The sequence below is a fragment of the Squalius cephalus genome, assembly GCF_949319135.1.
Source record: "Squalius cephalus genome assembly, chromosome: 14".
NCBI classification, from domain to species: domain Eukaryota; kingdom Metazoa; phylum Chordata; class Actinopteri; order Cypriniformes; family Leuciscidae; genus Squalius; species Squalius cephalus.
The window spans coordinates 28727677-28799580 of NC_137135.1; the positions used below are offsets into that span (position 1 = coordinate 28727677).

The 71904-nt window shown below is 36.4% G+C and overlaps 4 protein-coding genes across 15 annotated transcripts; 3 read left to right on the forward strand and 1 right to left on the reverse strand.

The window, feature by feature from the left end:
- Window positions 1–2892: 2892 nt before the first annotated feature.
- Window positions 2893–16625, forward strand: anxa6 (annexin A6). Its single transcript, XM_079893569.1, has 26 exons — window positions 2893–2931; window positions 3357–3692; window positions 4837–4890; window positions 6730–6814; window positions 6918–7012; window positions 7097–7210; window positions 8073–8163; window positions 8261–8340; window positions 9028–9084; window positions 9409–9502; window positions 9819–9914; window positions 10012–10070; window positions 10164–10286; window positions 10510–10568; window positions 11401–11479; window positions 11894–11975; window positions 12072–12166; window positions 12279–12392; window positions 12751–12841; window positions 13022–13101; window positions 13192–13245; window positions 13353–13446; window positions 13537–13632; window positions 14604–14662; window positions 15240–15362; window positions 16266–16625. The coding sequence occupies exons 3-26, from the start codon at window positions 4882–4884 to the stop codon at window positions 16323–16325; spliced, it is 1989 nt and encodes a 662-aa protein (XP_079749695.1). The 5' UTR covers window positions 2893–2931; window positions 3357–3692; window positions 4837–4881; the 3' UTR covers window positions 16326–16625.
- A 2942-nt stretch (window positions 16626–19567) lies between these two features.
- tnip1 (TNFAIP3 interacting protein 1) lies at window positions 19568–37079 on the forward strand. Of its 11 annotated transcripts, none has more exons than XM_079893573.1 (18): window positions 19568–19688; window positions 23585–23766; window positions 24189–24338; window positions 24442–24530; window positions 25353–25415; window positions 25988–26185; window positions 26290–26384; window positions 26654–26789; window positions 27924–28016; window positions 28126–28191; window positions 29047–29178; window positions 31019–31147; window positions 31928–32053; window positions 33073–33198; window positions 33333–33412; window positions 33535–33724; window positions 35123–35207; window positions 36528–37079. In XM_079893573.1, exons 2-18 carry the CDS (start codon window positions 23622–23624, stop codon window positions 36587–36589), a joined length of 1965 nt encoding a protein of 654 aa, XP_079749699.1. In that variant the 5' UTR covers window positions 19568–19688; window positions 23585–23621; the 3' UTR covers window positions 36590–37079. The 11 variants fall into 11 exon arrangements, with proteins under 11 accessions (XP_079749699.1, XP_079749704.1, XP_079749706.1 ...); XM_079893578.1 differs by having other exon boundaries at window positions 25991–26185; XM_079893580.1 differs by lacking the exon at window positions 19568–19688 and adding an exon at window positions 22435–22584 and having other exon boundaries at window positions 25991–26185; window positions 33333–33413; window positions 33539–33724.
- Window positions 36695–42677, reverse strand: gpx3 (glutathione peroxidase 3). The gene is made up of 5 exons (XM_079893584.1): window positions 42532–42677; window positions 41127–41280; window positions 40822–40939; window positions 39824–39923; window positions 36695–38916 (listed from the first exon to the last, which is right to left on the reverse strand). The coding sequence occupies exons 1-5, from the start codon at window positions 42613–42615 to the stop codon at window positions 38710–38712; spliced, it is 663 nt and encodes a 220-aa protein (XP_079749710.1). The 5' UTR covers window positions 42616–42677; the 3' UTR covers window positions 36695–38709.
- Window positions 42678–44518: 1841 nt separating this feature from the next.
- dctn4 (dynactin 4) lies at window positions 44519–53234 on the forward strand. 2 transcript variants are annotated; one of them, XM_079893582.1, is made up of 14 exons: window positions 44519–44706; window positions 45298–45368; window positions 45621–45799; window positions 46182–46225; window positions 46311–46418; window positions 47372–47392; window positions 47939–48012; window positions 48637–48749; window positions 49062–49171; window positions 49503–49576; window positions 50989–51043; window positions 51203–51310; window positions 51664–51761; window positions 52897–53234. In XM_079893582.1, the coding sequence occupies exons 1-14, from the start codon at window positions 44572–44574 to the stop codon at window positions 53108–53110; spliced, it is 1404 nt and encodes a 467-aa protein (XP_079749708.1). In that variant the 5' UTR covers window positions 44519–44571; the 3' UTR covers window positions 53111–53234. The 2 variants fall into 2 exon arrangements, with proteins under 2 accessions (XP_079749708.1, XP_079749709.1); XM_079893583.1 differs by lacking the exon at window positions 47372–47392.
- The last annotated feature ends 18670 nt before the right edge of the window (window positions 53235–71904 follow it).

Here is a 71904-nt window from a genome sequence, read left to right on the forward strand (position 1 = left end):
ACTTCAAAAAATATAACGAGTAAAGAAGGCATTACTACTAATTACCATAGTTAATGTTTTTCACAGTCAGTAATTGATACTGTAACATTCTTTTTTTCGTTGTTTCAAGTTTCAGTTTGTTTTAAATAACAAACCTGTTCACCCGAAGAAAAACTCGAAGTGCTATTACATCCTGTCATAGCTTTTTGGTACATAATGGCTACCATAGATGCAACGCGCATTTGAAAAAGTGAGGCGCTGGAGAGCATTATTCGTTTGAATGCAAAATACAATTTCACCACTAGATGGGAGAAATTCCTACACATAGTCCCTTTAAATACAACGTATTGCACTGAATCTGCGCATATCTGGCTTACTTGAACACACACGTCCCTAGCAACAAATAACGGCGCACTTGTTCATTTGCACTGAAACAGTAGCGGAGATTAAAAAGCATTTGGTTAACAGAAAATAAATTGTTATTTTCCGACATCCTAATTTTTTTGGTGTTCTTTGTTCTGTATTGATCTGTCCACCGAAAACACATTTTTGGTGAAAAGGATGAGGAACTTGTGACATATATAGGCCTATATATCTCGTATATATATATATATATATATATATAATCTTTTTTTTCTTTTTTTTTTTTTGGCTAGTAGAGTTTCTAAATGGCCGGTAACTTAAATATTTTGTAGCCAAATTGGCCGGTGAGTGAAAAAGTTCATTTCAAACCCTGTTCATGTGTATGTTATTTGTTTATGTAGATTTGTTCTGTCGTTCTGTCATCTTGCTTTGTTGTCCTGTTCTGTCGTCCTAACTGTTATAATGTCGTCAGTACTGCCATCCTGTTCTGTCCTCCTAACTGTTATCTTGCTCTGTTGTCCTTACTGTCATCTTGTTCTGTCGTCCTGTTCTGTTCCTGTTATCTTGTCGTCATTAAAGGTCCCGTTCTTCGTGATCCCATGTTTCAAACTTTAGTTAGTGTGTAATGTTGTTGTTAGAGTATAAATAATATCTGTAAAATTATAAAGCTCAAAGTTCAATGCCAAGCGAGATATTTTATTTAACAGAAGTCGCCTACAGTGAACGGCCGGTTTGGACTACATCCCTCTACTTCCTTCTTTAATGACGTCACTAGAACAGTTTTTTGACTAACCTCCGCCCACAGGGATACACAAAAAAGGGGGCGTGGTCTTGTTGCGCTCACATGGAGAAGAGGAAGAGTTGCGTTTGTAGAGTGTGTTTGTCGCCATGTCGTCGAGACGCTGTTATTTTCATCCCGGAGTCCAATCACCTTTGTTTGGCCTTCCCAGGGACGCTGTACTTAGAGATCAATGGTTACAATTTATGCGCATGCGCATGCATCTTCACGTTATGGTAAGACGTGTGACCTTTCCGGGCAACGTGCGCTAAGCTGCTGTCGAATCACAACACAGGAACCGCTGGCACAATCAGAACTCGTTACGTATTTCTGAAGGAGGGACTTCATAGAACAAGGAAGTCATCAGCCCGTTCTTAGGACAGTGAAAACAGCGGTATACAGATAGCCTAAGTAAACTGTGTGAAAAATACTGTGTTTTTTTACACGCGAAACATGAACACATGTTATATTGCACACTGTAAACACAATCAAAGCTTCAAAAACACACGAAAAACGGGACCTTTAATGTCGTCTTAACTGTCTCTTGTTTTGTTTTGTTCTGTCATCCTTGCTGGAGTTTTGAGTTTTTATCTTGCTCTGTTATCCTTACTATCGTTTATGTATACTGTTTCAAATGTGTACAGACGCAGACCTCACGCAAAGCTGTCAAAATAAAAGCAAAGTAGGTTTACAAAAAAGCACGTTTATAAAATAATTTCATTCATGTGAGAAGGTTATGAGAACCAGAGGGATACTTCTAGCTCTTATAACAAGACGACAGTAAGGACGACAGAACAGGGCGACAGTAATGATGACAAGATAACAGTTAGGCTGACAGAACAGGACGACAGTAAGGAAAACAAAGCAAGATGAAGAACAAATCGACATAAACAAAGAACATACACATGAACATATAATCATTTATCTGAACAACTAGGCAGTGACTGTTGACATGGACAAATGTACAAAGCACAAACCAGTCGACTAATTTTTGGCAAAAATGGAACCCCATATATTTAGAGAGAACAGTTTCCTGTAAATGACTAGTGACCATATCGGCCCCCTCTTCCTCTGTTCTGCTATGCTGTTCTGATCTTGAATTCCTCACCCTCTTACCGGAATGACCGAAATGATTGGACAGAAATAGCCCTGTCGCAATCTCACGCCAAGGCAGACATGGTCAGCCATTGGATACTACATATCGGCAACACTCTGCTTTTCTCTTTAAGTTGATTCATAAGGTAGCCTACTATGTTTTACTTTGTACTTGGCTGCAATTCTTAATGCATCTGTTCATATAAACAGTTAAAAAAAACATGTCACTGCTTAAATATGGGCAATGAAGGCTGCATTTCCAGGCAAATGTTTCCTCAAGAACTGATGTTTCATCTATCTATCTATCTATCTATCTATCTATCTATCTATCTATCTATCTATCTATCTATCTATCTATCTATCTATCTATCTATCTATCTATCTATCTATCTATCTATCTATCTATCTATCCATCCATCCATCCATCCATCCATCCATCCATCCATCCATCCATCCATCCATCCATCCATCTATCTCGATCGATCGATCGTGGCCCTCCAGAAGCTGGTTTGGACATCCCTGCTTTAGGGGGAGTTTGTATTTACTAGCTAATGATTATCTTCATAACTTTAAAGTTTTAAATAGGCCTACTTCTATTTTAAGTGTAATGTTTTAAAGGGTTGGACATTTGGACATCATATGACATTCACATCATATGAAAAAGAAGCCTGATAATTACAGTAATAATGTGGTTTCAGATATTAAAGGTGCACTCAGTAAGTAGCCTATTTGTTTTCTTTTAGCTGCCTCTTATTATTCTATAAGTAACAGTGGTTTTGAGATACTGACAATTATTGGCTCAGCGCTTGATGTCCCAGCAATGTTTTTTTAGCCCATGTTTATGTTTTTAAAGAGGCTAATTTACTATATGAAGAAAACTATGTACATTGTATGCCACCAATGACCGTGTAATGCCAATATGGCCACTGCCATGAGAGGGCAACCCGCTACATGTAGAATAAAGATGTTCTCTTTAATCCTACTTTAATTACATTTTTCAATATCTTTTTTTTTTTTTCTCTCTCTCTTTTTTTTTTACTTGTGTAAAAAAAATACATTATTTAGCAAAAGTTTGTGAGTACTGCATCTTTCACCTCACAAATACTGTGTATTTGTTTCTCAAATGTTCATCTTGACTCAGGACTTTACAGGAATCCCCAAATGTGCTGCATATGCAGATCGGAACAGGTCAGGAGGTGCACTGCAGATGATACTGACTGAAAAAACAACGGTCGCTCATGTCTTCACCATAATTATCCTATGCTCCACGTCATTAATGAGAACTGGCTATCACGACACGTCAGCCGTGGACATTACATCATAGCTGGTTATCCTGAGTTAATTTCTCCGTGCCATTTGCGCCGCATGCGTTGCGTCAGAGAAGAACAGCTGATACTCGCGCGAGCGTTTCTCAGCAAGACCACTGACAAGAGGCAACGGACCACCATCAACTGGAGCTCGACTCCCTGGGATTAAGGTATAATGTTGTTTAGTTGTTATTTTTTTTAACAAATCGTAACGTAATTTATTAACCAATTTCTGTGTTTTGGGGCGTATATTGTTACATTCATATGCGCGTTTCATAGGCAAATGTTACCACTTTTAGAACTCTAGCGTTCACATAGAGGCGTTCACATTCTTTCCTACCACAGACATTATATAGACATTCAATTCTATAGAATAATCATACGTTTGGTGATTCAAAATGTAAAAAGTTGATTATAAACCAAAAGTTTTAGGGTTATGATTGTAGTAATGTTCTTAATATAACATATCCGAATGGTTTTCATTCATTTTTGATTGATTTAATTATAATTTGTGGTATTGGTTGGGTGGGGCTGTGTGAATGTCTATCTCAGACCTTGGATGTATTCCTGACTCAGACCAAACAGAGAGACATGCCTATTTTTGGACTTCACTGACACACATTTACAAATTTAAACAGTACTACTAAAAGGTGCCTGTGCTTTTTTCATTTATTTTATGAAAGTTTGCTGAGTCAGATTGCAAAATCAATAATGACACATGAGAAGAAGCTTGATATTTCATGCTTTATCATTGTACAGTAACTTAATCCTCCTGATGTTTTGTGCACAAGTTTGACATATAACAGAGAATAAAATTTCCAGTGAGCTGCAGACTGAACGTTTTCCATCACTGAAAGTTCCCTGTTCTTTATTTGCCTGATTATGTAGTGAAAGAGAGCATGGTGTAAGTTCAGAGGGTGGAGCTCCTGTGGAAAATGTGGCTTTTCCGTTAGCATTTTATCCTATAGGAAGTAGAAATGGTCTGAATTAGGGGGAAATCATTTTTAGAGCGTTCTTATGTGACTAAACAGGTTACAGGTTAACTAAACTTAACTCAAAGTAAACCTATGGAAACATCCATAGACAGTTTGCTTCTGCAGCAATGTATTTTCATTTCAAATGCTATTTAAGCTACACTGCAAATAGAGGACATTAGATCATTTAAGTTTCCACTGTGGCTTATAATATACATAACTCAGAAACAGAGGATTCTGAAAGAAATAAACATCCAAAAAAGGACATTGCTTTTTTGTCTTTAATTATGCAGAAGCTATAAGGAAAGGCTAACATGTTTCTTCTTAATTCTCTCTTTAGGTTCAAGATTATCATTCCATTGGCAACTATAGCAACTGATCAAACATGGGCAAAGTACGTTTACATTTCTACATCACTGTGTCTTCTTGCTTTATGCAATGCTTACAATTTGATATTTATGTGCAATTTGCATTTTGTCATGTAGCAAGAAAGAATAGACACAAAGACATGACCTCTGCCTCCTTTCTCATTGTAGTCATTCTCGTTTTCCATCTATTGTCGTTCAGGGAGTGTAGAATGTCAGAGTTTTCTTAATGAAATCTTAGAGGTCAATGAATTGCTCATTAAAAAATTAGATATGCTGAGAACACCACTATACCGCATGTAGACCTGTGCTCAGTGATCATTTTTTTTCATTTTATTTTCATTTTTTGAAACAATATCTTGTTTAGATATAATTTTAGATACCTTGAAATGTATAGTAGCCAATCTATTATTAAAGCACACTAATAATTTATAAAACATTAGTGCATCGCTATTGTTTTTCAAAGGAGTAGGGATTTGAATAAACCTCTAACCCTAACCTTGTTTGTGCTGTGCACATAAATACCTCAAATGATCTTGTCGAGGAAAGGTGAGCTATTACTTGAGCTATCTTTTAAGTGCTCAGAATTTTCAAATCTAGGCACCAGAATATGAAAGAGATTTGGGGGTGTTGTTTTATGACCTAATCACCTAGCAAGCATCCTAAAAACTGCATAGTAATACCCTAGTAAGCACTAATAACATGCAATCAAATTTTCTTCAGAAAATCTATTTTATCTTGTGTTTTATATACATTTATAAGTTATATTTCACTATTTTCTTGTTTGCAATGTTTACAAAACTTTCAATGACATCTTAGATATTTCCTGAAAGAAAGAAACTGGCTTGCCACAACACCGGAGGACTATATAATATTATAATATTTCTTATAATACTGTAAAAGTGTGCCTGGCCGGATGTTTGTCTGTTGAGGTCAGTGTTGCTAGGGGTCTGTTGCTGTAGACGTGGAAGCCCACAGCTGCTGTGTTGAGAGATATCTGCAGGACAGGCCTTGAGCATGTGCAGAGAAGTATGTGGGGGAGGACACTGGATCTGTGCCCTTTTATACAAGACACGTCAGCAAGACCAGTGCTATAGTGAATAAATGTAGGTAGACAGTGAGTACAGAGGAGCTTTGTCAGATGTGAGGTCTCACAGCTTTCTGAAGGGGAACGACATCCTGTAGTAGAATCAATAGGGTTGAAAGTGTAAGGTTACAGACTTTTAAGTCGCATGCAAGCTTTTTGTCTCTCTCTCTGTCACACAAACTGCCCTTTGCTGCTGACCATAACACACAACTGCTGCACTGACAGGTGTCAGCTGTCCATGCTATAATCCCGCCTGAGCCTCTGAGTTTGAGAGGGAGAGTCTGATTGTTGGTGTAATATATTATTTTGGGATTATATAAACATATGTAGGCTGTCCCACCCAAAATTGTTTTTAGTTCAGTGTAATGCGTGACTGTAAATGCTCATGTAAATGCTCTCTAAAAAATTGTTTTCAGTATTTTCTTTTGTTTTCAGTAAAAATGTCCAAACATCCTTTTAACAAGACTTTTTTTCTTTTACTTTAGAAGCAAAGTTGTAAAATAATACTTTTTTTTTTTTATATATATATAAATCTTTATATTTAGTTTTTTTTAATCCTTATTTATGCATAAACCTCCATTTATGTTTAAAACACAAAAAAAATGCTTATAATGCTAATAATTAAAAATATATCCTTGAATGACAGCTTGGTCTGTTTACTCTTTCCACTTATTGCATTTTCAGGTTTTGTGATTCATAGGGTTTGAGAAGATTCATCTCTCATCTTGTCCATCACCGTTCATTAAAAACAACAACTAAACATCTATATTTTTTGTCTTAGGGATTCAGAGGTACAATTGTAGATCACCCTGACTTTGATGCAGGCAGTGATGCAGAGGCCCTCTATAATGCCATGAAAGGCTTTGGTGAGTGCCAGGACTCCTCATCTATAGATGTGTAATATGTAGCTAGTGGCTGCTGGGATATTTCTATAATGAATGAATGAAATGATTCTCTCTTGTGTCACAGGAAGTGACAAGGATGCCATCTTAGACCTGATTACCTCACGAAGCAATGCTCAGAGGCAGGAGATCCGCACTGCCTACAAATCACAATATGGGAAGGTACTGGCAAATCTCCAGCAAGCATTTAATAAATGGATAAATGGCTTATAGATAAAAATGTGCTTTATCAAAATTACATTTCAGGATTTAATTGATGATCTGAAATACGAGCTGACTGGGAAGTTTGAACGTCTGATTGTGGGTTTGATGAGACCTCCTGCTTATCATGATGCCAAAGAAATCAAGGATGCCATTAAGGTATATACAAATCTGTGTAAATTTGAGACCTTCAGTTAAAATGTGCTGTGCATGGCTGATGTAATTGCACTAAAATATACTATTCAAATGCAGGACTTGCTCAGATAATTGTATTCATATAGATATGTTATGCTGTATTTTTTTCAAGTTGCATTTATATTTTCTGAAAATATTGCTGGTTGCTGATATATGGTCTTGACTTAGACATCTGCCAATCAGCTAAACAGAACACAATAGACAGAGTATTCCCAAACATTCTCTAAGCATCAAGACCTATTACAATATCAGCAATAGTAGTTTATCTGTGTTATTTACTGCATGTTTTGTCCTGTGAATCTATTTTGCCATGGCTATATAGGATTCGGTAAGTGATTTTCCTTAATTAATTAAGTGATGATGGTTAGCTCTTTACTTTGGGAGTGTTAGCTATTTCATGATTTTATGGCTGTGAAAAATCACAAATAATTTGGGACTTTAATAATAGAAAACATTCTACATTGAAAAACAAAGAAGAAATGTCTGACTGTCCCTTTGGAAAATAAATAAATGATTTATTAATAATACATGTATAACCTGCTTAGCATTGACTCTTAATGGGAAGTTTACACTTAAATTGCTGTTTATAATTTTTTTCTGCAAACAAGAGACTGCATGATATGAAAAACCTTTGCAATACTGACACTATATGACAAAATAATCATTCTTCTCTCATTTGTACTGTAATTTCACTGTGTCACTCAAGGAACTGCACTCATTTCCATATGGATAATTATACTAGCTGACTGCCCAATATCCCTTCAAATTAAAGAAACTGAATATGTGATTTGTGTTCAGAAATTGACTTGCTTGTTGTGCTATAAAGGGAGCAGGAACAGATGAGAAATGTTTGATTGAAATCCTCGCTTCAAGAACCAATGAGCAGATTCATAATCTGGTGGCAGCATACAAAGATGGTGAGCTTTTTTTTTTTTTTTTTTTTACACAAGTCAACAAGAAGCCCAATATTCTTCTGAACTGAAGCAAAGCCTGACTATGTGTTTGTGTTCACAGCATATGGTAGAGACATTGAAGAGGGCATTATAGGGGACACATCTGGACATTTTAGGAAGATGCTGGTTGTTTTGCTTCAGGTCAGTGAAATCTTTTATGTTGATTGATTTATGATAATATAGCAAACCTGCAGTCCAATGTTTAGTCAGTTTATGATTGTTTTTCCTTTTTCTGATTTTTCAGGAATGTTTTTTCATACTGAGACATTCAATTTCCCTAGTGAAAAATAAATATACTAAAATGTATTTGAAATACATTTTTAAATGCTAATTATACTACAAATACATTTACATATTTTATGTACTTAATATTTATACCCTGCAATTGTATTTTAGGTATACTGAATTGGTATACTTAAAGTCTGCTAAATTGGAACTCATTTTGTACTTAATGCACTTTAGTTATCCAGAAGGAGTGCTGAAGTTCAGTTAAAGTTATACTTATATTTGATTGTGTTAAAGTGGAACTATTGCAAGTATACTTTAGATACACTTTAAATATCTTGCATTTAAAGACTGATATTATACAGAGATTATTATTATTATTAATAAATATGCATTGTGCAATAAAGAAGTACTCCAAATAAAGTTTAATTGTAATTAAGTAAGTCTCAAGTGACATGTCAGTAAATATGTTAATGGTTTGTAGTATACTTATTTTAAATAAATTTTGGTATAGTTTTTTTCCACTAGGGTTACAATGAAATTGCCTTTATTATGGTCTACTTTTTGTTTCTGTTTAATAATAGTGATTTTCTTGTTTCACAGGGGACCAGAGAGGAAGATGATGTTGTTAGTGAAGATCTCGTGGAGCAAGATGCTCAAGTGAGTGTGACTGATGTTGAATTATACTACAAATCAATATTACATTGATTCTTATTGGTCAATTGTGGCTTTCTAGCCTTCAAATATATTTTCATAATGAATGTACAGTGTAAAACGTTGCAGTCTCTTTCATCTCACGTAAAATAATTAAATCTCAACTGAATATTCCATGGCAATTTACTTATTTAGTTGACTCTTCATTGCATAAGAGCAACAGGAAAACAACTGAGTATACTAGTTTGCTCTACCATACAACTCAACAAGTGCGTTTTTGACCTCTTGACTTGCATCTTGAAAGAATGTTTGTGTGTAATCTCATCGTAGGACCTGTATGATGCAGGAGAGGCACAGTGGGGCACAGACGAGGCCAAATTCATCATGCTGCTGGGAAACCGTAGTGTGACCCATTTGCAGTTGGGTATGAGAGCCGCAGCCACACACTGGACACAGAGATTTCTGCTGACTAACACCCCTCCTCCACTGCACAATCTCTCTCTGTGTGTCTGTAACACTCCACACTGCACCGCCGATTAGATTTGACCATCGGGTTGCTGCTTTTAATAATATAAAAGAGAGTTTGTAATGCAACAGACAAAACCACTGTGCAATGACCTAAAGGATGAGTGATTATGATTTTTAATACATTTGAATTATTAATGGTTAAGGATTACCCAATGTAACATGGATCAATTCTGTATGACATAACAGAGCAAACTAAAAATTGTGTTTTTCAGTATTTGATGAATACCATAAAATTGCTGAGAAATCCATTGAGGACAGTATTAAAAGCGAGCTCTCCGGAGACTTCGAAAGACTGATGCTGGCTGTTGGTATGCTTTGGCTCCTTGCAATCAATTTCTGAACACTCACAGCTACATTTTCACTTCTTTTTCACTAACTTTTCGCTATTTTATATATCTTCCACAGTTCAGTGCATCTGGAGTAAGCCTATGTTCTTTGCCAGACGCCTTTACAAATCCATGAAGGTTGTGTTAGCCTTGTTATAATGAATTTTAATGGAGTAAAAGTACAATTCTCAAGGTTTTAGTCATTCCTTTTGTTTGCCCATCTGTCTGTAGGGTCTGGGCACAGCTGACAACACTCTGATCCGCATTATGGTCTCCCGTGCTGAGATTGACATGCTGGACATCAGAGAGTGCTTCAGACTGCGCTATGAGAAGTCTCTGTACAACATGATTCAGGTGCCTAAACACCAACAAAACAGAATCCAGATTTTTCTTGATTCTGTCAACACACCAATTGTGTCGTTGAGGTTTTCCTCTATGATTTACAATTGTCGTTCATTGTGTAGTCATGTAGTTTTACATATAAAATGTGGTTTATTCATGTGTTACACTTGCACACAGTGGACATGTTGTCTGTGTACATAAATAAAAGGTAAATAATATATTGTGAACCCAACAGGATGACACATCTGGGGAGTACAAACGCACCCTGCTGAAACTGTGTGGAGGAGATGATGAGTAAGCATTTTTCAGGTCTTAAAGTGTGTCATTTTTTTTTTAAATGTTACAAAACCCAGCTCTATATGCAGACAACTATAACTAAGTCTTTAGAAGTCTGATTCTCTGCCAACAAAAAAAAAACACACACTTCACCTTTTAACTATGAGGAGTCTAGGACTAGGATAAAAGAGCCTCTAAATAAGTTTTGCAGTAACAATTAACAGTCAGTAGAGGGAGACATTAATCCATTATAAAATAGGACAACACACCATTCAAAACTTTGAGGACAGTAAGTTTTTTTAAAGATGTTTTTGAAAGAAGTCTCTTATGCTGCATTTATTTGATGCAAAATACATTAAAAACAGTAACATTGTGAAATATTATTACAATGTATTTGAATATATAAAATGTAATTTATTCCTGTGATGGCAGCATTTTTACTCCGGTCTTGATGTGTTGATTTGGTGCTCAAGAAACATTTCTTATTATTATTATCACAGTTGAAAACAGCTTCACATTTTTGTGGAAATTGTGATACATTTCTGTCAGGAGGATTCTTTGATGAATAGAAAGTTCAAAAGAGCAGCATTTATTTGAAACAGAAGTCTCTTGTGACATTATAAATGTCTTTTTTCTTACTGACCCCAAACTTTAAAAAAGTGGGGTATTTATATACAAACTATATTATATAATTTAGATGTATTTGCAGATTTCAAGAACTGAAGCTTGTCAAGCCCTCATTCCCTCATGTGAAGTTTGAATGTGAAGAATGTGAAGTTTTTGTCAAGCCCTCAATCCACACATTGTTATTTTGTCAGCAAAAAAGTTTAAAGAGCTGTTTGTTTCTCAGTATGGCAGGGGAGTTCTTCCCAGAGGCTGCACAGATTGCCTACAAGATGTGGGAAATCAGCGCCACGACCAGAGTCCAGGTCGGTGTCACCCACGTTTTCTCTCAGCGGCATTCATCATATTACCCTCTGCTCCGGCCAAGCTAGAGTTGATAACTGTGTCATGCACCCTAAGCATACAGTGGAGCTTTTGTCTGTACACAGATAGCATCCGAATGCTGCTCAGTTTTGCTAATCAGAGTCTTGATTCACTGCCAGTTCCTGTGACACCTTTCAGTCTGTGTCACTCACACCATCCTACAGATCTCAGTGTGTCCGCATGTGTGTTTATGCTGCTGGAGTGATGTTGCTGTGATCATTTATAAATTACAAGATGAAACAAAAGGAAAATGACTGAAGCTAATCTTTTGCTAATGCAAGTCTGATTAAAGAGTGTGTATGTCTTTCTTTTTAATCATGCAATTTTATAATTTTGTCTTTTCTATCTATCTCTAGTTAAGAGGAACTTTGCGACCATATCAAAATTTTGACCCTGCGAGTGATGCGCAAGCTCTGAGAAAAGCAATGAAGGGTTTTGGTGCGTAAAAACACAGTTTGATAAGGTCGATAGCATGCATTAGCCAAAGATACTAAGACTAGCAAAAATAATGAATGATTTCCTTTTATTTTTCAGGCACAGATGAAGAGACAATTATTGACATTGTGGCACAAAGGAGCAATGCACAGAGACAGGAGATCAGACAGACTTTCAAATCTCTTTTGGGACGGGTAAGACACTGTCCTGCCCAGTTTTGCAACTGTTCCCAATCGGACAGAGTATTTTACTGTAAATGTGAAAATATTTAGCATTTTGCTGACATATAAAGTTGTTTTCCATTAGGATCTCATGGCTGACCTAAAATCAGAACTGTCCAAAAACCTCCAAAGACTCATTCTTGGTCTCATGATGACCCCAGCAGAGTTTGACGCCAAGATGATGAAGAAAGCCATGGAGGTACACAGAATAATTTGTGACGGCACTATGGAACCAAACCAAAATCTTATTTGAGTCATAGAAAAGGCTGTTTCATCATTTAAGCAGATCGACCTTGTTTTTGTTATTCAACTTCTGTGTTCATTTGTTCACTGGGGGTCAGTGACCTGTCCAAACTAGAGCAGAGGTAATAGTCTTTTCTCTACAAGGACTGTTTGTTTGTGGATGTGTCTTTCATGTTGAGTTTTACTGTGTTGATAAAGAAATGTAGTTAACAGGTATGCAACATGCATATTACTTTAGCTTATTTACTTTAAGCATTTTCCTATGAAATAACTTTGTTTATGCTAAAATGTGTGTATTTTCCATTTTTTAATAGGGCGCCGGGACTGATGAACATGCGTTGATTGAGATCCTGGTCACTAGAGGCAACCAGGAGATTCAGGAGATGTGTTCTGCCTATAAGAATGGTAAATAAAATCCTGGCTGTAGATTGAGTAATGTGTCCTGCAGGTGGAGCCATTTATCTAGGCTAAACACTGACAAAAGGTCTGTGTAATGGGGCATTTACTATGATATGAAGAGTCATTTATTTACAGACATCGCGTTATGTCTACCTAACCCATGTATTTTAATTTTCGCCTTCATAGCCTTTAAAAAAAGTTTGGAGGATGCCCTCGAATCAGATACATCTGGGCATTTCAAAAGGATCCTGATCGCTTTGGCACAGGTACATCTACACAGTTCTCGCATCCAAACACTGACCCACAGTTCATACTTTTTGCTTTATAAACTCATATTTCACTGGTGTGTTTGTCAGGGAGCCCGCGAAGAGGGCCCAGCAGACATGGACAGGGCCTTGGAAGATGCCCAAGTAAGTGTGAAATACTTATAAAACGCTGTCAACTGTTGTTTGTTTACCAAGTATAAAGGTAATAGCAGAGTATTGTCATAAGATTTAATGTTTTCATCCCATGTAAGGAATTGGCAGATGCATGCAACGCAGACTCTGGTGACATGGAGGACAAGTTCATGAGTATCCTGTGCACAAGGAGTTTCCCTCATCTGAGGAAAGGTAATGCAAACACATGTTTGCTACTGATACACACATGCTTATACATGTTTTCATGAACGCTTCAGCCAACATTTGCTATATCCCCTCCAGTGTTTCAGGAATTTGTGAGGTGCAGCAACAAAGATATCGAACAGATCATAAAGAAAGAGATGTCAGGAGATGTTAAAAATGCCATGTTCGCTATGGGTAAGAACTTTGTCAGTACAATGACTGAGCACCAGAAATCACTAATAAATTACTTTTTTTATTTTTTTAATACTACATGGGTCATGTTATCATCAAATCAGAAATGTTTGCTCTTTTAATTCCAATGTACTGTCAAAAGTAGCCGATTAATGGATGACAAGGCAGTTAAATTATATTTTATATTAAATTCTATAATTAAATTAAATTTTATATCAGTGTTATTTTAGTATTATATACTATTGTAGTATTTATTCATATTTTGATTTAGCTTTTGTTTTTATATTTTCAGTTTGGGTTTTATTAATTTTGTTTTGTGCTTTTATCATTTTTAAGTTGTTCTAAAAATATTTCTATTTAGCCTTAATGTATTTTATTTCTGTTTTAGTCATTTTAGTACTTAAACTTAAGCTTACAGTATTTTATTTCACTTAGTTGCCAAGGCAACATTTCTAATTTTTAAGTTTTTCTTCTAATACTTTAGGTTTCATAGACATGTTTTAAGCCTAGACTAAAATACTGAAAGCAACTTACACTGGCAAATCTTAAAATATGTGAGTGCCATTGTTTTGTCTTAAGATGCACACCAGTAAAAAAAAATTCCAAGGCATGTCTATAAAAGCTACTTAAATGTCTGAATTGAACTAAGGCCTAATCCTGGCTTTATCTGAGCCCTGTCTTTGAAACCAGGCCATAGTTTATTTTATTTCAACTAGAAACTATTACAACTAGAAAAGCTGCCGCCATTTGCATGCAGTAAATTTCTGCTATTCATCATATATGTGAAGAGGCCATCTTAAAGTCTTAAAAATAATTAAACAACCTTTAGCACAAAATCTTGACTAACATTATTAGAGGATCTAAAATGAGCCCTATAACAATTACATCAGCAAAAGTCAAATTTATGATCACGTGTTTTACACATGACTCCAGTCATCTGAAAAAAATATCAATTACATGTTTGTATTTTCCAGTGCGAAGTGTGAAGAATCAGCCGTCTTACTTTGCTGACCGATTGTACAAAGCCATGAAGGTAAAAGTGCCTTGTTATGTAATACACTTCCCTCAACATCACTCTGTGAGCAGGAGAACATATCGCGAACATTTAGGCCAAGAACATGACATCAGTCATCTCAAAGTGCCAATAGAATGGAAAAAGAAATCACAACTGAGGTCTCTTTAATATCTCATCTGAGATTTAAATAGGAGCAAATGGAGGTTTTTGTTTAAGGCTCCTGCTTCTCAGACACACCAGGAGTTCAGAAGACATCTCAATAATGTCTGTGCTCAGATTCGATAGGATACAAAAATCTGCAATCAGATACTGAAATAAAGCATTACCGAGTACACGGTTAAATCTCCTGAGCGGATCTCTGAGCAAAAACTTTACTCTGGGTGATGAATAAGAGACGTTGATTAAAAACATGCTCTACTGAAACATGTTTTATGGTCTTTTTGTGGGCTAAACACACTGATGTAAGGCAACAGTCATGTAGAACTCATCTGTTGACAGTGTATCTGTGCCAGCAATGGTTCTCAGACTTGATTATGAGTCACAGGACCTGTAATGAGCGTCTGCAGTTTTCTAAGCGCTGTGACTTTCCCTGCAGGGCCTGGGAACAGACGACAGGGCTCTCATCCGTATCATGGTGTCCCGCTCCGAGATCGACCTCTTCAACATCCGCAAAGAGTTCAAGGACATCCATGAAGCCTCTTTGCATGAATTCATCCAGGTAGAGACGTTCGTTGTAAGTTGTGTGCTCCTTGTCAAATATACTACATGCTTTTGTGCATGACTTGCAGGTGTGATTGGAAGTTAGTGAATTTAAAGAGAGTTGTGTAGATATTGTGTTTTGTATTAATGTAGGCGTTGTACATCCTCTTTTAGTTAAGTTGAGGGGAACAGAGTGCTTGACAGGTTCCTGCGGTGTACTTGCTCGACTCAGCTGTTTAGGAATTTCCCCTGCATGCTTGACTTCCTCTCAGTGTGCTGATTCTGATTGGTGGAGAGAGTGGAGACAGGAAGTGTTCAACAACAGGTCTATACTGGCTCTGTAGTCAAAATTCCCTTCACAGATCAATAACAACACTAATTTATACATTTTATGCATTGCTTTTTGGGCTTATTATGTTACGTTACTTGTGCCAGTATGCAAATAAACTAGGCGTAACAAAGCTAATGCATCATTTTAATGCAAATCATATTTAAAAATGTAAAAAATAACCGCATCATTTATTTTTAGATGCGTGCAGTGTTAGATAAAGCATGCAGAGAACAAGTCTGTGTGTGTTTTTAAGCTGTGTGTCAAATGATTTCTGGATTCGATTTATTGTTTTGTAGAATTGCATGGTTTCGCTGCACTTTTCATTTGAATTTTCAAACTTTATTTCCATGGAAATGCACTTTAGGTTTTGAAGGAAACAAAATGTTCTGTCGATCTCACTGCTCCTATAGTTATTATGAAACTCTTTGTAATTATGTAATGTCATGAATTTCATAATGGCTTAATAGCATTATGCAACACTAAACTTTCATTGATATAATCATGTACGTTCTCCAACTAGGGTGTGTTTTGATGCTTGATTCCAAAATTGGTCAAATGTTTGGTCTGACCAAATCGTATTATTTTTCTCAGGGCGACACATCAGGAGACTATCGTAAAACCCTTTTGATGCTCTGTGGAGGTGAGGACTAGAACATTGTTCGTCGTCCTGGATGTGTCACAGGATATTCACGCCTAGCAAACAGTGCGTTATGTTCCAGTCCGTTATGCTAGTCAACATACAGCCTTTGTGCCCTCTGCTGCTGCCATGCCTCTGCCAAAGCTAGTGACCTATGCAAAAGCCACACCTTGTCCCATTTTCTGCAATCAAGCATGAAACGTTTTTTTTTTACCGTTAAAAGCACTTTTTGTGGTTTTACTCTACTAGTGCTTTATTTGTTACACAATACTCTGTTTAAATTGATCACCCCAGAAATAAAAAATGTGATCGTGTTTTGATGTTGTGTTTTAATACCAAAAGTTGCTTTAAATCTAGTTCAAAATGTGATGTATTTCTGATTTTTTTTTTATAGAACTGGATTTCACATGGTGACCCAATACAGCACCAACAGTTTTATCATACAAAAGTAAACAAAAATAAAATATTCTATAAAATGAATTACCAGCTAACAAGGTTCTTTTTAAAAGTTCTGAACAAAAATTCTTCCAGTAATGTTAATAGATTTTGCGTTCAAAGTTATCTGGTCTTTAATAATGTTCAATGTTCAAACATTGAAAAATGTTCTCAAAACGTTAGCACAAGATCATCGACCATGGAACATTTTCTTTCCCTGAAACGTTGGATGTTCGTCTAACATTTTTTGATTGTTAGTACATGTCTCAGAAAGTTTAGAAAACATTCACAAGTAACGTTCCCATAATGTTTGCAAAATGATACAAAAGGAATGTTCCCTTAACATTCGTATAACCAAGAAACAAGCTTTTTAAAACATAAAAAAAGTCGTTCAGAGAACATTCAGAAATAACGTGTTAACTTAATGGGAACGTTAGCACAAACGTTTTTAGAACGCTGGTTTTTGTTTGCTGGATTTAATGTTGTTTGGTGAATTCTGCGGACAAAATCCAGTCATTTCAATACGAATCCACATGATTCGCCACATGAACGCCACACAGTTTTCGCAAACCAACTTGAACGGTGACTTAAAGTCGCTACATTGACCAACAGACAGTTGCTTAGTTTAATCGTTCAGTGTAAGCTGTGCTTCATACATTATTGCTACACTATTGACAATAGACAATGGACCTTTTTTTGCCCATGGAATTTCACTAATATGACCACACCTGGTCTGGTTTCACAGACAGGGCTTAGATTAAGACAGAATTAGGCTTAGTTCAATAAAGACATTTAAGTAGCTTTTATAAACTCGCCTTAGAAAGAAACATTAGTGTGCATCTTGAGACAAAACAATGGCACTGACATATTTTAAGATATCTCAGTGCAAGTTGCTTTCAGTTAAAACAGCTCAAACATATGTTTTAGACTGGGAATAGGCTTAAGCCTTGTCTGTGAAACCGCGGGTTAGTATTTTAATGAATTGCATAAGCTCATTAATATGCGCAACATGACATACACTGAATAGGAAAACTGAGAATTTAGAATTAGATCATGATGTTTTCATGATCTTAGCAGTTAATAATTCACCCATCAAAATAAATTGTGGTCAGCCCAAAATCATGTTTATGCTCACTTCAGGAGAAAGCGTATTTTTATGTAGACTGGGGGTCATATTTTAATTTATTTTGTGTAGTTGTTTTTCATTTTTACTTTTTAAAAAATGTTGCTATCATACTGTACCTTTGCTTGATTATATAACTAGTTGGATTTTATTATTTGCATTTAGCATTGTTTTTCACCTGCTGTTCTCGGCCCTTTTCAGAACCTTGGATCTGTTTTTGGCTCAAAACTTCGGTTGAAAACCATTGGCCTAAATCATTCAGTATTTCACTCAGCATGCAGAGGACGTTTCTCACGTCCTTATTTTTATGGTCTAGAGCTGATTCACCCAGATCAGTCATTAACTTTATTTACATTGCAGACGCACAAGATAAGGAAATTCCCTCCTGTTTTAATCTGTGTAACTCTGTTCTGAATAGGAAATATCTGGTGATAGATTGCAGATGGCAAATGTGATATTTGATGTTCGGTAGATATTATTTACTCAGAATCAATCATGCATTATGACGTCAAACAAAAAAGCATAATAATGGCATTCTAAAAACTAAGAGAAAATACATAGGACTAGATATGTACTTGGGTCTGCCCTGAACACATTGCTTTTATTGGATTTATCCATGCACAACACACCTTAATTACATATCCTGTGACCGCCATTTTGGAAAGTGTTTTTTTATTTTTGAAAATTGAACTTCAACACATTTTCTGTTCTTTTGGGCTTCGCACCAAGAGTTTTGAGAGATGTTTCCCAGCTAGCAGACAGCAACACTATTGTCATCTGCAGATTTCAGGGTGTGAGTAGAAGCACTGACAGATCTTTTTCTGTGCAACAGCCTTCCTCTGTCAAAAAACGAGCCCCCAAATCATCAATTCATATAGCCTTGTCTGCGTCTATGTATGTGTGCGAGCACGCTTGTGTTTGTGTGTGTGTGCGGACGTGTCTTTGTGTGAGTGCAGCTGTTGTCAGGCCATCTTTAGTTAAAAGAGGAAAGAAGAAAAAAAACTTGTGGGGCTAGGAAATCCCCTGCAAGTAGACCAACATCCCAGTCACCATCGATGATGTCTGCAATAGCAATAGCATAGTTAAATTCAGAACAAAACATCAAGTGCATGATCATATTGATATTTTCAACTGTGTGTGAACAGTTGCACATGCAAAAGCAAAGACAAAATGAACTCTCCAGGGTGTTACGAGATGCTTAATGTCAGAGGTGGCAAAAGGTTACTATGCAGACAATCAACATGAAGAGATAACATTGTGCACTTTCTGTTGACTTTGCAAAAGCTGCATGCAAGTTTTTTAGTTAAGAAAATTAAGGTCATTTTATCAGTGCACTTTCCATTGTGCATGTAATTGTGATTTTTTTTTTTTTTTTTTTTTTTTTGTGGTTTAAACCAACAAAACTGCAATTCTACTTGTTTTATGAACTTTGTTCTTTGTTGAGATTTATTTATGTGCACTTTCAAAGCAAATGCATGTAAAATGATGGAGTAGGCTATATTAGAATGCAGTAATTCAATATCAGGCATTAAACTGCTCATTAATGAAGCTATTTTACAATAATTTGATCAAATAATCCTTCACTCTTGTTTTACAACTTACTTTTTAAACAGTCAAAATATGCTGTGTTACTATTAAATATATGTGTTGTCTGGTAACACTTAGCTAAGTAATCTAAAGTTGGATGCATACCAGGCCCCACTTCAGGCCCTTTCACTATGTGGGAATTCCCCCTTCTGTTTAAAAACACAGCAAACGCTTCCCCCATTGCCACTAGTTTCCTTAAAAAACGCCTCTCGGACACAAGTATAATGTGTAGGTGAGTAATTGAACCATTTTATTAAGCATTTTCTAGTATTAATAGAAAAAAAATGCTGTATCTTAGTTTTTTTAAAACTTGGGAAATTATACCAGTAAATCTGTACTTTTGCATTTCCATAAAAGCTCTGATGAAAGGGTATTTATTTTTCAATAGAAAATGTAGGCTATTAAAAGTCACCTATATACAGTATATATGTATTATTTACTAAAAGGTGCATGTGTTTTCTATTCAAACGAGACAAGTATATAACTTTCTAAACAGTACTTTTTTAATTCATTGTTTTTCAAACTGTCCTTGGTTTTATTTAATTTCATTGATATTTAATTTGGACTCTCTTTTACTGCACATGCTGCTGTACATTGCAAAGCTTTAAAGTTGATTGATTGCTGACCACCGATGCTTTTAATAAATCATATTACAAGTTTTTATTTATTTATTTTAAAACGTTACCACTAGACTTCTCAATAAACATTCAGATTGCACGCATATGTGGCAGAACTATGTGTGTGATTTTAATCTTAAATACCACAGTGATAAATTTCCACAAGATGTCACCATTTATTTTCAGTGCAGGGTGAGATTTACAAATAGGATGTTAATCTTTCTGATTTATGGTGATGGCTAAAAAAATGAGTGATATAAAAGTTGCATTAAATTTCCTCCTAAAATATTATTGTTCTATGGTGTTGATGGGAACTGAATATTCATACTTGGATTACAGGACAAAAAAGTGAAATCTGATAAATCTGGAAATCCCTTTGTTCTGAAGTTAACCTCAATGGTCAAAAAAAATGCTGAAAATTACAAACCCTGAAAATTATTTAAATTAGCTGGACATAACCCTCTCTTCATAATGGAGTAAAATGTACATTTTCTCATAAATTACAACTCCTGGTAGTTTTTTTTTTTCCTTTCAAAATACTATTTTAAGAACTGTGGAATATTTTTGACAATAAAATTCCTGAAAGCTTATGCCAAGCACTTTTCAAATTGCACCCCTCATCATGACTGTATTTTTTTTAAGCTATTTTCCAATGCATATTTAAATACTCGGTATCATACTGAGGTATTAAAAGGAAAGTTCACCCCAAAATGGAAATTCTGTCATTATTTACTCACCCTCAATTTTTCCAAACCTGTATGAATTTCTTTCTTCTGCTGAACACAAAATAAGATATTTTGAAAAATATGGGTAACCAAACTGTTGATGCACCCCATTGACTTCCATAGTATGGAGGAAAAAAATACCATGGAAGTCAATGGGGTCCATCAACTGTTTGGTTACTGACATTCTTCAAAATATCTTCTTTTGTGTTCAACAGAAGAAAATAATTCATACAGGTTTGAAACAACTTGAGTGTGAGTAAATGATGAAAGAATTTTAATTTTTGAGTGAACTATCCCTTTAACTTGGACATGCCCACCTTATTGTAATGTTTATGTTAAGCATTCTGAAAGTATTTATAAAGGACAAACAAAACAGTCATTTGCTTATAATGTTTAAACTTCCAGAATTGGCCAATAATGACAACTCTTATGTTACCCAATTCAACGTCTCATTATCTGTTTCCTTGTGAATTTCTTGTAGGCCTACTAGTAAACACAGCATTCTATTTTGAACACTCAAATTTAAGAAATAAAATAAGTTGAGTAAGTTTACATTTTTTTCTTTTTGATTAACTAGGCTAATGGTGTTTAGAACAGCTGAAACAGCCATTTTAGTTCCCTGCAGTACTCATTAAAGTTTCCAAGAAAACTTACACCCGTATGAGTAAGTATGGCAGACACCTGATTAACTATTAGATTGTTTAACCTAACCTGAACACATACATTTACACGTGTAGCCTATTCTTTTGCTATATGTGGGTCAAAAATAATGCACCCGGGATACAAAGATCATGATGCATATTATTTATATAACTACTTGTTTTGTCAATGAAAATGAAAAGTGATTTTGTGTTATTGTGCGTGTTCCTAACTTCAGTTTGATCCAGGTGGATTGATAAGTAGGCCTATACTGCAAAGCGCTAGTAAGCTACTCTTTTTTTACTAAATATAAATTTGTTGTCTATACTTTACCCACATTTGTAAACCACGGACACACCAATAGACCTATAAAACATTTTTAGACATTTTGGTAGGGTAGGGTTTATGTTGGCCACGAATGTTTCACGTAGGCTACATGACATTAGGCAGGATAACTAGTGAAAACACGGCATCCAATCATACTATGTGAAAATTAGTCGGTTTTTTCTATAGTAATCTATATGGGCTCAGACATCAAAATAACCCAGTACAGCCACCAAATCAATAGCCTAATAAACATTTTCAAATGTGAGCAAACTAACGATGTTCGTGAATGAATCATTCTTTAGTTTCGGATCTTTTCCATGAATCAGTTGAATCGGTTCACAACAATGGGTCTGAACGATCCCAGCGGTTCGTAATGAGAATCGATTCGTAATGATCCGCGCACGAGTGAGTTGGAGTGTCCCGAAGATTTGACTAATTTTGGAGATGTTAGTGGGCTGGAAATATGCTTATGGCCTGATTATGATAGATTTATTAACACACATACTGAAAATATATCTTACTAAAGAGGCTAGCATTTTATTACAATACAATAAACATCCTTATCAATAAAACTAGAAAGAAATAGGCCAAAAAATGTATTTATTTGAACGTTATGGAACATGTAAAAATGGTGAAAGAGTTACTGTATTGTGCTTTATCAAATGAACAGTTCGAAAGAACCGAATCGCGGAAATGAGTCGGACTTCCCATCACTAGAGTGAACGCGGCTCTGTTTACATCTGCGGAATTTCCCGGCTCCGCTCGCGCCGCGAACCACTTCCGCAAACCTCCGGCCGATCAAAGACGCATCTCCGTCAAGGTACAGAAAGAGCTCTTCTTTTCATTGAAAACAAAAAACTAACGGTAAAATACAGCTTATTATAATCGTTATCGTGCGACCGCTATGTTTTATTCTGTCCTAGGACATTATTGAGCGTATTTAGGTGCTGTTTGTGGTTTTAGAGAGAGCTAGCGTGAAAGCTTTTGTCTGCTAGCGTGGTAAACACATCACCTGCTGTTAGCTGGGTGCTAAGCTAATAGCATCATGTTTTTGTTTTTATAGTGAGTCATTTATTTAGGCTTCAAAATACGTTGGCTTTGACCTTGTGTGGGTAACGTTAGGGGGTTTCGGCTCATGCTTAATAAAAGCTAAAGCTTTCCGTACTGTATCTCTTTCAAGTCGTATTGTTAAGAGCTTGGAGGGGATTAGAAATAAACATGATCCTCTAGATGAGGTTTCCTCTTATCTAAGAGCACCTATCATTCAGCGATGATGTTGACACTACCAGATCTGTTTAAACAGGTCTTATCTTGGAAAGGAAAGTGAAAGGGTTTAGCTTTTAAGTCTAGTTTGTTGGATTTGCTGTTTCTGTGAAGGTAGGTGGCTGTGTTTTTGGTGTCCAAGAGGATTATCTTATTAGGATTTCTGAGATATGTCTGGTGGCTCATGATTATTAATTAGTTTGGCTGCTAGTTTGATGCGTCACTTATGTAAAAGTCATTTGCATTGTAAGGTAGTTTGGATCCATGCTGGTCTTTATTGTTTGTCTATTAACTGTTTTAAAGAATCTTTCTGACTGCTGTGACACATTTTAGTTATGATATCAAAGATGTACATTCAAATCATTATGTCTTGAAATAGCCAAAGAAAAAAACCCCAATATGCCATTATTCAAATGCCACTCTTTGAATTGCAAATTAACAATATTTACGCACTTTCATGCCGTCATTTCATGTTGCATTAGTAATCCGAAAGTTTTGTTTAATTTGTCTGTACAGTACACTCACAAATGAATGTCCATCTGATTTCTTTGTTTTAGTACAGGGAAACATGTTTGGTAAGTGACTGGGTGACAGATGGAGGGAAAAGGCCCATATCGCATCTATGATCCCGGTGGGAGCGATTGCCAGGTCAAAGACGAGGCCAGCAGCCTCAGCTACAGACAGCTGCTAGAGGAAAACACCGTTTTAAGGGAGAGAATGAAAGGTCTGAAGAGTTTAGGTGAGGGATCTGAAACTGCCGCCCATTTTTAATGCTTTTGATAATCAAGAACCTGATTGATCAGGCTGGTATGGCCTTCTGGGAAGATTTTATAATAATCACCACCTTATCATTTTCAATTTCAACATCTGTCAATGACTAAGCTGAACACTTGAGGTTACATATAGCTAAATGCCTTACACGTTGCTCATTCAGGACGTCTGAGTCATCAAACCCTTGTATTAAATCACCGGTATTTTGTGTTGCTATTTTGGGCTTATTGCTCTATTGGGGCAAGAACAGAAAAATGAAGTGATTCTAGTTTTTCAACTTTTAGAAGCTGTCAATGTGCCATTTGATGTGCTATTTTGTCAGGAGCAGCCATGCTTTCACTCTGTGCTTATGTCAAATAACTAATTGTTTGTTTTTCTCGTGACTGAAAGGAGACCTGTTAGAGGAGTCTCAGACAGAGGCAGCAAAACTTCGGAAGAGGGTGGAGGAGTTGGTGAGGGACAATGAAGTGCTGAAGTCATCTACGACCAGCTTTGCCTCCAGTCTATGCATGGGTGCCCCTGTTCAGACAGACAAACAAGGTACAGTGCTGTCATTATTCTGATGGCGTGAGGTCGGTGAAGGGTTCGACGCCGGAGAGACCAGTTTTTAAACCAGATCTTTTGTGATTTTGGCTCCCTTTAGGTCATGGAAAACTTCGCAGTCATCCTACAGCAGAAAGACAAGAATCTCGGGATTGTTTAACTGGAAATACTTTACAACCAGAGGCAACTGTAAGCACTTCTACTGAATCGCTTCTTATAACAAGTTATAAAATACAAATTAGTGATGTTATGCAACGTAGTAATGTAACTTCCAGATTTGCGAATTTCTGTCTATTTGAATCCCATGTGAGCAGTAAAATATCCTTTGAGTTAATATTGTATATAAAGCGTATCACGTCACATGCTATAATGTGTGTCATATTACCAATATAGCTTCGATGTTTAGAAACATTATACTATTATTCACGCCTAATGGTGTGAGAATCTTATAATGGGAATAAACAATTGCATAATGTAGATTTGATGTTGAAAAATGAGCTTCATTGTCAAGTATGTTTGGAAGCACAAGGAATTTGTTTTGGTGACTGAAGAAGCTTCCAGTAAACAGAGACTAAATTGAAACGTGAATAAGATACAGATTTATATAGATATATAGAGTGTGTATATATATATAAATAAACAAAAATACAAATTAATATATTATATCCACTTGTAGCCTAATATTTACGAAATGCGAGCCTACAGTGGGAATATAACTTTCAGTTTTGTGATTTGCTGGCTATTTTGGTCACACTTGAACAGCAAAATATCCCTTGTGACTATAGCAACGCACATGTTATAATGCGTTATATTCCCTTCAAAGCTGTGTTACATGTGAATATATTATATTGTTTCACATCATGTTGTGAAAAGCTAATGGGAATGTAACTTGCAGTTTTGCAGTCAATTGCTCATCATTTTCTTCCTTTGGGAACGGTAAAATATTCTTAAATTGATATTGTGTGTAACCGTCAGAACATGTTGTAACACTGTAATTTCATGTGTTTACAGGAAAGTTCATCGGAGTTTGAGGTGGTGAATATGGAAGAGAAGATGCTCTCTGAAACCCAGACGGTGAGTTTTAGGGATGTTAGGAAATCCTGGGCAGCTGCAGTCACTCAACTGCACGTGTATGAACTTGTGTGTATTTTTCTGGATTATTGCTCTGTTTCAAACATTCTGTATTCTGTCATTCTGTGCTGCGGATGTAAGTCATGTGACAGATTCCAGTCAGTGTAGTTGCTCAGCTGTTTCTCTCTGCCCTTCCTTATCAGAGATTTATTCACTGTAATGAATCAACGTATCTGTATGAGGCTGTTCCTTGGATGACTCAGAGGGAAACTCCAGGATTTAGTTAGTAAGCAGATAGACAAACTCATGCGTGTGTGTCAGTTTATGGAATACCTCTTTAGTTAAAGTTACAAAAAATTTTGTTCGCAAATTTGCACAACTGGAAATATTTGTATAAAGGTATTTGAGGATTTTTTTTACTTTCAGTTTATGGTTTCACAATGCTCTTCTTGTGTATTGGAGAAAGAAATAGGGTAGATATTGACAGTACATGGGCCACTTGATGCCCAGTGATTGGTGTTATATGTCAGGGATGTTTTTGAAAAGAAGATAAAGGTAAACCCCACTGTCTAAAGCAGACTGGAGTGACGCACCTGCCACAGGAGAACATGGAGCTGGCGAGTCAACTCCGACGACTGGAGAGTTCTTTCAGTGTATTTGCTGAAGAGTCTAATCCCAACCAGCTGTTGGCTCACCTGGGCCGCATGGCGGTGGAGTTCCACCACTTATCATCCAAGGTCCAGAAGAACGAACAGAGAACATCTCTCTTACAGGTGAGACGGCAGGGCTCATGACACCAGCTGGGCCTCTGTTTTGGCTGTTATGTGAATTAATTAAAGGTTGATTTTCTGAGTATTTAATTCGCTTTTATCTCTAGACGCTCTGCGAACAGCTAAGACAGGAAAACAACGAGCTTAGGAAAAAAATGGAGGAGGATCTTCAGTACCGTAACCGTGATTTGGAACAACTCAGGTAATTTAGTTCACATTTAAGTTTATTTTCAGAAACTCGTTCATTCATTTAATCATGGAACAAAAAAAAAAAGCCCATTGTGAATCTGTGAGAAGGACTGGTGTGAGTAAGTTGTGAGAATATCACAGCGGGCCAGTATTTCCTGCTGTGCTGGAACTGAGGGGTCTTTCCATCTAATGCTTGCTCTTAAACTCTGAGTGTATCAAATAGAGAATCATTTTTTCCCCTCATTCATTAGTTTTGATTTTGGTTCTGTGTTCTCTGGACAGGCAGGAGAACCTAAAACTGAAGGAGCAGGTCAGCGGAGGAGGCCAGGCAGCACCTATTGAGCAACCAAGCCCAAAAAAGGAGCCAGTGAAGGAGGATGCAGCCAAAACCAAGGTGGAAATGACCATGACTCAGCAGGTGTGCACTTTTTTTTTTCTCCATGAACCTTTTTATCTCAGGTGACATCACCACAGAATTCCTGGTGCTGTTCTAAATTTGTGCCGGGTTTTTTTTGTCTTTAATTTCCCTTTCAGACCAGTGATGTCGTGGCCTAGTTGCGTTTTTTGTGTGCCTTTTTCAGTCGGAGTTCTTAGAAAAAATACCCAACATGCTCATTGTTCTCCGGATTCTAAATTGAAAGGCTTCTTATTGAGTCAGTTTAGTTTTGGGAATACCACCTCAGCTCTGAATATTGCTCTTCCTCAATGGTCTTTCTGGTTAAGTTCCTCATTTGTGGGCTTTTTTTTTTCACTATGACTAAATATTGAAGAACAATACATATGGTCATTGTGTTATGTTCTGACTCAACCTCAAGACTACTCTCCTGTAGTATGATGGGAAAATTCTGGTGTACTTTGGTCGGTCGTCAGCTAATTGCTGTGATTGATTACGTTATGTTATCAGTTTTCAGTTTGAAGTCTGCTGGGGATATTTTATGACATTTAAATGGGAGGACAATTCATACTGAGTTTCAGTTATGCTGAAAAGATATAGGATGGATGCAGATTTGGTATTACATTTTTTTTTTTGGTCACACACAGAGCAAGGGATTATACTGTATATTGGTTAAAGTCAAGTCATCTTCATTTATATAGCGCTTTTAACAATGCAGATTGTTCCAAAGCAGCTTTACATTGATAATAGAAAATATTATCAGGTTAAATGATTTTAAAATTTTAAATTCCACTTTCCCTTCATTAAATATTAAAATAAATAAAACCTTTAAATATAACAATTCAATTAAGTATTTTTCAGTTCATTAAACTTAAGTTTAAGTTTTCCCCAGTTATTATAAAAATAAGAATATTTAAGAGCAGTTTCTGATTTTCTTTTGCAAGTATGGCTGTTAGATTAATATAAACCAAAATAATAAATAGAAAGAGGCTTTTCTATTATCAGTTTTTACTCAAGTTCAAAGCCCTTGTTAATCTTTTTTTTTAATGTTCATTTTAGTGTTGACCTGGTACCCAAGTACCCGTTTTTGGCTGCAAATGTATAATTGCAATTTTGTATTGCAAAATTGGTTACATTTCTTTCCCAATAAATTTACAGTCTAGTAAAGCTGTGGAAAAAACACCATCTAAGACTTGCGATCCGGAGGTGTACGAGAAGAAGATCAAGCTTCTGGAGAAACAGAGGAAAGATGTAAGAACTTACTGGAGGTCCCCTGCTTTTTCATGCTGACATTACTACTGTCATAGTTTCCCGTTCGTTTAATTCTGACGTGTAAACTCTTGTATTTGACCTTTCTTAGGTACTGGAGGTGAACAAACAGTGGGACATTCAGTGGAATTCTATGAAAGCACAGTTTGAGCAGAAGGTACATGACAACATATACACTAGAAGCGCTCTATAAATATGTTCCAATTGGCCTTGTAACCTTTGTGGCTCACTTTATTGCTGGTAAGCATGACATAAAAATATAAAGAAACATGAATCACTCTACTTAGAAACAACGTTTGCTTAATGAATCCAACAAGCCAGTGTAGCACATATGAATGGAGGTGGGAGATTGTACCATATGAATCATCACATGAAATTCCTGTTGAAAGTGAAGGGTGCTGACAGGCCATGTTACTGCATTTGGGTGGTGGTGGAAATGCTGCTGGGGCAAAGGAATGGAAAGCTGCTCTGTGTGTGTGTCACAGTGTTGCACACCAGACCACAGGCCCCTCCTGTCACACCTTTGGCAGAATTTCCCTCACCTCGGCCGTACCCACTGTCTTCCTGTTGTGGCTCGCCATAGGGGCTGGCCAAGGTTGCAAAGCCGCGTGATCTCACAGCTCAGAGATAGTGACGCCTGTTGCATCTCCGCATCTGCTCGGCCTGATAGAAGAGAAAAAAAAGAATAAAAAAACAAACCGAGGCTGTTTCTCTACACACATCCTCTGTCGTCATGGGGGGATTGTGTTAAAATTCAGAGCAGTGGAACAAAAACAACCTTTTGTTTCTTCTTTTTTTGTTTTGTTCTTGTTGCTTTGTTTTTCATTATAAAATAGATTCCAATCCCTTATTAAACTTTTGATAAAGATACACAAACATTTTTGGCCAGTTTAATGCAGCTCTGTAACTGATGGATCTTGGTTTTGTGTTAGTATGACATGTGAACAGATGTATCCAATGCCAAAAAAACTGATTAGTCTTCATCACTTAATGACTTTTCTCTCCTTCCTAGATCACAGACCTACGGCAGCGGCTTGCCGACTCCCAGAAGGCAGTGCTTGAGCTCGAAGCAGAACGTGAACAGAGACAAAGAGATTATGATAAAAAACTCCTCCTCGCAAAGTCTAAGATTGACAATGTGCAGGTACGCCTTACTCTCAACCGCAGACGGCACACCCACAGACAATCAGAACATATTACTTTTAGGTGCAGAGAAATACTGATTTGAAAGTCCAAAAGTTTTCCTCTATCTATTTAGTGTTTTCTGGCTAATTTGAATATAACATTTTTATGCTAGTCTATTATTGTAGTTTCATTTCAGATAAACCTGCTACTTAAGGGCTTGAAATACAAAACAGCTTTACATGTTTGTCAGACAGTCTCTTCCTGTATAAGTGGGTGTTTTTTTTTTTTTTTTTTTTACTTCATGCTGTTAGCAAGAAATAAAAGACCATTTAATAAACCCTTCTTTATGGTCACGTTCACATAGCAAAAGAATATGGTTGTCAGTCCTGTATTTGAGTTCTTAATATGGTAACGTTCACATACAGTACTGTTATTTACTGGAGAGACAACTGCATTCCGTAATCGAACCCTCACCCGTAAAATTTTAGATCTCAAAACCACATTCTCGGAAAATCCGTGCTGTGTGACAGGAACCAAACTGGACAACTAGTTGTCTGTCACGTCATACAGTGTTAGAGAGCTGCTCTGCGATGCACAAACACGTGTCTGTCTTCCATGTAGTGTGGATTTTCATGTGTGATTTCGGTAATTTACAGCAACGGTGATAAAAGCGTTGCGTCATGAAGGTTTTAGATCCAGTCACTGTTCTCCACTGGAGCTGCTCCCATCAGTTTTGAGTTCTTCCGATCTCCACCCAGATGTAAAAGCTGCTGTCGGTTAATGAAGATTTGACGGTTGAACTCTTGTCATGTCAAATGTTATACGGTTTTTCAGTTTTATGGATGTTGCCAACTTTTATATTTCTTCTGTATCACTGTTGCTAATGTTACTGATAAGAGAAAACAGGCTTGACTCATGTTGCATGTTCATACAGAAAGTATTCGAGATGCTACTGTAAGTTTCTGTTTGAACGGGACATTTTGAGACTCAGACCTGCAAGTAAATGCGGTTGTCAATCCCAAAATTGCCTAATTTATTTATTTTTTAATACTTTTTTTCTTTTCGGAACATTTTGCTGGTATTTCTACCCCTGTGGAGCTCGATGAGACTCTTGAGGCTTCAAGTAGTCATTCAGTGCTTTCAGTTTTCTGTTGGGAAGCACCAGTCATTCCCTCTAACCGGGCATATGACATTCTTAGAACACAGTGATAGTTTCCCTTCAGTCCCACAGGGGACAGTCAAGCAAGCGACATATAAATGCCTTATAGTTTTATTGAGTCTCATAGACCATGTCATGTGATGACTGGTTTCATTTTCACATCCACGGCCTACTTATCTGTGCATCTCAATGGTCTCATGGTTTTTAGTTTATTTATGAGTTATGGACAGCATTACATAGGTTTTGTCAGCATGACTCGCCCCCACAGCAGACCACAGATGTTCCATAGGTGAGGCCTTAAGGCAGAACCGCAGGTCATATTTTGTGTCCGGTACCATTGTGTCTCAGACAGTAGCCAGAATTTTTTTAGCAGGTTTTTATATTAGGCGGTTTAAAGGTCATAGTTTCATGTGGGCCGACTGTCGTGTCAGGTGCTTTGACAGATTGCTTGTGCTGTTAAATACGATTAAGATAACTTTTTTTGAGTAATCAAAGACATTTATTGATTTAGGTATTAAATTAGTCACTGGCTGCAGACCTACTGTAAATGTGACATTTATAGTAAGATGCTTTAAAGACAATCCCTCTTTTCACTGTCAGTCAATAATACACTACACACAACTGTATAAAGTATAGATGTATAACCAAGTGACTGTTTTGCTCTGGTGACTAACCAGTGTATTTCTGTATGTTGTAATAGGGTGAGAAGGAGTGCCTCACCTCAGAGACATGTGAGTTGAAACAAAAGGTGCGTTACTTGCAGGACCAGTTGTTGCCACTTACTAAACAAAGAGAATACCAGGAGAAAGAGATCCAACGGCTCAACAGGGTCAGTCACAAAACACACATGCACTACGCTTCCTAGCTATCTAAATGGGGATTTTCCATTTGTCTTATTGTGTTTTAAGTTAGGCAGACACTAATCCAGCCCCCTTAAAAAAAGTTTTAAATTGAGTTTTTTTTGTATATTTATTTGATAAGGGATATCCCGATCAAGTTTTTTGTGACCCCGATCTGATCAGAGTCATTGAAAATTGAGTATCTACTGATACTGTGTCCCGATCTGATAATTGTATTTCCTGAGTGCTTGGTGCTCACTTCAAGTACATATTAAATGTATTAAAACCAATCCAATGTACACAGGGATGTACAGAGTTTCTCAGGGACAGGGGCTCAAAATATAAAAAAAGGGGCATCTATCACTATAGAGTAATTTTAATATAACAATGACTGCAGTCTCTTATGAAATAAGAGACTTAAAAAATAAGTCTCTTATGCTCATCCAGGCTGCATTTATTTAATCAAAAAATACAGTAAAAACAGTAATATTGAGAAATATTATTAAAATTTTAAATAATTGTTTTCTGTTTAAATATAATTCAGAAATTAATACTTTTATTCAGCAAGGGTGCAAAGCGGAATTTTCAGCATCATTACTCCAGTCTTCAGTGACACATGATCCTTCAGGAATGATTCTAATATGCTGATTTGATGCTCAAGATACATTTCTTATTATTATCAATGTTGAAAACAGCTGTGCTGCTTAATATATTTGCTTAATATTGTTTTAAAAGCAAACATCAGTTCTGATTGTGATGTTTTTTTACAGGCATTAGAGGAAGCTTTGAACCTCCACTCTCCCGCTTCCACCCAACCAGGCATGAACCTGGGAGAAGGTGTGGCCAACCTGAGACAGCAGGAGCTGCACACACAGATAGCTGTTTTGAAGGAGCAGGTACAAACACATGGAGACTTTTTCATTTGGATACTTGTTGTCTGACGTTAATTGAACAAGTGGAGACTTCATGCACCGGGAATGACCTGGGACCAGTTTTCAATTTGGGACCAGACTAAATTTATCATCAAATCAAATGCATTAAAATTCATATATTTTGTGTGTCTGATATGATATGGTGCCTTGCTGTGGTCAGATGAGCTCAAATAGTGAATGAGCTCCTTGGGGACACTCGAAGGGATACTTCACCGATTATCATTAAGCTTTGTATCAGTAGAAACCCTGTAGTATTTTCGAATGACCATGCTTTCCTCCCTCATGTCCCCCTGAGATGAGAGATTTCTGTATTGTGTGTCTGGAAAAAACCCTCCGATGACGCAAAAATCATCATTTTGCGTCATCGGAGGCTTTTTTGGCCAGAGGCGAGAGACTACAGCCAGTAGTAGGAGCGAGTTCCGCATGTTTTCAACCCGCCCATAGAGGGATCTCATGATAAAACAGTGTCTTTTCAGTTTCGAGTCAACTAGTAGCCTAGTTGTATCATTTCTTCCGATACTGCCCTCTGTAACGGTAGGCGTGGCTTGGGAGTGGCCTGGTAGGGCAGCGAGGCAAGTGCATTCTGGGAGTTGTTGTCTTTCATCCACATGAGCCAAAAATAAATTTTCTGGCTTTTCTCAGTCTAGAAGGCGCTAAAATAATTTTACATTTCTACTACATAAATGACCCAATTTAAATACACATTCATCTTTCCAGCGGTGAAATATCCCTTTAAGTTTTCTCATTGCGTCAGATTTTGTCAGAGGTTCTCTGGGAGTTGATGTTTCACTCATTGAAACTTTACGTGAATTGATTTTGAGTCTTTGTACCTCATTTATCAAACACGCTTTGAATGTCAAGGTTCCATGGTGAGTCATACAGTTTGCTTGAGGTTTGATAACAGACAGCCGTACAGTCTGCTGAAATGTACCAATGGCTGCAGAGATCTTGATCTCCATTTTCATCACATGCGTTTTTCTCAGGTGAAAATCTTTGAAGAGGACTTCCGGAAGGAGAGGAGTGATAGAGAGAGGATGAACGAAGAGAAAGAAGATCTGAGGCGGCAGGTGGAAAGGCTGCAGGGTCAAATGACCAATCTGACAAATCAGGTCAGAAGCCACACAGACCCTGCATGGAATGTCAGCTCTAACCAATGAAATGACTTCAGAAAAATGTCCAATTAGTTAATAATGAGACATGAAAGAATCTTATGAGTCCTGAATTCAGTGTCTCTGGTTCACAGCTTCATCAAGCACAGAATGAGTGTCAGAGAGAGCGTGCTGAGAGGTGTAAACTGGAGAGACTACAGATGCAACATAAGCAGGTAACTCAAATGTACCACATTAGCACCACCTTGTGGTAGAAACTCTAGTAATGCTGTTAATCCAGAATACAGATGTGGCATTACAACTGGAACTCATTTAGATTTGGTTTTTCCATGTTTTGGAGGGGCAACAAGAAAGGAGGACGTCCGATCCCACTTCTGGCTCTGCCAATGGCCCGATAAGCCCTCCGTACTGTGGCCCGTTTGTACAGGTGGGCCATCAAGGTCTAGAGGGGTGGCCCATACACTTCCCGCCCAGGATGCCCAACATTAGTACAGCACCTGGCAGGGATTTCCAGCCTGTCAACCCCGTAAGTATACAATAGCAATAGCAGTAAAATAGAATGCAACAGTTGGATTCCGGAAGTAAAAACTCCATTCATTTTCTCCATAGGGAGACAGCCTTTACTGTCTATCAGGTTGTTAATAGATAGTATTTGCTTATAATGAATCTGTTAGCCTGCATTATTTCAACTTAGTTTTAAAATAAACGTTTTTAACAGTGGAATTCTTGGTGAAAACATTACCCATGATGCTGTACAGAAAATTCCACCAATCAGTCGAAACAAGCAAAACGCACCAAAAGATCCTCTTTAGCTCCGCCCACTCCCATGAAGCTCCGCAAATTATGTAATTGAGTCAGTATATATATGTATATGTATCTATGTATGTATGTAGGCATGCATATTTGGGATGAGGGAAAAATCGATTCTTTGATTCCTTTTTTTATTATCAAAAATAAAATGAAATTGCCTGCCTTGCTTTATTACAGAAGACTGCCAGTCATGTGTGTAATGATTGCAGTCAGCTTTATAATAATATTGGGTTGACTAAAATGGAAAAAAACTAAATAAATTTCAAGGTTCACAATTGTTTTCAGTTAGATTTTTTTGTTCAAGACCTATTAAACACTAAGGCAGTCAAATAGGAAAAGTAACACAAAACGGTAAACTAGAATCAAATCAATGCATATATCAAATCGAAATTTGATTCATTAAATGTTATGATTTACCTCGTAGCTGGTTGGTTTGGTTCATGGCTTATATCAAAGACTTTTTTTGAAATCCTTATTGGAGAAATGAATGGAAAAAATACTTCCGGAACCAACGCCACTGAAAAAGTGGGCGGGCACTGTTGCACTCTATTGATACCACAGTCTTACTTAAATATGAATGAAGAAATTAAATAAAATTAAAACAACCTTGACATATATCTTAATTAATTAAGCATTGCTTTAAGTTTGTTCAGTTATTCAAGTAAACAATCAGTATCAAAGAACAAATTAAGCATCACTGCAACTGATCAAGAAGTGCATTTTGGTATTTGTTTAAATTAACTTAATACTGAAGTACAAGTTCACTTCACATGCCTATTGTCCATACACTAATATCACCACTTGTTTTTTTTGTGGCTTTTTCAATGGAGGTTAGTTCGATTAGTGGTGAATTTTTTTTCTTTCTGCAATTCCTGCTTTTTGCTGATTTTTTTTCTTCCTTCATATCCTGGAACAGACACAAAAGTGTCATTCCAGCACTTTCAAGTAGTTAACCACATGTGGTATGAAAAAGACATGTGGCCATAATGATCTGTACAAACAGGGTTTTACGAGAGGTACAGTGTGTCTTCAGTGTGCAGAAGTGGAAAGAGATCTCTACGTGTCTTTGTAACGGTAATGATTTCTTCTTTCGTGTGTGTGTGTGTGTGTTCAGGGTTTTCCCTGGCAGTCATCTTTCCCACAACCGCGTGGTTCCAGAGGACAAGCAGACACAGCGAGACCCCCTCCAGAAACTGCAGGTATAAATTATTCATCCTGCGTGTCCTTTCTGCCCTCTTACATTCTTTCTGCGTCACCAGGATCCATTTTGTTTTGCCACACAATATCAGTCTGACCCAGTGATATTTCAAGCCTTCTGTCTGAATCAGTGAGCTTCCACTGGAGGCAGTTCAAATGATGACGACAGTGACAGAAGAAACATGAAATGGCAATAGCTTTAAATTTCATAATGATTGTACAAGGCCTATGAAGTTTAGTTTCAGTTTGGGTTTATCTGATATTTCTATCATCTACAGACATGACATTTAAAATGATGCAATCTGCTTTCCATTGTGCATGATTTATCTGTGTAAATTATAGATGAAAATGTTTGTTTACCACATATGTCATTCTCCAACTCTGAAACATCTTTCCTTCTAAATTGATATAGCTATGCAATATTTTATATATGCAGTACCAATTTTTTTTATATTAGTTGTATCATAGCCCAGCTTTGACACTTTTATCAAATTCAGATGTACTCAAGTCATGTCCTACATTATTTCCTGCTGAATATTCTTTTTTTTTAACTCAGGAATGTGTTCAAATGTCCTGAAAATGCATTTCATGTGGTCTTTTAACAATATCATAACCAGGTTCAGAAATAAATTTGTTGTTGATTAGGTGTCAGACATAATAGTAGCCTATATTATTCATTTATTTCAGTGAAATTATTAATCTTTTAATGCAAGCTACTGCTAAAAAATTTGGGGTCGTTTGGGCTCATTTGTTTGATCAAAAATACAGTTTAAAAACACAATATGGTGAAATATTATTACAAAATAACAGTTTTCTATTTTAATCCATTTTAAAATGTAATTTATTCCTGTGATGCAAAGCTAATTTTCAGCATTATTACTCCAGTCTTCAGTGTCACATGGTCCTTCAGAAATCATTTCAATATGCTGATTTGCTGCTCTTTTGAAAATTCTGAATGCTGACCCTAAACTTTTGACAAAAGAATATAATTGGATCGTTTTTATACTTAATACAATTTAATGCTCATAAAGATTACAGAATGCAAATATAGCCAACACTTATTGCTGTTGTGATTCTGGTGACCTTCTGGCGAGTTCAAGTCATTGCTCTATGCTCTTGGCCCTTTCCGATCATGTCCCCCTCTCAACAAGTCAAACCCCCCCGCCCCCCAGCAAATTTACATTTCATTAATATACATTACATTATTTACATTTCTGACACTGATTATGACCCATCTTGTTATTTTCTGTAAAAGAAAAAAAAAAGGTCAATAATGTTTTACTAATGAGGATTCTTAACTTTTTTTTTTTTTTTACTGGCAGAAATGGGAGCAACTGGATTTGGGAAAAGGGAGCGTCAGAACATAGATCCCGGAAAGCACTAAACGCATATTCTCTCTCCTGGAATGGCTCCCGGCTAGTAGCATGATGCAGTTTATTTTCAGTTGGCATGGTGTGTGAACTATTGTTTTTTTTTTTTTTTCCTACTGTGTATATATATATATCTACCACTGATGAAAATGTTGTTTATATACTTAAGTTTTATAATCCTGTTTGTGAAACACTGTTCTGGCAAATTAAGAATATATATACATTTATTATTTTACCTTTTTATGATTGTTGAAGTTTAACTTATCTGCTTTATATAATTCTATGCAGGAATTGAAGTCAGTTATTTAATGGATAATATGATTGAACGATATTTTTATAGCAATCTACCTATAGAGTTAAATCTCCACTGCTTAATTGAATAATAACCATCTGAAACAGTATATTTAGTGATTCCCTGACATATAAGAATGTGTTTTGGTATTGACGCATCTTCAAAAATGTAACTCTATAGGTGAATTGTCTTGAAAATGGCTAACAGTTGAATGTGACTGAACTGATTCATGATTCCTTCATTGGCTGTGGTTGGGACGGTCACACACTGTCTGCGTATGTCACCACAGGGTGGCGTTACTCTCTGACTGGTCATCTGTCCCATTGTTTAAGGAAGCCATATACTGTATAACACCTGTTAAACCTTTCCATCTATTAGATTATGTTCTTCACATGGCTTGTTGATCTTTCAGATACTTACGATTGTAATTGAAATGATAATGATCAAGGAGGTCCTTCATCTGGTCCTAGTAAATGGTCGCCAGAAGTAACAGTAGTTTCGCTTAATATTGTTCATGATTCAGTGTTCAAAAACATTATTCCCGATGTGCAAATGGAAGTGATAAGTTATTTATATCTATTGTTTTGACAGCTGAGTGTGGTTTAATGTCTTAAGTAATGTTGTCTTTAGTGTATTGTTTTGTGTCTCCCTTTACATATTGTAGCTACTGGAAGACTGTAGGATTTGAGTTTGTGTGTTTGTGCATATGCACAATCACAGAAAGTGGGCCAGAATAAATAAGTTAATGCATCACATTAGTCCAGCCCACTTTTCATTGGTCTCGTTCTTGATCAATCACTGGATGTCTGATTTATAATGGGTCCAATGTTGCACTCAAAAGCATTGTAACATGTTTGGAACAAAATGATCTGGGTAAGAAGAATATCCTTTATCCTTTTACGGTCATCCGCCATCATGAAGGCTGTTTTTTCTGGATGTGTGCAATGTCTCCAACTGCAGAGACCAATGCTTTGAACCAAACGCAAAAAGATTTGTATGCTCATAATATTCCCAAAGGCGAGCAACTCATTTGCTTCAAAAACGTGTTATATTTGACATGTAAAAGAAAAACTAGACAGGCATTTATTTTATGAATACGTGGTTGAATTTAATGAACAGAACGAGTTAAGATTAGTGTTTTCAAGTTGAAATGTCTTTGAGCTAGATTGCACTCTGAGATGCTCATTTCCATGATTTACTGGTTGGCGGTTTTGTGCTCTTTGGAATGACTTTTTTTTTTCTCCAGTGGGTGAAAGCAGATCTTATGTGAAACTTTTGTAATTGATTAGTATAATAAATATATTCTAACTGTCTAAACCTCCAAATGTTATTGTGTGATAGTTAAACTACAAGTTTACAAGCCAGTTGAATTCTCATATCCCTGACGTGCATTAACCAGAGGAAAACATTGTTTCTTGCATTACAGTCTTTATTTACGGAGTATAAGCGGAGCAATGCCACGGAGGCGGCAGCAAGTTCAAAGGATAGTTTAGGAGACGAGACATGTTTGAAAGGAACAGCAGAGCAGCCTGAATGCACTAAAGAGCTGCCCCGCTGGCCCTCGGCCTCAGGTCAGGCACCACAGTGTGTCTGTTTTCAAGCCTTCCCGTCATCATCATGCCAGTCTCCAAACTGATCCCTTGACAGCTTCTGGAAGGAGCAGTCTGAGAATCCTTTTACTTTCATTTTATACTATTCAAATTCTTGTAACAATAATCCAATTCACAAACGTTTACATTTTTAAACTGCCACATGTTATCTCGCTGTTAACTAGTTTAACACAGTTTATGCTGCAAAAAGAGATAGAGATACGAATGTACAGTTGAATCCACTCTTTCAAATTTAATCAGCCGGAAACTGACGCAAGTATTTCAAGATGTCTGCCCTAACTTCAGATACGTTCACTCGGGGAAACCACCTCATTACAGGTCTGCCGTTTGGCCCCACCAGAAACTTCTCAAAGTTCCACTTTATGTCGTTGACCTTGAGAGGATCCCAAAACAATTTGTTGGCATTACCGAAACTGTCTCCCACAGGAGGGCAAGCATTCTGAAAGAGAAAGTTCTATGTGAAAGCCTTCCTGCCACAATAAGTATTTCTGTCCCATCCTGTCCCCAAAAGTATGAGTCTTTGGATTGTTTAACAAAATAAAATATAAAAATTAAATGTTACACACTCTGAAAAAAAAGTTTCAATGGGTTTGTATAAACTCAGGTATTCTAGGCTCAATTTTAAAGAACCATTTATGCCAAAAAGTACGGAGTCACTAAAGGGACATGGTGAAGGAAAAAAAAAAAAGTCATGCTTTTTGCATTCTCCAAGAAACTGTGTTCGCTTGCAAAACCTTTGCGTTCCCTCAAAACTTTTGCATTCTCCCAAGAAACTTTGCTTTCGCGGGAGAACGCAAAACTTTTGTGAGCGAACGCAAAAGCATTGAAATATATATTTTTCCATCACCATGTCCCTTTAGGGGCACTGTAAAAAAGTTTCTAAGGAGACATGTCTCAAATGATTGCATAATGATTTCATGTTTAATTGGTTATTTGATATTTTTTCTAGCGATAATGTGTTTATGAGCTGTTTATAATTTAAAATAAAAAATTAAATCCATAAAATGATCCCATGATGGGAACCCCTAAAATGTTCTAAATATGAAGTGCCTGACAGAACCCTTTAAAGTAGAACCTTTATAAATAATATTTATTTTTAAAGACAACACAAGCACACTTATCTATAGCTAAACATATTGATAGCCTATAGATATTAAATGAATGCAATGGTACACAGACAGCTCAAATATCATTTAAGTGCACTATATATTGGTGTTTACATATCAATAATTTTGTTGTACCTGAGATTTTGTTCTTTGAACTTTTGGTCCTAACAGGCTTTTCTTGCGTTGTTGCAAGCAATTTCAGATAGATTTCAAAATATGCTTTATTAAGCAATGACCAACCTTTAAAAATGTGAAAAGGGCCTGTTCATTGTCTCCATTCACATCCACCTTCTCAAATAACGGGAAGTTTGGAACAAATCCATTGCCTGGACGAACATACCTATGAAGACAAGGAGAAATTTGTTTCATCAAGAGTCTCTGTCTATAAGGAAAACAGATAGGGACTTCAGAGAGCCAAGACCAGAAAAGTGGCTTCAGATATCACTCCAGAAAAGAGCCTTTAGGTTTAAGATATATGATACGTGCAGTAATTTAAAGGGGATGATGGACGAGAAGGAAGCTAATTGCACACTGTCTGATGCTCAGATTGTTGTGACTCATGAGAGATGACCAGTAACTTCAAGGTTAAAATAATCTTGAGAAATAAGAAAACTATGTCTTCTGATTTAAAATTGAAGAGTAATTTATCTTTTGGATATCTTGCAAGATCAGTTTTTTTAAAAACTGCACCATGTCAATATGTGTGTGTTTTATCCAATGTTATTTTAGTATTATTTATATACTATTGTATTGTAGTATTTATTAATATTTTTATTAAGCTTTTATTTTATATTTTCAGTTTTCATTTTATAGTTTAAGTTTTAGTACCGGTAATGCTAGTTTCATCACCACATTTAAATGTCTCTGTTTTGACAACATGACTTTAACTTTTTTTATCCCCCAGTTTCACAGACAAATGCATGTTTGAGCTTTTTTAACTGAAAGCAACTTGCATATCTTAAAATATGTGAGTGCCATTGTTCTGTCTCAAGATCCACATCAGTAATGTTTTATAGGCACATCTATAAAAGCTACTTAAATGTCCTAAGTGAACTAAGGCCTAATACTGGCTTTATCTAAACCCTGTCTGTGAAACCAGGCCTATAAGTAAATTCAACTCAATTTTTAAAATCAATTTAATATAATTTCAGTTGAAATTTCAGTTAATTCCAATTTGATTTTACTTCAAAAATTTAAGTGAAATAGGTGGACTTTTTACTTTTTTACAGTGAACTCACTTTAATCCAGGAAGAATTTCATTATTGTCTCCCGGCTCTTGTTTCCCAAATTGGTTGCAAGGGAACCCGAGGATAGTGAATCGAACACCTCGGAACTCCTCGTGAAGTGCATTCAGTTCTGATTAGCATGAAACTCACAGTCAGTATCCAGTTATCAATAACAGGTTTAGTATTTGCTCTTCAAATATTTGCTTGCTGTCATGAGATGTGTCAAATAAATATTTGTACATATTAATATGCAAACATAATAAATTATGTTTGTATATACTAATATTTGTGTTAAGTGAAATCATTTGCATACTCGCCTACATACTGGAAGGTGAGTCCTCAGTAGGTGGCCACATTGACAATGAGGACATGCTTCCCAGCATAATGGGAGAATGGGATGTACTGGGTCCCGTTTATGGTTTTTGCACCATAGTTGTGTATAGTGTCACCTACCCTACCTGGGTTACAGACCTGAGACAGACAAACATAAATTAACACTGTACCACAATTTTCATTGTTGAGTTCTTAAAATCATTCATGAAAAATATACCTCTATTTTTCTAAAATAAATTCATACTTTCATTCATCAAAGATGTATTAAATTGATTAAAAGTGTCAGTAAAGACATTTATAATGTTATAAAAAAAAATCTTTTTGAAATGAATGCTTTTCTGTTGAACTTTCTATTCATTAAAGAATTCTGAAAGAATTTCAGTTTCCACAAAAATATTAAGCATCACAACTGTTTTCAACATTGATAATATTTAGAAATGTTTCTTGAGCAGCAAATCAGCAGATTAGAATGATTTCTGAGTAATGATGCTGAAAATTCAGCTTTGCCATCACAGGAATAACTTTTATAAAAATATAAATATGTTTATAATGCATAATATGCAGGAATAATATTTTATAAAAAGTATTTTCAATTATAATAATATTTCACAAAAGTACCATTATTTTTCATCAAATAGTGACTTTCAAAACGTGTAAAAATCTTCACACTTTTGAACAATATTGAACGTGAAATAAAATCATTATTTAAACATTGCAGTGACCTTTGTATTATCACTAAAAACTGTGAAACCCCAGACAATCCCTTAATCATTGAACAGGCTAATTTTCAAGTTGAAAAGAAAACTTAAAAAAAGATCATAATATTATTTAATCTAATAGTTATATTTTCAGAATAGAAATGTTTTAGGATTACATCACACTGAAGCTGTAGTAGTGGGGTTGCAATGCCCTGGCAAAGTAAATATTAACCATGACTTGACTTTTGCTGTTTGGTATTGATAAGAGCTGAACATTATTCTTCAATTTTTTCTTCCCTGTTTCATTATTTATTTATTTATTTCCTCTCTCAGTTACTGTGGCAACCCGTTCACCTGCTCCTGATGAAAACAGTGCGCACTAAATCACACTGAATTATGGGCTAAAACCTAAACATTCTTACAGCATTTTGTTGAAAACACGTTTTAATAAAGATATTATACTAAAAACGTTCCCCTATATTTACTTTATAAGCTTAAGTCAGTGTAATATGCAAATACTTGGAGGTTGTTGACTTATAGTCTATTGCTTTAATAATTAATGCCTTCTACTTTAATTAAATGAAAATATGTTCCTTAAACGAATGCTCTCTGTTGCTATTTCATCACTTTGAGCAATCCAATGTTACCAAACCTAAAAACTGTGTATTAAGTATGTGTCTGTCTATCTTACCTGGGTATCAGATAGTCCACTGACTTTCTGTAAAAGAGCCACCAGGACCAGAGCAGAGATCCAGATATTCTTCTGGTTCCCCATGGCCTCTGCAGGGTGTCTGTGTGCCGTCTGAATGAAGCGTGGCTGTGCTGGAGATGAAAAGCACTGGAGGAGAGTGACGCAGACAAGCCAATCATATCACCAGCCACATCCCACATATTTACACAGTGAATACATGCATGAGCACTGTTAATCGCAGATCTAACCTGCCTATGATTTTATTGCAATGTAATTTGACATTTGACTAACATAATTATGTTTCAAACAGTTATTTGTTTGATAGTGGTGAAATGTTGACAGTTATTTTTGGCAACAGTCTTTCAACAGCTCATCGGCAACACTGATATCACAAAAGGTTCTTCGACCTCAGCTCTGCATTGCCTAAATAACTATTCTTTTTTGAGAGAGACTATAACTTAGTTGTTTGTATTTATTAAATGAACATGCAAGCTTTTAAATTCATTTTATTAAGCTTTGTATGCATTTAATGACATTGTAAAGTGAAGAAACTGAAATCAGAATTAAAAAACATTAAGTTTGATCGTGGTTTTGACAAAAAATTTGAATGCCACACTTAACCTGAAACTTAAATTAAAACTAAAACCATAGCCATAAAACCATGTTGCTTGAAAGAAAATAAACGGTAGTTGGAATAAAATAAAATATATAAAAAGTTCAATTTGATTCATTTCAGATAGTTGTCAGGGCATTTCATTTTCATTTAGTTTAACTTGATGTACTAAAACAGCTAAAACTAAAATGAAAACAGAAATTATAAAAATAACTTTCAAAATATTTATAAAAACACAATTATATTAAAATAGCACTGCATTCAACATATAAGACATCATTCTCCCTTCCAGTATGCCAAAGTGAGGCCTTTTCAAATGCAATATGAATATATATATATATATATATATATATATATATATATATATATATACATTTTTTTTTTTTTTTTTTTTGCCATGTTGTTTGTACTTGACATATTGTTCATTAAAAATAAATAAATAAACCTTATTACTCACCTTGCTTCAAGCCTTCATTACTGTATCTCCCTCTTCACATGTATGGCCCATCATGTATTAAAATGAAACAGTATAAAGAAAGACCACTGACAATGAAGTCCCAGTTTTGTCGAGTTTACTCTGGCTCCCTGTGTCTGTTAAAATGTATTTTCTTACACCCTACTATAGCTCCCAAAGCACTGCATAGCATTGCAGCTTCATGTTACTGTTGCTTTATATTCTATACAGCATCAGGTGCCCTCAGATCATCTCATGTTAAGCTTCTGAAAGTATCAAAGGTTAAGCTAAAGTATAGTAAAGTATAGCTTTCAGCTATTATATGTCTAAATTATGGAAGCTGACAGAGTATAGTTTTTATTTTATGTTTTTATACATTTAAATACAATTTCACTATTTTTCCTAAGCTATAACTGAAGCAATGGTGCAAAGGATACACAAGGGCAGTGCAAAACCAAGTGCATTAAGTACAGAATAAATATTCTTAATAAAAACTAACAGATACGAAGCACTTTATAATGGTAAACAATAAGGATCAAAGGATAACAGTGCAGATGCTGTGTTACCCATTATATCCTGTCAACAGAAACAGGTGTCTGACTGACTGCCTCTCTGTTTGATTAAACGATTACACTGTTTGCAGAACAAATTACTCACTCGGTGGATTAATGGATCTTTTGCGTTAACTAACACAAACTTGACCTTTATCAAGCTGGACCATGCAGCAGCTGGGCTATTTCTTCTAAGCTGACATTTCTTGTGGAAGAAAAAAAAAAACGAATAGGCTTCGTTTTTAGTATGCATAAAACAGCTAAGACATCCTAACAAAACAGTATGACTGAGTGGTGGCAATGGAGAAAAATACAGGCAACTGTGCATACAACAGTATGAACAGCAGGGGCGCAAAACCAGAAAAGAAAAGATCACGTGTGATGACGTAATCGTTACGTAGGCAGCAGGAACTCAGTCAGAAATGGCGACGCTGCTGCAGCCTGAGAAAGTGGTTTATCTCGTCCGAGGCGAGAAAAAGATTCGAGTTCCCATCTCTCAGCTATATTTTTGCCGATATTGCAGTGAGCTGCGATCCTTGGAATGCGTGTCACATGAAGTAAGTAACGCGGGGTGTGACATTTCGTGGACAACAACAGATGTTAGCCGTGCCAAGAGCGAGCTAACGGGCTATTGATGACAGTGTTGTTCCGCCTATCGGTCCAAGTGGAACGAATTTTGGGCCTGTGATTGGCTAGTTTTTCCATCCGTCATAAATTATACTTCAATTGTGTTATCTAATTGGCTATAGAACCTGTCAGTTAACTTCTGTACATCCCACTTTTTATGATATTTGACAAGCTAAAAGCTAGTAGGAGAATTCTGAATGAAATTAAAAATCTGCAGTTTGCCTTTATTTACATTATGTGCATATGAGGATTATAAGATCAATAAGGTTCCACAATCAGTGTTTGCAGCACCCATTCGTGTTATTTTGAGGGCATAAACACTACCACACCCCGTAAAGCCAGATGAAATAGGTTATTATTATTATTATTATAATTATACTTTCGCTAAAGTAATATGTGACTTTTTCCATTGGCACCAGATAAGTTTCATTTAGCCTTTCTGTACGTTACAATATATAAAAACAAACAAATGCAATTGCTTGTCTTGTAAATTGTTTTTTGGTGTAATGCCTGTTCTATAGGTCGATTCCCATTTCTGTCCCAGCTGTCTGGAGAACATGCCGTCAGCTGAGGCGAAGCTCAAGAAGAATAGGTAAACCACATCTGTGCTAAATATCTGACAGGCCTGTGAGTGAATAACATCTAACATCATCTGTAATTTTAACTTTTATCATTGCCTAGTAACATTCTTGCCATTTTTATAATTTTTGATGCCACTCTTCCCCCTAATTGAGATTTTGAGAATTACGTATATTTAATAAATTGACTATAATGATATTAAATTGTCACATGAATCATCTTTCCTTAAAAAGATGTTGAATTCTGTATGATGCATCGGTTTCAGGTGTGCCAATTGCTTTGACTGTCCATGCTGTATGCACACTCTCTCTACACGGGCCACTAACATCCCAGCACCACTGCCTGATGACCCCACCAAAACCACAATGAAGAAGGCCTACTACCTGGCTTGTGGATTTTGTCGCTGGACCTCAAGAGATGTAGGGATGGCTGACAAATCTGTTGGTGAGTCCTGGCACTTCCTAACTGAGGACATGTGTACCAGTGTCTGTATTGGTTAAACCCACATGATTTACACTATAATGTATTCCATTTAATCCAAGATGGTTGTTTTGCACTAGTTGAAGTGCTTTAAAATCATTATTATGTTGCATTTATGTTGGTTAATTTTACGGTTAATATGCTTTTTTTTAATAATTGGGATTTTGGGACAATTATATTTCACTCTGGGCTGGAACATAACCAAAGGACCAAAAAATGTGGGAGAAAATGTTGAAATTAGCATAGAAGAGAGAGGACTTTTCACTTGTTGCTTTGTGCCTGGTTAGAACATTTCAGTCTGTATGCACCACATTGTAATACAACTTTGCTCTTTTTATTTTTTTAGCCAGTGGAGGATGGCAGGAACCTGAAAACCAGCATACCCAAAGGGTTTGTACAAAACCAGCTCTCCTCTTATTACATTAATATTACCTTTTCAATATTACAATGTAGTTGACAAATGATTTTTGTATAGATCAACAAGCTGATTGAGTATTACCAGCAGCTGGCCCAGAGAGAGAAGCTGGAGAGAGACAGGAAGAAGCTGGCACGAAGACGCCCTTTCATGCCTCAGGCGTTCTCGGTACACTTTCACGCCACTGTGTCTAGAAACACCCTCCTATCCTAACATTTACTTTCCAGTTAGCAAACACTAAACGGGTGTGGTCTGTCTTGTCTAGAGGCTAAACTTTGGCTAAGTCTAATTGAAAAACAGAAAAAAAAATATACAGTAACCGTACTGCTATTTTGTTTTGTGTGCATTATTTAATTGTAAAATGAATTATACATTTTAAATTATAAAACATTTCCTTTAAATATGCATCAATGCTGATTAAGTCAACTAAACCTAGCAGAGTCTGAAATGTGACTACATTATAATTTTCCTAATGTTTGCTGCATATACATTACCATTTAAAAGCTAAGGGTAAGATTTTTTTTTTTTTTTGATAGATGGTTCACCAAGCATACTTTTAATTGATCAGAAGTGTAAGTACATGCTGTTCTTTTGAGCTTTCTATTCTTCAAGGAATCCTAAAACAAAATGTTTCACGGCTTCCACAAAAAAATACAAAATAAAGCAGCAAAACCGTTTTTAACATTGGTAATAAGAACATTTTTTACTTGAGCACCAAATCAGCATATTCGGCTTTGCCATAACAGGAATAAATTACATTTTGAAATTATATTAAACTAGAACACAGTTATTTTATATTTGTATAATATTTCACAATATTACTATATTTTTGAGCAAATAAATACAGCCTTGGAAAGCATAAGAGACTTCTTTCAAAAAAATCTTACCAACCTTAAGCTTTTGAATGGTAGTTCAAGAAATAATTTAGTAAATTTCTAACCCTGTAATACATGACTGGGTACTTTGAGCTGCATGTCTTGTTTACTAATGCAATCCTTGTTTCCTTGTGCTCCAAACTGCCACTTTAATGTTTGCTTGAATGCATTTGTTTCACTTGATTCTGTCTCTCTTCTTTTCTTTGCTTGTGCACGGTGATATTTTTGGTTTATACCCCTCTCCAGCAACACACTATTCACGTGGTGGTGAGTGGTATTTTTTTCCCCCCACAATTCTTACAGAAACACTAAGAAGGTCTTTCTTTTCCCCCAATCCCTCCATCAGTTTAGCATGTCTAATCTGTTACTAAATGACTTTGCTGATCACATGAGCTTCACTATTGCTACTTGGAATTCTCTGCATAATCGAATCCTTTGTATTTGGCAAGCGATATCTTTAATGGGACAATAGAAGAGATCTGCTTATGCATCTATTTATGTTTTTAGATTATTAATGATGTTTGAAGTTTAGCTGCAGACCTATTTGATTAGAATGATTAGAAAAAGAATAGTATTTCTGTAAATTAAAGAGGCAGTCTTATTTCATTCAGAATCAATCAATCAGTTTCTTGGAAACCAAGCTTTTGGATAACATTTGTGCTTAAACTGTGTTTACTATTACCACATGTTCCGTCACAGCAATCACTATGATGCCAACATTCATCTATTAATAATTAGCTTTACCTTGAACTTTTTAGCCAAGAAAAAGTCTGATTAGCATGAACTGATGTGGTCTATGTTTATGTCTAAAAGGAGAAGTATGGACTGGGAACCAGACTACAGAGACAGAGATCTGGAGCCCCAATCAGTGCCCTGTACGGCCTTTCGTAAGTATCACGTTTAAAAAAAAGTATCACGTTTGTTATGGCAGGGGTATTATGTGGAGTACTGAGATAATTGATGCATCACATTTTGTCACAAGTGGCCCAATTATGCTTTTTCAAATATAACCTTTCATGTAGTGTGTAATATAGATGTTTGTGAATGTAAAAGATCTGCAAAGTTTTAAAGATCAAAGTGCACAACAAATAAATGTATTGTCTCCTAAAAGAAAGAATCGATTCTGAACTGCCGAAATGAGTCGTCAGCTATTCCAACTCAGTATGAGAACTCGTGCTGGAATTGATATGGAAAAACCATCTCCTCGGGAGCTGAAATTCAGAAATGTTAATGGCCAGCTTGTTTCCAACACGCACTTGTAAGTGGTAGACCAATCACAATAGACTGGGCTGTCTGACCAATCAGAGGTGGGGTTTAGAAAGACTGAATCTCTTGAAGAAATTAGGTGATATGCAATGTATATTAGGAGAAGTATTTTTTCACCTTGGATGCATGTAAACCTATTGTATAAGACCTCCAAAACAAAATTAGGAAGAACCTTTAAAAATAGCATAATAGGGACACTTTAAATGATTGTAGACATTGTCTATATGATGCTATATTGTTTTCAGATTAAAAGAAGGAGAGGACCAGAAGGAGATTACTATAGAGTCAGCACAGGCTTTGGATGAAGTGGAGCCCCTGCCTGAGGACTATTACACCCGCCCTGTCAACCTTCCTGAAGGTTGGTCTCATCCCTGCTTCACCCAGTAATACTACTCAATTATTTTCTTAATCCAACCCCTTTCTTAGTGCAGTGATGGCAGGTACAGCCACGTAGATCCATACTCACAGGTGCCATGGGGCATTTTTGGAGTTCGTGTGTTCAGGGTTACTTTTACTTAAGATCAAATGTGTAAAAATGTTAATTTATATAATTGAATCACATTAGTCATTCTAAGGCAAGATACCTAACCTAACCAAAGAAATTTTTGTTTGTGACTAGATCTTTATTGACTTTTGGCATATTTTAAACATGGCTTGTGTTTCAATGCAGTAACGAGTCTTCGCCAGAGGCTGCTACAGCCTGATTTTCAACCTGCAGGAGCTTCACAGCTGCACCCCAGACACAAACACCTGCTAATGAAGCGCTCTCTGCGTTGCAGGGTACGTAAACACATCAAGCTTCTCTTTTACTGCAAAACAAAGCTTTTATATACATTAGCTTTTCTTTGGATTCTTTGGATAAATAGCAAGTTAAAATTTATTTGGAATAAAACATTTTTGTAATATTGTAAAAATCTTTATTGTCACTTTTGATCAATTTAATGCATCTTTGATGAATAAAAGTATTAATTTATTTCATAAAAACCTTTTGAACAATAGTTTGCCTATCAAAAGTTCATTCGTTTTCATATTTGTATTTGATTGCCGTGAACTAAGTTGCAGATCTATTGAACAGTGCTGTTAACTACTGTTTTTCGTTATTTCATTTCAGAAATGTGAGCACAATCTGAGCAAACCAGAGTTTAATCCAACCTCAATAAAGTTCAAAATCCAGCTTGTGGCAGTGTAAGTCCTGTGTTTGTGCTCTAAATAATTTTAGTTTGTTGTTGTTTTCTGTTTGTTGTTGTTTTCTGTTTGTTGTTCTTTTTTGTTTGTTGTTCTGTTTGTTGTTCTTTTTTGCTTGTTGTTCTTTTCTGTTTGCTGTTCTTTAAATTTTTATTTACTAAAGGGTCTTTCCTTGTCAAATCAAAAACATTTCTGAAATTTGCCCAACTTAAATTTTTGTTGTTGCTAAAATTTCTGAAGTAAAAAGTCAAACATAAATGATGATGAAAGCCGAAATATTAAATGTCACGACTGTATACTGAATAAGGCCCCGTTTACACGATGGGAAAACGCAGATATTTCCCTGCATTTTGGCCTGTCATTTACACGAAAACGCCGTTTTTATCCCAGAAAACGATTATTTCTAAAAACTCCGGCCAAAGTGGAGATTTCTGAAAACGCCGGTTATGTGTTGCCGTGTCAACTGGGAGAAACGGGGTTTTAGGTTCTCAAACGTCACATTATGCGCCAGAAAATGCTTATGTCATGAACCTCGCGCCATGTCTGTTGTTTTGAAAGGAACAGGAAGTCGCTCATGCTATTCGTTGTTGTCGATTTTGAGGATTCTGATTGGCTTGCATGGCTTTATCCTTCTCCCTACACTGCCGCCCATAGGTTTGGCATAGTTATGATGGCGCTCGACGGCGTATTTATGCGGGTTAATGTAAACGACAACTTTTTTGAAAACGATGGGGGGGAAATATTCGTTTCTCTAAATACCCGGCTATGTGTAAATGTGGCCTAATCCACTATTTTGTAGGGGGGTGTCAAAATGACAATTTCCACCTGAGATTTGGAGCCAAATTACAATTTCAAAAAGATGGCAGCATCATTATTATATTTTTTACACAGAGATTGTTGAAACTAGAATAATTTGTTGTTAAGATATTTCTCTTTAAAAGAAAAATGTATCGGCTGTATACAAAGTGACCCACATTTGGTTTTCAATCACTAAAAATGTGTACAATTGACCAATTTTCTCATGGAGCCACGTTAACATGTCCATATCTCTGGGATTGAACCATTGAGGGCCTTTAAAATAAAGATACAAAAAAAAGGTTTATTGAGGACCAGAATCTAAAAGGATATTACAATATCTCTTTAATACTTCTTGAGTTACAGGCATGCAAACTTGGGGCAAAAAACACATGCGCTTTTCCCCATTCTTGAGCTGTCACTGTTGGCATATAGTGCAACAAAGATTGCAACAAATATATACATTCATGACATTTAATACTTCGGCTTTCTTCTTCATATATGTATTTCTTTCATCAGAAATAAAGGATCGAAAATTTGAGCCGGGGACCTCTGGATTAGTTGACACGGAATGACCCTAAAATGAATCAATTAACGGTTGTTGTTCTCCTTTATAGGAGCTACATTCCTGAAGTGAGAATCATGTCCATTCCAAACCTGCGTCATATGAAGGCAAGCTTGGTTCATGCTGGAACACTTGAATGAATATATCCTATATATAAAATAAAGTAAAATAAATTAATTAACACCATTTGTCTGGTTACACTTCTTTGAAAAAGTTCTAGACCTTTTTACTTTTGTAAGTAATTGTTGTATTTTGTTTTAATACAGGAGAGTCAGGTTCTGCTGACCCTGACCAACCCAGTAGAGAACATAACCCATGTGTCTCTGTACACCTGTGAGGAGGAAGACCCAGATGACATTAACAGCAATGCTAAGGTAAAACACCACAGCTGAGCTTCTCTCTAACAGTACAGATGAATTATAGTGATACCTTATAAATGAATCATCAGCAGTGTATTTGTCCAATAATGATGGCTGGTGGTTGGTTATTGAATTAGATAATTGTCCTTATCTGGCTTGAGCTGAAACATAACTCTCAAAACAAACACTCAGTTCGGTCTCCAGACAGAAGTTGTTAACCTTGAGTGGGCCACTCCTGAGGAAATGATGCAGTCATTATAGCCTCTCCATCACTGCGCCACAGTGCTTGAATTCACTGGCAGCACCTCATCATTGCCTTGTGTTGTGTCCCCCTATGGTTTGATTTATAAATTATGATTGTTTAATAGGTGCTGGTGCCCTCAAAGGAACTGGTCCTGGCAGGGAAAGATGCCGCCGCTGAGTATGATGAACTGGCAGAACCTCAAGGTTTTCAGGATGACCCAGAGTAAGAACCACCGTTGCTGATGATACTGAGAGCAGATAAACAATTGAGCTCATAAATTATCGAGAAGATGAGATTGCTGTAATACAGAGTCAGAAGGACAGACTGCGAATAGGTTATTTATTGATTGATAAGTAGGTCTGCATGGAATCTGCTTTTATTACATCCAATTTACCCTGTTCCTTTTTTATGAAAAATGTTGGCTCCTTTGATACTTTCAGGTACCGTTAAGAATATAATAGTACTTTCAGATCTGTTTAACTGTTTAGCTGTATTTAAATTGCCTTCCAGTGTAGAAAAGTTGCACAGATTCCACGTGAGCCTATATATCTTAGGTTATATGCAGTTAGATGCAATATTGAATTTAACATGGATGAAAATGAGGCTGTGAGGGATAGACTTAGTCTTTACAATGGCACACACTGTGTAAAGGTCCTAGATCACGTAATTTTCACAACTTGTTTACTGAAAGTTTTTTTTTTTTTTTTTAATCAGTATGTTAAACAGTAAAATCCATTGAACATACTATACTTCTATCACTCACATCCTTGTTTTCATTCCTGTCAAAAAATAAATATGGCTTTCCCCTGGCAAATGTCTATTAAAGATCAATTACCGGTAACAGTGTTTGTAGCATACCGTTGATTACCACAGAATTTTTTTTTTTTTTTTTTTAAAGCAAACTTAAGGCACTTACAATGGAAGGTAAACTGGGTCAGGATTGAAATGCTTAAATGTAAGAGGTTTGACACAAATATGAGCTTCACATGAATTATTCAGCAAAACTTGGTTCATAATCTGAGCTCTAAAGTTATCTGACCGTTCTTTTTTCAAGTGGGAACACTTTTCTAGGTGAATGAACTTCTGTCTATGCACTACAGAATTGATTCCTGTGCAAGTGCTCTATAATTAAAAGCAGCAGGTACACGCCAAAGTGATTATCTGTGGTAATCAATATGATGATTGAATGGTGTTAATGTTGAATAACTTGCATTAAACACGAACATTTAAGTTTTCAGCTTAAAGTTGTAGGCAGTAGAACCTTGCATTTAAACCATTACGTCTACTTCAAATCATCTGATATCATTGGTTCCTGTGTTTTTACCCTTCATTAATAACAGTCTGCTCTTTTGTTCAGTGTGGTGGCCTTTAGAAAGTCAAACAAGATCGGCTTCTTCATCAAAGTGATTCCGCAGATAGAGGAGGGGGATGTCACTGTTGCTTTCAAACTCCGACACGACTTCCGGAACCTCGCTGCTCCGATCAGACCCGCTGAGGAGGGAGAAGCCACCAGTGAGGCCATCTGGCTCACACACCATGTGGAGCTTAGCTTGGGCCCCCTGGCAACCTGAAAACACAACACACTCGGACGCAAGTAAAACATCATGTGGCACTAAACTCACTCACAAACTTACACAATCTCTCTCTTACTCATGAAGATGTTCATCATCTTGGTGAAGTGAGTGTAAATGTTATCACGCATCACTTACAGGAACACAGTTGCTTAACAGTACACACACTACTCCTACACATGAGCCAGATGCTTTGAGCAGTGATCTCTTTCTCTCTTTCTAGCGCCCCCTGCTGATGTATTTAAATGCATGTGATTACAGTGACACCGCCTACTGTTATTTCTCAGCTTCAACTCCAGTTATTCTCAGTGTTAATAAAGACATTTAGATTAATGCTTCATCTAGTTATTGTGTTAATTTAATATTTTGTATTTGCTGTAAAACAAGCAAAATGTTACTTGCAGTTGTGTGGCACTGTTAGAAAGTGAGACAAAGACATTGTTTGTGAAACATGCTAAATTTTGTGGTAATTCAGAGGATGAACATCAGTGCATTCAGCTTTATTTATCTGTCTCATATAGTAGCTGGAAGTCCTGATTTAGTTTCTAATATAACAGCCTTAAAATGTGGTTGAGCAGTCTTATCAAATAAAATATGTCAAAAGTGATGGATCTGGGCGTGTTTTATTATTATCATCATTATTATTAATGGCAACACAATATTATTAACAATATTAAAATTATTTATTTTCATTAGCATTAATGGTTAAACAGGGCTATTATTAAGATATGCTGAGCAGAGTAAACTTATAAATACTTTAAAAAAATGAATAAAAAAATATTTTAAAACTTTATGATTTAAAACTTTATTTACAGGAACATCCTTTATTTTCAATGTAATATAATTAGTATTATTAAATCATTATTTACTCATCTACATTGCTTATTTTCTATGGAACAAAGAATGCTACTTTAAAAAAAATATTTTTTAGTCCATTAATTTTCTGAGTACTTATCTAAATTGTACTCATCTGAACACTTAAAAAAGAAAGGAATAAGCTTTTTAAAACTGCACAGGAAAAGTAGTTTTGTTTTCTTTTTAATATATATTAAATCATTTACTCTTTTACATTTTGCTTTCTTATTTTTCTATGGAACAAAGAACGTGACTTCAAGTCAGACTCTCCTACGTCGAACACTTTACTCTTGCGATTTAATTAAGTCGTGAATTTCTCCACAATGCATCTTGCTTTATTAAAGAGATACTTAGACCAAAAATGAAAATTCTTTCATCATTTACTCACCCTCAAGTTGTTCCCAACATGTATTTCTTTCTTCTGCTGAACACAAGGGAAAAAATACTGGAAGTCAATGGGCCCCATCAACTGTTTGGATACCCGTCATTCTTCAAAAGATCTTCTTTTATGTTTAGCAGAAGAAAGAAATTTATACAGGTTTGGAACAACTTGAGGGTGAGTAAATGATGGCAGAATTTTACATTTTTGGGTGAACTATCCCTTTAAAGGTTTAACCCATGATTTCCTCACCCTCAAGCCGTTCGAGATGCATATGTCAATCATTTTTCAGATGAACACATTTTCAGTTATTTTAGAAAATGTCTTAGATCTTTCAGTGGTTATAATGTGAAGCTATGGGGTCCACCTCCTTCAAGTCCCAAAATGTGCATGCATCCTTCACAAAAGTAATCCATCCGGCTCCAGGGGGATAAACGAAGGCCTTCTGAGGGTAATCCGTGCGGTTTTGTCGTAAAAATATACATATTTAAAACTTTATAAATGAAAATATCTTGCTTCCGGCAACGGACGACAAAACAGAAAGCCTTCGTTTATCCCCCTGGAGCCGGATGGATTACTTGTTTTATGAAGGATTTTCTAAAATAACTGAAAATGTGTTCGTCTGAAAAATGATTGACATGCATCTCGAACGGCTTGAGGGTGAGGAAATCATGGGTTAAATATCATTTTTGGCCGAACTATCCCTTTAAGAACACGCTTTAATGAACAACATTTCACGAGCTCCTTAAGCCATCTGATGTCCTTTTGAATTGGCGTTTCAATGAACAACAATATTTCTTTGCATCTATGTTTCCTTGCGTCCTGAGAAAGAATAACTTAATAAAGAACATTGGGATGCACAATTATTGAAACGAGAAACACCCAAAAACGCGGTCTAAGCAACAGTTAACAGCTCACTGGAAGAGGAACGGTTATCAGAAGAATCGGTCTGTTTCTCATACAAAGCAATCGTATGACTACAGAAGACTTGGAATAAGCTTACAACTCTAATGGGTTACTTTTATCATATTTATGGTGTTTTTGAGTCTTTTTTTTTTTTTTTTTAAAGCTTGACAGTCCCAGCCCATATTCACTGTCATTAAATAAACAAGAGTGACCAGGATATTCTTCAAACATTCACGTTTTGTTCCACTGAAGAAAGAAAGTCGTACGGGTTTGGAATTGCATGATGGTAAGTACATAATACATTAAAATGGTTACATTTTCATGTAATATTCATTCAATATGTGAGGCTGTCCACTAGATGGCAGTCTATCCGGTAAAATGTTTGCTCACAATTTTTTAAATTTCGCAGTCAACAGATATGCCTGTCAGATAATGTGATCTGTATTTTACTTGACACAGTGTTATGATTTGTTGTTTTTATTATTTTTATTATTATTCATCATCAAATTAAAAGCTTTAGATTAAAAAAACAACAGCTATAGGCTATAAAATGACTACTTACAATGTTTAGTGGTCCATGCTAGTATGAAAATACTTTCACAGGCTTTAACGTGCACTTAAAGCAAAGCCAAGAATATATTTACCTAGTTAATGGAACGATTTAAAACTGTGAGTCTGTACTGTCTGGGAAAACATTTACCGGCCTGTATTTTACACGTTACACAAGATCCCACAGTGTGTTCAGCATGATGTCATAGTTCTTGTGCCCTTACTAAACAGGGCTGACTGAACTGTAATGCACACAGTTACACATTACAGCACACCTGATTATGATATTTTACAATGGTGACAAAGTAAGGTCCTAGTGTAATGCTTCTAACAGTCTAGCAATTGTGCTGGGGAGTCTGGATATAAAAATAAAGTGAGCTTTAATGGTAATTGGCAGACCTCTGTGTTTCTCTGCACTGTTGATATTGGCATGTACTTGCAGTCGCAGTAGATGATGTGGATATGGAAATCTAAACTTTTTCATGTTCATTTTTCGGAACTGTAACCAGATGTGTTTTGTCTCCATGCTTCACAGATAATCATCTTAAACTATGGCTCTATTAAGAAAAGGAAGCTGTAGCTTCCATGTAAGATGCATTCTTCATAGGCATGTCTGCCCACGCCAGCAAGGCCAAAACCTTTTATATGCTGATTGTTCAGTGTCTTTAGAGGAAGATAGATTAAAAGTATCTCCTGGTCTTTCAAAAGAAGTTAGAGAAAAGAAAAGTTTTATATAGAGTTTATGTTTGGTCACCTCTATGTCAAACATACAGCAAATAAATACTGGGTTGATGCATGATAGACCATTTGATTACTGTTTTCCCTGGTCTTTGACTTCATAAGTTTTCCAGCTTCATGTTTCCATCAGTTGTGTAATTTTTCTTCTTTACAGATCTATATGTGGGTAGTGGACACACATGTCCATAAACTTTTTTAATCAACTATCAACATCATGAATTTATTTAGGCTATTTATTTATTTTTTGTTGGTGCTGTGACTAATCACTGTATGATTAAAAAATATGGACATGTTATGAATGTATTATTATCATTGTTATCAATATTCTTCCTACTTATCTTATTGATTATTTAGTGCAGATCACAATTTCTTTTTAAATTTTTCAAAATTTTAACCATCTTTTCATAATTTTACTTTAAATGGTCCTAATGTGTAACAATTTATAATCTTATAATATCTAGTGTCTTATGGAAAATATTCCATAAGACTCGCAGGAAAGTTGTGAATAGCACCACAGGTCAACTACCCATGCATGTAAGTATGAGCAAACAGAACATAATGGCCTGTCAAATCATCATCATGTTTTGTTCACAATGAATCATCAAATCATCATCATGTTTTGTTTGCAAAATCTGTAATATGAGGTGCAGCGCACATCATGATTGTAAAGCCTGGTGATTTGTTACTTTATTTAACCTTCTTGAAAAGACCTTTTGAGAGTCGTTAGAGGCCAAAATGCCTCTGTTCCCTATTTCTGCAAATGTGCTACAGCCTAATTATATGTAAAGTGTCAAGCGCTGCTGATCTAAAGCACAGCCAAACCTCATAAGTAATAAAAGTCCAGAGTAGAAGGGAAAACTACCACCACAGTAAAAATCTCCTAGACTCAGGATGTTGTCAAAAACCAAAAGCCTGGTTGTCTTCTTTTGTATTCTGGTTGTATTCATTTGCAATCGATCAACTCATAGAGAACTTTGATAAACGATGTGTCAGAGATCCTCTCCTGCTCTGTGTCTATGGCCATGTAAATGATAATCTGGAGAATCTTTATATTGCAGGCTGGTCCATTACAACAGGAGAGGCCCTGGTAAAGCTCACTAATGGTTCCTCTGTGTAGGATTAGCCACCTCCGGTTGTTTCCCATTTAGGGAATTCTTTTTACCGTTAAACCTATATGTCATCTTATACTGCACGGTTGAAGTCTTTCGCTGACATTATGGGGTGTTGGAAGGCCTCTTCTAATGGAACTGACACATATTTGTGTAAAGACTCATTTCCGGCAGCATCTTTCCGCTGGTGTCCTTAAGTGCTGACCTGTGACACTGCTTTGGGTGATTTCGAGTGCACATTTTAGGCAAAACAGAATTCTTTCGCTTTCTATTTTCCACACAGAAGAAATGAAGCTTGAAATTATTTGATGATCTTCACCTGAAGACCTTCGAGAGACGTGCGGGATATGAAAACACTTTGAAGTCATGATGAGAATTAGGATTCGCTCTAGCAATTTCCTCAACTAGAGGTATGATTACATAAAGATGTAAAACCCAGAAATTTCCCCACATTTAAATGCCTTGCATCTTATGTATTTTCTAATGGAAAATAATGGTAGCTCCCACCTTGCAGTTGTCCAAGTCTGTGATGTCCTCGTGTTGTTTTATCTTTAGTACAAGCACAGGAAGATTCCACAATAAATTGTGGGGCTGACAGATGTTTGGACATTTCCACCATGACATCACCTACAAAAGCAGTCTTAAATTCTGAACTGACTTCATAGCTGTACGGCTCCGAGGCCAGCTGAGAGATAGCAGGGGTCCACGAACACCCCGGTTTAATACATATATCAGAAATTGAGAATTTTGAGATGCCCAGACGCTGATAGTATTGGTATTGTATGTGCTGCACTCCTGAGACTCTTTAAAAGCAGATGCATTTTTACTGCCTTATTTCAAAGCTTTCATATGGGGTGGATTATATTTCCCTATACTGTTTTAGTCATAATGTCAAATATTTTTTAGTGATAACCTGCATACAAAAAAATACATTTGAATTTAAGTGTCAGTATGTGATAAAGTAGACACAATTGACATAATATTTACATATATTCTACAATGTTCCAATTTTGGGTTTTTATTTGTATATATATTACCGTTCAACAAAAATATTTTGTAATATTAAATATTTTTATTTCAAATAAATGCTGCTCTTTTTATTCATGAAAGAATCCTGCTAAAAATTGATTGAGGTTTCCACAAAAATAGGAAGCAGCACAACTGTTACTGATAATTATAAATGTTTCTTGAGCAGCAAATCAGCATATTATAATGATTTCTGTAGGATCATGTGACACCGAAGACTGGAGTAATGATGCTGAAAATATAGCTTTCCATCACAGGAATAAATTACATTTTAAAAGATGATAAAATTGAAAACAGTTATTACATTTTTTTTAATGTTTTTGCTGTATTTTGATCAAATAGAGCCTAAGAGACACTTTCAAAAACAGTAAAAATCTTGCTAAATAATGATTTTATTAATATATTATTATATACATTATTTATAGGGGCAGTTAGAGATATGACAATAGCAATAAATAGCAGTGTAGGGTCAGAACTTACAGCTATCCTGGCTTTTCACTCTGTTTGTGCCTATAAGCTGGATGTTAAAAAGACCCAATTAATCACTGTTTCACCTCTATTCACCGGACCATCATCTGACTGATTACAGGTAGTTGACCATGTCTACACAGATAGACAAATGGCTTCAGTCTTTGAGCCTTGAGACAAGGCCAGGTCTGTGAAATCCATGCTTGCACATAGTTCCAACAGCTCTCTCTCTTTCTTTCGGCTTGTGGTGGAATGTTGATTTTGGAGAGTTTGGTGAAAAGTAACACTCTTGAGAAAGCAGCCCCGCTCCGCTCTGGCTGAAACTGACATATATGCAACCCGTCGCCCTAGACCCTTTAGCATTTGTCTTTTAACGTGTGCATTATATGTGTGCAAGTGAGGCAAAAACGAACTATCCTACAATCCTTTATAGAAACCCCACAAAAACATGCTGTAAAGTCCATTGGTGTAAAGGTGAGTCTAATTTTAATTTACATCTCAGATTTTTTCAAAACTTGTTTAGTTTCAATTTGCACTCAGTCAAGAGATGTCGTAATTTGTGCAGGCCAGGTGCTGTAGGTTCATGTTTCTTTGTTTCCATGGCTCACTGGGTGTTGAAAGGAACCAGAGGGTGTGGAGGGATGCTGCCGAGATGCACATCCTCCATTGCTCCCTGCAGGCTGGCTAGTGCCAAAACCAAACCACGACCCTCTATTATTGTTGATGAGGACTGCGGTTTATTGTGGGATTTTAGACAGGAGGGTATGATTGAATGCAGGACACGGTGTAACATGGAATTGGAACGAGGATGGACTCGCCTTTTGAGCTCAAATGGATTGAAGAGCATAAAAAAGGCAAGATGAAACAAGCAACTTCATCCATCAGACTGCATAATTTAGCATAGTGAGCAATAAACATTGCGATTAACCATGTAAAGCCTAGTGTATTATATTTAATGTACAAATTTCCTAGGCGTGATCAAAGCTTTGATGAAAAAACTGTTGTACACAATCTTTTAATGTTTCAAGATTTTCTTTTTTTTCTTTGAAAAATCATGAGTATGAAATATGATGCATTAGGCTTTTGATGATCATTTATCTCTCGATCATCATTATATGTTTTGCCCTCACAATAAAAACTACTGAACTTTGATCATAAAACTAATCTTTGATGATATCTTTGGAGTGCCAACGAACATAAACATACTAGCATAGCAGACTACTTACATAAATTCCATATATATCAAGCCTATCAATCAATCATATGATATGAGCCATAAAAGTCTGTTTTGTTTGATGTTCATAAATCATTGCATATGATTTCGATATGAAAAATGTGGTTAATCACCATAATGTCATCGATATGTGGTTGGTTTGGTTAGTCCACCAGGTCTGATGCGTTTGCCATATATACAGTCGTGCAGTTTTGTTTCATGTGCAATCTGGATCTTCGATTGAGGTTGGTCAAAAGAGACACGCCTCTCACGAGCAAAGGCCAGTTGTGAGATGATCCAGATGTGGCTTTCTTTTCTACAGCAACTTATTAATAGCACTGGAAATAACAGGTTGGAGCCGAGAACCACGTGTCTGGGCTTGATTTGATAACCTGTTTGCTAATAGAATGAGACATTTGGATGAAAAACAGATTGAATGTGTGCCTCATAGTTTCAATATGTTAGCTTATTGTGAGACTACCAACGCAAAAATGAGGAGGTATCACCAGAGATGGAGATTATTGAAGCAGGCTGGGTCATATATAGACGCTTCTCACAGCATATGTTCATGTGCTCCAGATATTTTAACGCATGGGAGTTGATCTCAGATGAGGCAGGCCCCTGGAGAGTGTTTGAGAGTGATTGTATGAACGTCCTATTGAGTTTCAGATCATTTGCGTCTGGCATTAAGGAATGCATGTGCTTGGTTGAGCTTTTGTCTTAAACCATGTTGTTCTGTTTAATTTCCTGTCAAAGTGGCTCACAGATTTGATTTCCTGTTGGCGAAACATTATCTGGCCCGCTCTATCTCAGACGACTCGCCTCTCCTGTCATTTTGAGATGTGCTTCCGTCCGGTCTCTGCTTTGAGTTGTCTGGGCTACGAACTGGACTGAGTTTGTCAATGATGACATGTATTGGGTAAGTGGAGGATGTGGGTTTGAAATACCCTTAGAAGTAGGTCAGATGACTGGGGTTTGTAGATTAGGGGGAACTCAGAGTCTGGGATCAGTTCTTATTTTTGAAGCAGTCAGACCAGTTTCCCATTAAAGTGCGTGCTTGTGTTGAGCGGGGCTTTATTTTTCCCCCACTGTAAATGTTTTATCTTGAATAAAGTTGCTTTGCATTTTCTAGATGTTCTACACAGAATATGCTAAACATGACATTACAGTGTAGCGCTAAACATACAGCGCATCCAGATTAGTGTGATTACAAATAACACTTTTTCAGTTGAACTGATTTCTAAACAAATTACTCTTATGAGACAATCCTTTTTAGTGAATCAAAAATACACAGTGCGACAAGTATGGTTCAACCAGTTTCTGAACTAATGACGATATATATATATATATATATATAAATATTAGGGCTGTCAAACGATTAATCGCGATTAATCGCATCCAAAATAAAAGTTTGTGTTTACATAATATATGTGTGTGTACGGTGTATAATTATTTTCTATATATAAATACACACACATGCATATATATTTAAGAAAAATGTGTTATTTATATATAAAATATTTATATATAATATATATACACAAAAATATATACACAGTATATACATGCAAATATTTCTTACATATACATGCATGTGTGTGTATTTATATATAGAAAATAATTATACACCATACACACACATATATTATGTAAAAACAAACTTTTATTTTGGATGCGATTAATCGCGATTAATCGTTTGACAGCCTTAATATTTAAATATATATATATTTAGTAAATCAAAACCTTATACCATGACTAACATTGTCCAACCAACACTGTGATCAGTGTATTACAATATTTTCCTGAACAAATAACTCTGAGAAGGTTCTTTTTTTTGTGTGAATCAAAACCATAAAGAGTGAACGATGTAGTCCAACCGATTCCTTAACAAGTAAATCTTATGAGCTGATTTTATTGTAGTGAATCAAAACCATATAGCACGACCAATACGGCCTAAAACCCATTCCTGAACAAATTACTTTTATGAGCAGATTATTTTTGTGATTGAAAACCATACAGTGCTATCAGTGTAGTCAAACTGATTCCTTAACAAATGACTCTTATACGAGCTGATTCTTTTTTTAGTGAATCAGAACCCTGCAGTACAAAAAGTCTAATCGATTCCCAAAGAAATAACTCTTATGTGCTGATTCTTTTTAGTGAATCAAACACATACAGCTTACAACTATAGTATATTGTTCTTAAGACTTTAGTCTTCATTGTACTGACTGGTTGTTCCAATAATTAAAAATCCTACCTGCTTATGTTCAGCAGAGCTTGCAATGTAATGTTAACAGGAACACATACCAGTGAATGACAGCCATGATCCGTTATTAAAGGGTTTTTTTTTCTTCTTCCGTGGTCCACTGAGTGCATAAATATTTTCATGCAGAGGGTTATCATAACATGACCTTTTGAAACAGTAAAACAAAGCATTCCTTCTCCTTATGCACTCAGAATAAGGCTCTGTTCCAGAACCTAGTAAGCTGTGTACGGCCTACATAGGCAACTGAGTTCTAAGGCAGCCTCCTAAATGGAATGGAACCTCACAAGTGATTTGATCTGTAACATTCTACACAGGCAACAACTCCACACATCATAGTGTTGTGTAAATAAAGCGCATGGTAGATGCTCTCAGTACTGATGCTAATGCCAAATCTGTGCAAAAATACATATATTTTGGGTAAAATAGTCATTTTATAATACTTTTTTAGGCTACTTTTTGACATTTCTCTCACTAGCCTGCCATCTTGGATTTAGTTTATTTGGTAAAAATGAGGTGTTTAAGGAGGCAGCATAATTAAATATTTGTTAATTAACTGCATGCAGCTCACTAGATTTTGGAATGTACACTGCTGTTTTTTCTATTCATCAAAGAATCCGGAAAAAAAAGTATCGCGGTGTCCACAAAAATATGAAAAAGTTTTCAAAATTGATAAAAATAATAATCAAAAAAAGTTTCTTGAGCATCAAATCAGCAAATTAGAGTGATTTTACTGAAGGCTGAAGTAATGGCTGCTTAAAATTCAGCTTTGCTGTCGCAGGAATAAATGACATTTTAAATAAACGAAGCAATTCCAATAGGGTCCTCACACCATTGGTGCTCAGACTTTAAAACTGTATTAACATTATAAGTGAACCTCAAGGAACATGGCATGACCCCTTTAAATTCTAATAATGTTTCACAATATTACTGTTTTTACTGTATTTTAAATCAAATAAATGCAGCCTTGGTGAGCATAAGAGTTTTGCATGGTAGTGTACATCTTGATTTTCTTCTCTTGGTTCTCTTGTTCACTAATTCATTCAATCACTCCTTTATTTCTATTTCCTTCCATTGCCCTTTTCTTTCCACCCATTAATTAAAGAGAGGTAAAAATAAAACTGAAGTTGCTAAGCTCATGAGTTCGGCAGCATAACAAGCTTGGTTTGCTTCCAGACGAGTCCTACGGAGTGTGTTTGTCAGCACGCATTCGTATGTGGGTCAGGAAACTGAAACCCTGGGCAATCGTTCCCCCATCCACCTGTGAATAACACCCCTCTGGGGAGAGCCATTGACCATATGCTATTCTGACACCTTAAATCAACACTCAGGTTTACCCCAGCCATCTCCAACCACAAGCTGTTTCGACTGAAAGCATTACAACCTGTCACCTAAGGAAGGTGTTTTTTTTAGATGTGGCAGTGCTCATACAAGAGTTCAGGGACAGCAACAACTCTGGAACTTGAATCATTAATGCAATGTGAGAGGCCCATATGACTGCAGGGTTGCTGTTACCGTGGTTTAATGAGACGACCCTGACGGCACCGCATGGCAGCCTTTGCCTTGTTTATTTCTGCCTGTCTAGAGAAATATCCTCATTCTGTGCAACACGCGCTCCATAATGCTGATTCATTTTCTTATGTTTGCAAACACTGTCCAACATAAATTTGCTCAGTATATATAAATCTGTTTGAATATTTTTGAGATTCTATAGTGTGAGATATATTAACACTATTTGTCATGGGCTGTTCAGTGGCTAACCATTTGTTGTTGCTTTATGTTGTTTCATATACATTTACAGTACTGTTCAAAAGTTTGGGGTCAGCAAGATTTTTTAAAGGAAATTAATACTTTTATTCAGCAAGGATGCATTAAATTGATTAAATTTGTTTAAAAGATTTCCAAATGTTGTTCTTTTGAACTTTCTATTCATCAATAAATCCTGAAAAAAGTGTCATGGCTACCACAAAAACATTAAGCAGCAGAACTGTTTTTAGCTGTGATAATAATAAGAAATGTTTCTTGGGCACCAAATCAGCATATTCAAATAGAATTGTGAAGAATCGACACTGAAGACTGGAGAAATGACTGCAGAAAATTCAGCTTTGCATCAAAGGAATAAATTACATTTTAAAATATATTAAAGTAGAAAATAGTTATTTTAAATTGAAATAATATTACTGTTTTATTGTATTTTTATCAAAAAAAAAAAAATAGCCTTGGTGAGCATAAGAAACTTTTTTACACTTACAAACCCCAAACTTTTGAACAGTAGCAAAAGATTGTATCAAGGAATAGGTTTACAGTGCATTTTTTGTATATTTTCTGCAGAGTTTACAGTGTAAATTCTGTATCCAGTAAATATGGACGGTGAAATTAATACACTCTGCAGATGTATGAAAGGCCTTATGGATTTGAGTTTGTTGAAATCCTCAAGCATGAGCAAGAGTAAAAAGCAAGCACCAGTAATTTGAACAGTTGGGTAAATTACTTCTCATTATAATCAGTCACACTGCCAAAGAGAAACAAGAAATCTGATCTTAATTAGTCACTTGATTTTGTTTTTGTGCTCTTTTTCTCTCTCCCTCTCCTTTTTGAGTATTGCTTTCCCCGAGTTCATTCTTTCTAGAAGAAACTTTAACCAAAACTGGTATTTAACATATGTGTAGCTTCTAATTAGGCTTTACTATGGTTAGAAACTCTGGCAAAAGCGTTAGCAAGGCAGCTCTTGGATTGCTCTACACAGAATATTGTCCAGCTCTTTGATTTTCAAAAACAATAATGATATTGCTTTCTTCCACTGAATATTTTTTGACTTGCACTCGATTGGCTGCGTGTCTGGTATCTGGCACATCAATGGTTTTATGGTAGAGCTGCCACTCACAATGCCACAGAAGCAAGACTGCAAAACAGCTTACCTAACTATTAACATGACTCAGGAGGAAGCTAAGTCCTGAATTGCATGAATTTTAATGTGTTCTTTGGAAACTCATATCAAGAGTCTTTCCTTAGCTATCCTTAATTATATAAAAATAATTTTTACATTAAAGAAGACTGTTAAAACTAAAGATGTTACTGAATGCCACTCAAAATGAATGTGACATCCTGTCACGAAATATGGACATTTCAGTGGCCTTTTTTGGCTCTATTTATATAATGTTGCTTGTCTAACCATAAACATGTGCATCCATCCAAAAAGAGCAAGTTGGGCTATTTATTTTTGGGAACTTCTGCAGCATTTTTTTATAAGTGTCTTTTAGTGTGTGTGTGTGTGTGTGTGTGTGTGTGTGTGTAAAAGGTCAGTCTTCTGGTGAAATGAGGCCTGGACACACACACACACACACACACACACGCTCATACTGGCAGCTCTGAGTCACCGAGGGGGGATTTCCTTTCGCTTACTGTGGCTTTCAGACCTATTGAAACAGCATGCCTGAGTTCAGCATACTGAGAGAGAAAGTGCCCTGACTCGCATAGCACATGGCTTTGGCTTTTATAAAACAGAGTAAGAGACATGCTGTACACTTTAAATATGTACACATAATTTTGAAATTCAGCACAGCAGTAGAAAAAAGAGAGTCTGGTTGTGTTTACTTCTGTAATGTAATATATTTCTGTTCAACAAGAGCAAAACATGGGATATGACTTAATTTTTAACCATCTGTAATTGATTGGATCATGAAAGCTTGGAAGGGAGGGGTTCGATGACATCAGCCTAAAACAAATTAATTTCAGAAGATCAAGTTTTTGAATTATTTATTTATTTATTTATTTATTTATTGATGTGCACAAGTTAATCATTTATAATGTTATTTTTTTAGTTTATTATTTATTTAAATCCATCCATCCATCCATCCATCCATCCATCCAGATAGATAGATAGATAGATAGATAGATAGATAGATAGATAGATAGATAGATATTACTGTGCATTTGTGTAGTAATTATTTTTTACAATATTTTATTCATTAATTTATTGGTTAATTTTATTTATTTAATTTTAAATGAATGTGCACAAATTTTGTTTGTATTTTGTTTTATTTTACTTTTGAATTAATGTGTACAAATTAATCATTCACAATAAGACCAGTGACTGGCTGCATAAACTGCTTAGACTAGTCTTAAAAGTAGGCTAAGTCATCAAAATATTTTCTTCAAGACTGATCATCATTTTTTAAAGTCAGTTACATAAAAAGGTATCGGTCTAATTTGAATTGGAAAAGTTAGACAGATTATCCTTTGTTTAACTGCAAGTTAGTCAAACTAGTTCTTAAGACAATCTTAACACGGTGGCTAAGTTTATTCAACTGGCACAAGGAATGTTCTAGAAGTAAGTAAATAAGATACAAAAATATAAATAAATAGGGCAAGGATGTGATTGTCATCTGTTTCAAAAACAACAAAAGCTAATTCCCATGGTAATGTGCTGACATCTGCTGACGTTCATCAAGATGAATGTGGCTGGTTGTGTCAGGCTGTGTGACACACACCACATTGCAGTTTTGCATCAAAGTAAACAGCTCTTGATATCCATCCTCTTTGAAGCCTCACAGTTCATTTCCCTCAAAGGGTGCCATGCATTTAGCAAATCTCAATGAATCTGAATTCTTTTCCTGTGGCTTCTTTGAAGATAATGATATTAAGCAGTTTGTCTCAAACTTTTAGAACACTTCAGTGAAACAGGACTTTAGGGTTTTCTGGAATGCGATCTGCTGTAATAAGCCAGAGTCCATTGTTTTAAGACATTTGGTGGTAAGGGGGTGAATAAAATACCATAATAAAACAAAACGACAAGAGAGCCTATTAATGATGATATAGACAGTTCCCCAGACTGCTGTGGTGATATCTGTTCCTAATCAGAGTCACAGTTTAATTCCTTAATCTGTGCTGACGTCCTTAATGACCCATGGGTTTAACTGTCTGCGAGCTGCCGGCAGCTGTTCCTACAGAAGCTGATGTTTCGGAGAGGCAGATCTCAGAGGGGTTGCGGAGCTGATGAAGACGCTGAAAGGAAAGATTTGTAACCAACGTCCAGTAAGTCGGCCGTAGTGGTCCCTCCTGCTCGGGCACATCTGCAGCTCTCCACGGGACCTCTGATGGGGAACAGAGCCAGCCATTGTGGGGCCCCTGCCCGGCGCTGCCAACACCAGCCAAAGTGGATTAACTGCTGTCACTGAGGAAAACCCAATCCAAAGAGCTCCACTGGGCCATCAGGACACTAGGAGCGCTACACAATGCCGTCCAACAAGATTGTGCAGCTCCACTCAATACCTGTTGTGTGTTTACAGCCAAGTGTAAAATCCACAGCGTGAAACCTTGTGTTCTGCTCTTAGGATTTCCCAAGGTTTTAAAGAAGAAGAAGAAAAAAAGAAAACAGCCAAGGCTGCTCATGGAGAGAATGGAAATATCTCCGGATAGAGCTGAAAGTTGTATCTAAAAGCTAGTTTCCTATGTTGTTTTTAATAAATCAATTTTGATATCCTGTTAAAATGTTCGAGGCGCAAATCGCATGTTTATTTTAAGTGAAAACTATTATATTAATCTGATTAATTGTTTCCCTTGTTGATTTTGGCCAGTTCCAGCTCAAAGGTTGTGACCTTCTTGACCATATGGGGTTATTTAAAAAAAAAAAAAAAAAACTATTAAAGATTCATGCATGGGAAATAGTTTATCAGTAACTATAAACCAGCATTTGTTCCCAAAGTAGCCTAAAATATATATTTTTTATTTTATATTTTATTGAAAATGCCATTTAATGTTAATGTTTACACACACAAAAAACAGGACTTAAAGCAATTTTTTTAAAATGTGCTTTAGAAAAACATTGCTGGTGTGCATCTTGAGACAAAACAATGACATATTTTAAGGTTGTTGCTTTCAGCTAAAACAGCTCAAACATGCATTATAGTCTGGGACTAGACTTAAGCCTTGTCTGTGAAACTGGGGGTTAGTGTTGAAAAATGGCAAACCTCATTAAAGGGGGGGTGAAATGCTCATTTTCACTCAATCTCCTGTTAATCTTGAGTACCTATAGAGTAATATTGCGTCCTTCATATCTCCAAAAAGTCTTTTGTTTTATTAAATTTTTAACAGAAAGATAGGCTGTACCGAGTCTTTCCGGAAAAAAACGAGCGGCTGGAGGCGGGCCCTGTGGGCGAAGCTTAGCTGTGCTAACGCGCCAAGCTAGTGACAACACACAGAGACATTTGTTCAACAAACAGTTTTACTCACCGTCCGGTTCCAACGCATGACCGCGAACCTTTATCATTGTGACTGCTCGATCCTTAAGCATTAGACGATTTGCAAATCCGTGCATCTGGGATTTGAAAACAATCATCGTCGAAATGCAGGGAACAACAGTCTTACACAACTCCGTTTATGCTCTGAAAAAACAAACTCCATCCACGGGTTCCTTAACGCTGGGTTCTTTGGGAATCTGTGCAGGGTTGTCTTGCCCTGGCAACCAAAAACACACTTCTTTGGTGACATTGACTTCCCAAAAGCCGGGCAGGGCGCTTTGATGGCGAACTGCTTTCACTCTCTTGCTCTGGTCTACGAGTGCGCGCGCGGCCGCGATCTTACCGGAGAAGTGCCCTTAGGACCCATATAAGGAAATTCCGCCCTATCTTACGTAAGACAGAGCCATACTCGAAAAAAACTTTCCAAAACTTGTGACAAACCGGAAGGAGTATTTTTGGAACAAAAATACTCCTTCAAACGTACAACTTAGTTTTTGAAACTTTGTCCATGTTTAGCATGGGAATCCAACTCTTGACCAGTGTAAAAAACTCAGTATGCATGAAATAGCATTTCACCCCCCCTTTAAACAGAATACATGTTTATTTTCTAATATATCTAATATTGAGTTTAACATCTTGACGTTTGCAATCAAAATTATATCAAAAATAGTACCTATTTACTTAAATAACACCTAGGCCTAACTGTTTTATAGCCCGTCCATCGAAAGTATCTCTCAGCAGCATTACAAAATGCCGCTCTGATTGGGACAAAAAAAGCTCCGATTACAGCATCTATCACTCTCATCACTCTGTGTGCCTCTGCTCTGAGAGGTCAGGCCTTTGAAGTTCACGTTCGTGCTGCAGGGACCCCGTCAACCCTCTGCTAACTAATCCCAGACTTTGGCTCCTCTACCCCCATTCAGCCCCAGCTCTTTGTCAGCCTGTTTTTACTGTGAGCGCTCCATGGCCAGACCTGTTTGCATTGGTGTAAAGGGAAGTGGGGCATTGTCTGGACAGGATCTCGCTCAGAGATCATGCATTAGATTGGGCTGGCGTTCGAAGGGCAGGACTCCAGCGACTGACGTCAGCTGTGTTTTATTTGGACCCGGCAAACGCTCAGCTAATCCAAGAACATAGACAGACATCCAGGAAGACGGGACTTGTAAAAACAAGCATTGTGCTGAAAAAAAGTCCTTAAAGTTATTATCGTCAATTCCTCACTTAAGAATGATTAAATATGGTATTTGACAAGCTAAGTGTCACACCTTGTTCTGTGGGTGGGCGTACATTGAAATGTTTATAAGCTACTTTTAAACAGAAGACAAGGAACGACTAAATACTTATAAATCGTTGCTTCGCATAGCCTAGCAAATCAAGAGACTTAAGGCACGTTCACACCAAGAATGATAACTATAAAGATAACTACAACTCTCTTCAACCTTTATTCAACTGAAACGTATTTTGTAAATATAAACAAATTTTGAATTTGAATGGCTGAAACACACTCCAAAACAGTTTGGACAGCTGATAGTGTTTGGAAAAGACGTGGTATCGTCGTCCATCAGCTGAGCTGTAAGCTTCTGTTTGTGGGCTTTTAGTGCATTCTTGTTCCACATGCAGAAATTAAATTTATAGCCAACACAAACTGTATATATAATGTACACGCCTCATTCAATGTGTAGATGTCTGTGACCCAACCATTCTGATTGATTTTTTTGGTCAAAAATGGCTTTCTCCCACCACAGACGCTGCCACATTTTAATCACAAAGGCTGGTTACAACAAGTTGTTTTCTCACTAAGCAACGCAAATGTTTCTGTCTGCAGAGGAGAGCTCTCTACTGCAAAAATGCAAGCAACTAATTTATGTTTACTGCCTAGTGCCTAACCAGACAATTAAGGCTTGGCGAAAGGCTGAAATTACAACACGCATGAGCTGTTGCGGCCTGCTTGATGGGGCGAAGATATAGGAGACGTCTGTTTTCGGGTAAGCGCTGATATATGCGGACATTGAAAACTGGGTTTGGGTGGTAATACAATCCATACGTCCCTTTATACTTTGATCAATCTGTCTTCTGTTGTGCCTTTCTAAAAGCCATCGTTATTAAACTAATACTATTTTGGTATTACACAGTAATATATTTGTCAAAGACACTGAGATTGCTGTTAGAAAGGGTTTTATTTCACAATGCAGCACCTGCAGCCAATCTCTGGAGGAAATAACTTCTCGTATTCTCACCATATTCTGAGACAGGCGTTCAACCAACCCTTTCTTTCCGGAACACATCATATCCATGGAATTGAGTGCCGTGTCAGACCCACGCAGCGGGAGTCCACAGAGCAGAGCTTGGGTTTCTGTTGGCTTCAACAACCCGCTGCAATTTCCACTGTGTCATTTCCTCCCAAGGTCAAAGAGAATCATGGCACTTCCTATTGGTTTGCCAAAAACTAGCCTTCCTCCTCCCAGTTTCCACCTATAACCTTCTCCTGTTTGCCATAGAGTTTGTTCCCATGCCAGCAGGTACTTTCTGTGAAAGAGTGAATGGAGACAGCAAGGATTTGTATGTCAGAGCATCTGCAGTAGCTTTTAAGCGGAGATGACATAACAAAGATTACATCATCCCCTGTGAATAGGATTTTGCTCCCTGTAATTAGCGTATGGTTCTCAGTACAGAGGCTTGTAAAACACTTACTTAAGTCCCAGGCGTTCAGATGCAACTTCTGATCTGTGCAACAGACTGTGTTATATGGCAGAATTTATATGGAAGGAGGAAGGCCCGAGTTTTATTGCAATGCACCTGTATTTAAGCATAATCATTTGACTCCTTCAGTCCGAAGCTTATTCATTTCACTTTTGTCGTGAAAGGGCCTTTACATTTGCCAATTATAGAACCATTTTTTTTGTATTATTATTATTAAAAAACAAATAAGCAAGCCCAGCCCAGGTGAGAAAAAGTAACACAAAAGTAACGTGACGTTTTAGTTTCCATTTAAATTAACTTGGTAACACAATTAGTTTGTTTTTAGGGAAAAAAACTTTTTAAGATAACT

Coding starts and splice junctions, on each gene's coding strand:
- anxa6 (XM_079893569.1), top strand. Junction 10,287..10,509: donor CTCTGTACAACATGATTCAG/GTGCCTAAACAC, acceptor TGAACCCAACAG/GATGACACATCTGGGGAGTA. Junction 13,246..13,352: donor GGGCCTTGGAAGATGCCCAA/GTAAGTGTGAAA, acceptor ATCCCATGTAAG/GAATTGGCAGATGCATGCAA.
- tnip1 (XM_079893573.1), top strand. CDS start 23,622: ATGGAGGGAAAAGGCCCATATCGCATCTATGATCCCGGTGGGAGCGAT. Junction 26,790..27,923: donor AAATGACCATGACTCAGCAG/GTGTGCACTTTT, acceptor ATAAATTTACAG/TCTAGTAAAGCTGTGGAAAA. Junction 33,725..35,122: donor ATTTCCAGCCTGTCAACCCC/GTAAGTATACAA, acceptor GTGTGTGTTCAG/GGTTTTCCCTGGCAGTCATC.
- dctn4 (XM_079893582.1), top strand. CDS start 44,572: ATGGCGACGCTGCTGCAGCCTGAGAAAGTGGTTTATCTCGTCCGAGGC. Junction 45,800..46,181: donor GATGGCTGACAAATCTGTTG/GTGAGTCCTGGC, acceptor TTATTTTTTTAG/CCAGTGGAGGATGGCAGGAA. Junction 47,393..47,938: donor AACACACTATTCACGTGGTG/GTGAGTGGTATT, acceptor TATGTCTAAAAG/GAGAAGTATGGACTGGGAAC.